The 70,818-nt window shown below is 47.5% G+C and overlaps 7 non-coding genes across 7 annotated transcripts; all 7 read left to right on the plus strand.

The window, feature by feature from the left end:
* The first annotated feature begins 4,268 nt into the window (after positions 1–4,268).
* Positions 4,269–4,341, plus strand: trnav-uac (transfer RNA valine (anticodon UAC)). Its single transcript has one exon. It is a non-coding gene; the product is annotated as a tRNA-Val (tRNA).
* Positions 4,342–7,209: 2,868 nt separating this feature from the next.
* On the plus strand, positions 7,210–7,282 carry trnav-uac (transfer RNA valine (anticodon UAC)). Its single transcript has one exon. It is a non-coding gene; the product is annotated as a tRNA-Val (tRNA).
* Positions 7,283–13,092: 5,810 nt separating this feature from the next.
* On the plus strand, positions 13,093–13,165 carry trnav-uac (transfer RNA valine (anticodon UAC)). The gene has a single exon. It is a non-coding gene; the product is annotated as a tRNA-Val (tRNA).
* A 2,867-nt stretch (positions 13,166–16,032) lies between these two features.
* Positions 16,033–16,105, plus strand: trnav-uac (transfer RNA valine (anticodon UAC)). Its single transcript has one exon. It is a non-coding gene; the product is annotated as a tRNA-Val (tRNA).
* A 2,868-nt stretch (positions 16,106–18,973) lies between these two features.
* trnav-uac (transfer RNA valine (anticodon UAC)) lies at positions 18,974–19,046 on the plus strand. Its single transcript has one exon. It is a non-coding gene; the product is annotated as a tRNA-Val (tRNA).
* A 2,870-nt stretch (positions 19,047–21,916) lies between these two features.
* On the plus strand, positions 21,917–21,989 carry trnaa-ugc (transfer RNA alanine (anticodon UGC)). The gene has a single exon. It is a non-coding gene; the product is annotated as a tRNA-Ala (tRNA).
* Positions 21,990–24,851: 2,862 nt separating this feature from the next.
* On the plus strand, positions 24,852–24,924 carry trnav-uac (transfer RNA valine (anticodon UAC)). Its single transcript has one exon. It is a non-coding gene; the product is annotated as a tRNA-Val (tRNA).
* The last annotated feature ends 45,894 nt before the right edge of the window (positions 24,925–70,818 follow it).

Here is a 70,818-nt window from a genome sequence, read left to right on the forward strand (position 1 = left end):
GAGAAATTGATATTGGAGACGGGCACATCCCAGCAGCTGTGCGAGTCGGAGAGGGATCATTCAAACCTTTTCACGTCAGTTTGAATCTGTTGTTATGCAGGAACACAATTGGAAGTGCAAGAAAATGGACACGCGGACGTGCTGGTAGTATGGCCGAGCGGTCTAAGGCACTGGATTAAGGCTCCAGTCTCGACAGAGGCGTGGGTTCGAATCCCCCCGCTGCCATTTCTGCTGAACAGCTCCAACGGAACAGCTGGTTTAAATGCTACTTCAATCCCTGCCTCATTTCTGTTTAAAACAGAAGTAAAATGAGTTTGCTTCCCGGCGAATTGACTGCGGTGTGGAAAAGTGCCGAATTTTCCAAAGTGTCTGTGCTGTCGTGATCGTGTTCGCTTCCCGCATGGAAAATCGCCAGCAGCTCTACTGTTGCTTTCTGTTCCAGGCAAGTTGAGCTTTTACTGGAACCGAATGGAGACTGTTATTTCATCGTTGTTGCGAAACAGAGTCCTACGGTGACTCGACTCGTCGTTATTTGGTTTTCTGGCCAATGAGAAAATCGTTCCAATGTATTTCGATGTCATATGTTATTGAATTTCTCCCACTTCAGTCATTTCCGTCCTGGAGACATCGGAAGGGAAAGGTAATCTAATCGAGACTGTGATTGGTGAAATTCACTTTTTATGGCCCATTCTTATTATGTTCTTTCTTTGTCTCTTTGCAGCATTGTCTGGGAAGTGGTGGTGCACTCAGGCTCCAGTATGTTTGAAAGAGTAGTTTGGAATTGCCCTGTTGTTCGTTGTGTGATTACTTTATGGCTCATGCCCCCGGACTGTCTCACATTTAGCATTCATGCTCGCTGTGTCTGAAAATGCATTTGGTTTTCCAGTTTTGTTTGTGTTCCGTGTTAAATGCTTTCTGTTTTGCGATTCGCTCAATACATTACGAATTAACAGGGTTTCTGAGGTAACTTCCAGCTGAGAATCTGGGAAACCTTCACGGAGTATGGTCAGTCGGAGCAAAAGTAAGGAAGTCGTTCGTTTCTGCAGTGTTTCACAATGCTACCTTTCCCGTGAGCAGTCGAACAGACTAAATGATTTTGCCACAGACTGCGACGGTAAGCTCCGCAAAAACGTAATTCTTTAAAGCAGGTGTAAGCAACACAACGTTATTGGGGTACACCGCGTGGAAACAGACACTTCGGTGTATCTCGTCCATGCTCACCACATCGCTAAAATTAAACAAGTCCCATTAAACAACGAGCTAACGGAAACAGAAAGGTGAAAGGTAGAATGGCTTCAACTTTCAGTGCTGGATGCCACTGAGCTGCAGCGAGGGCGACCGAGGCTTGTTTCTGTAGTGTCGTGGTCATCACGTTCGCCTTACACGCGAAAGGTCCTCAGTTCGAAACTGGGCAGAAACTGCTTTACTCTTCAACTGCAGCCTTTGACATCGACAAGAACGTAGCTTTCTTGCTTGCTTTCCCATGTGCAAACCTGCCTTCGAGTTTGCTTGAACATATCTTCTCTCGTAGTGCAATGCAATGCAATTCCATTTAATTACTGTGCAAAGCATTGTAAAGTTTTTCTCCAACCTGTTTCCTATCATATGCCATTCTGTTTGAGAGTGTAGTTACCCCCTTCTGATCCTTCCACGAAAAGCATTACCGCATTCGCATTCCTTGCGCAGGCGGCCCGGTTCAAAGACAGGGAAGAAGCTGATGTGCTGGTGTCACAGTGCACCACGGATTCCTCAACTAGTCTGTCTGTCAAATGTATCCCAAAGTCGTCTCTGAAAGACCTCATTTGGAAGGTGTCTGTCGTTATTCAGCGTGCGAGAATTGGCACCAGAGGTCCTGAATCATGTTTTGGAGCAGATCGCACGTTAGTGGCTCATTCAATCAGCAACAGCAATGAAAGAAATTACACTCTCAGAGGAACCTCTGGACCTGTGCTTTCATAGCGTCGCTAGTATTAAGGTGCGCCCCGAGATCGAAGCCACGTTGGAACTGAAACGGAGGAATCGACAGAGAGGCGACAGAATGACATCGCATCCATTTGGTTTTCTTTAAATCACTGACGAGCAGGAAAATGGAAACGGGGAGGGCGAGTGGGGAAGTGAGGCAGTTGCAGCTCTGGAGAACGTCCTTCTTTGTGATTCACTCAGCAACCAGAGACGTGACGGTGACTCAGGCGTGAGAGCTCTTCACATCGTGAACAAAAAGCAATCAAGGGCAGTTAGCACCTCTTCCGGAGTGGGGGTGGGGTGAGGTAATTACCTTTTGACTTCTGTTACTATGTTCAGAAACTGCCTTTTGGATTGAGGTGAACAGAAACTGCATTTCTAAAAAGCACCATGGAACTTGTTAAACTTTATTGAGTCGCGCTTTTTCATCGATTCACACACAGGTTTCCAACTCTTTTGGTATCGATGAGGCTCATGTCCAGGTGTGATAATCTCTGCAGCAAATTGCACGGTTAAGGTAAAAGGCAAGGAAAGTGACATCTCGAACCGGCCCCGAGGTCAGACCTTCCTCACAATGTAATCTGTCGTTCTCGGATTGTAATGCTACCTCCGGTTTTAGGGTGGAACATTCTTTGGGAACCTTATTCTGCAAAACAGACACAGTGACTGAAACAATGCTGCACGGTATGATTTGGGACACGGCCTGCTCAGCTTTGTGAATTTTCCCTGTAGTCCGGTGTGTTTCATGTTCCGTGTAAACGTGAAAGTTGTCCTGTTTCGAGCAATGGGTGAAATCATTTAGCAAAGCAAGAATCGAAATTGCAGTAATGTCAAGTAGCTCATGGTAATTTGACCCAATCATAACCGATCATATATTCTCACGCACTCACAGATACATTTGTAGCTGAATCCAGTCTGAGAAGATAGACTCAGTTTACCAGTGATTTTTGTCTGGTTTGATGGGCTATCGTTAACTGCTGAGAAATTGATATTGGAGACGGGCACATCCCAGCAGCTGTGCGAGTCGGAGAGGGATCATTCAAACCTTTTCACGTCAGTTTGAATCTGTTGTTATGCAGGAACACAATTGGAAGTGCAAGAAAATGGACACGCGGACGTGCTGGTAGTATGGCCGAGCGGTCTAAGGCACTGGATTAAGGCTCCAGTCTCGACAGAGGCGTGGGTTCGAATCCCCCCGCTGCCATTTCTGCTGAACAGCTCCAACGGAACAGCTGGTTTAAATGCTACTTCAATCCCTGCCTCATTTCTGTTTAAAACAGAAGTAAAATGAGTTTGCTTCCCGGCGAATTGACTGCGGTGTGGAAAAGTGCCGAATTTTCCAAAGTGTCTGTGCTGTCGTGATCGTGTTCGCTTCCCGCATGGAAAATCGCCAGCAGCTCTACTGTTGCTTTCTGTTCCAGGCAAGTTGAGCTTTTACTGGAACCGAATGGAGACTGTTATTTCATCGTTGTTGCGAAACAGAGTCCTACGGTGACTCGACTCGTCGTTATTTGGTTTTCTGGCCAATGAGAAAATCGTTCCAATGTATTTCGATGTCATATGTTATTGAATTTCTCCCACTTCAGTCATTTCCGTCCTGGAGACATCGGAAGGGAAAGGTAATCTAATCGAGACTGTGATTGGTGAAATTCACTTTTTATGGCCCATTCTTATTATGTTCTTTCTTTGTCTCTTTGCAGCATTGTCTGGGAAGTGGTGGTGCACTCAGGCTCCAGTATGTTTGAAAGAGTAGTTTGGAATTGCCCTGTTGTTCGTTGTGTGATTACTTTATGGCTCATGCCCCCGGACTGTCTCACATTTAGCATTCATGCTCGCTGTGTCTGAAAATGCATTTGGTTTTCCAGTTTTGTTTGTGTTCCGTGTTAAATGCTTTCTGTTTTGCGATTCGCTCAATACATTACGAATTAACAGGGTTTCTGAGGTAACTTCCAGCTGAGAATCTGGGAAACCTTCACGGAGTATGGTCAGTCGGAGCAAAAGTAAGGAAGTCGTTCGTTTCTGCAGTGTTTCACAATGCTACCTTTCCCGTGAGCAGTCGAACAGACTAAATGATTTTGCCACAGACTGCGACGGTAAGCTCCGCAAAAACGTAATTCTTTAAAGCAGGTGTAAGCAACACAACGTTATTGGGGTACACCGCGTATCTCGTCCATGCTCACCACATCGCTAAAATTAAACAAGTCCCATTAAACAACGAGCTAACGGAAACAGAAAGGTGAAAGGTAGAATGGCTTCAACTTTCAGTGCTGGATGCCACTGAGCTGCAGCGAGGGCGACCGAGGCTTGTTTCTGTAGTGTAGTGGTCATCACGTTCGCCTTACACGCGAAAGGTCCTCAGTTCGAAACTGGGCAGAAACTGCTTTACTCTTCAACTGCAGCCTTTGACATCGACAAGAACGTAGCTTTCTTGCTTGCTTTCCCATGTGCAAACCTGCCTTCGAGTTTGCTTGAACAAATCTTCTCTCGTAGTGCAATGCAATGCAATTCCATTTAATTACTGTGCAAAGCATTGTAAAGTTTTTCTCCAACCTGTTTCCTATCATATGCCATTCTGTTTGAGAGTGTAGTTACCCCCTTCTGATCCTTCCACGAAAAGCATTACCGCATTCGCATTCCTTGCGCAGGCGGCCCGGTTCAAAGACAGGGAAGAAGCTGATGTGCTGGTGTCACAGTGCACCACGGATTCCTCAACTAGTCTGTCTGTCAAATGTATCCCAAAGTCGTCTCTGAAAGACCTCATTTGGAAGGTGTCTGTCGTTATTCAGCGTGCGAGAATTGGCACCAGAGGTCCTGAATCATGTTTTGGAGCAGATCGCACGTTAGTGGCTCATTCAATCAGCAACAGCAATGAAAGAAATTACACTCTCAGAGGAACCTCTGGACCTGTGCTTTCATAGCGTCGCTAGTATTAAGGTGCGCCCCGAGATCTAAGCCACGTTGGAACTGAAACGGAGGAATCGACAGAGAGGCGACAGAATGACATCGCATCCATTTGGTTTTCTTTAAATCACTGACGAGCAGGAAAATGGAAACGGGGAGGGCGAGTGGGGAAGTGAGGCAGTTGCAGCTCTGGAGAACGTCCTTCTTTGTGATTCACTCAGCAACCAGAGACGTGACGGTGACTCAGGCGTGAGAGCTCTTCACATCGTGAACAAAAAGCAATCAAGGGCAGTTAGCACCTCTTCCGGAGTGGGGGTGGGGTGAGGTAATTACCTTTTGACTTCTGTTACTATGTTCAGAAACTGCCTTTTGGATTGAGGTGAACAGAAACTGCATTTCTAAAAAGCACCATGGAACTTGTTAAACTTTATTGAGTCGCGCTTTTTCATCGATTCACACACAGGTTTCCAACTCTTTTGGTATCGATGAGGCTCATGTCCAGGTGTGATAATCTCTGCAGCAAATTGCACGGTTAAGGTAAAAGGCAAGGAAAGTGACATCTCGAACCGGCCCCGAGGTCAGACCTTCCTCACAATGTAATCTGTCGTTCTCGGATTGTAATGCTACCTCCGGTTTTAGGGTGGAACATTCTTTGGGAACCTTATTCTGCAAAACAGACACAGTGACTGAAACAATGCTGCACGGTATGATTTGGGACACGGCCTGCTCAGCTTTGTGAATTTTCCCTGTAGTCCGGTGTGTTTCATGTTCCGTGTAAACGTGAAAGTTGTCCTGTTTCGAGCAATGGGTGAAATCATTTAGCAAAGCAAGAATCGAAATTGCAGTAATGTCAAGTAGCTCATGGTAATTTGACCCAATCATAACCGATCATATATTCTCACGCACTCACAGATACATTTGTAGCTGAATCCAGTCTGAGAAGATAGACTCAGTTTACCAGTGATTTTTGTCTGGTTTGATGGGCTATCGTTAACTGCTGAGAAATTGATATTGGAGACGGGCACATCCCAGCAGCTGTGCGAGTCGGAGAGGGATCATTCAAACCTTTTCACGTCAGTTTGAATCTGTTGTTATGCAGGAACACAATTGGAAGTGCAAGAAAATGGACTCGCGGACGTGCTGGTAGTATGGCCGAGCGGTCTAAGGCACTGGATTAAGGCTCCAGTCTCGACAGGGGCGTGGGTTCGAATCCCCCCGCTGCCATTTCTGCTGAACAGCTCCAACGAAACAGCTGGTTTAAATGCTGCTTCAATCCCTGCCTCATTTCTGTTTAAAACAGAAGTAAAATGAGTTTGCTTCCCGGCGAATTGACTGCGGTGTGGAAAAGTGCCGAATTTTCCAAAGTGTCTGTGCTGTCGTGATCGTGTTCGCTTCCCGCATGGAAAATCGCCAGCAGCTCTACTGTTGCTTTCTGTTCCAGGCAAGTTGAGCTTTTACTGGAACCGAATGGAGACTGTTATTTCATCGTTGTTGCGAAACAGAGTCCTACGGTGACTCGACTCGTCGTTATTTGGTTTTCTGGCCAATGAGAAAATCGTTCCAATGTATTTCGATGTCATATGTTATTGAATTTCTCCCACTTCAGTCATTTCCGTCCTGGAGACATCGGAAGGGAAAGGTAATCTAATCGAGACTGTGATTGGTGAAATTCACTTTTTATGGCCCATTCTTATTATGTTCTTTCTTTGTCTCTTTGCAGCATTGTCTGGGAAGTGGTGGTGCACTCAGGCTCCAGTATGTTTGAAAGAGTAGTTTGGAATTGCCCTGTTGTTCGTTGTGTGATTACTTTATGGCTCATGCCCCCAGACTGTCTCACATTTAGCATTCATGCTCGCTGTGTCTGAAAATGCATTTGGTTTTCCAGTTTTGTTTGTGTTCCGTGTTAAATGCTTTCTGTTTTGCGATTCGCTCAATACATTACGAATTAACAGGGTTTCTGAGGTAACTTCCAGCTGAGAATCTGGGAAACCTTCACGGAGTATGGTCAGTCGGAGCAAAAGTAAGGAAGTCGTTCGTTTCTGCAGTGTTTCACAATGCTACCTTTCCCGTGAGCAGTCGAACAGACTAAATGATTTTGCCACAGACTGCGACGGTAAGCTCTGCAAAAACGTAATTCTTTAAAGCAGGTGTAAGCAACACAACGTTATTGGGGTACACCGCGTGGAAACAGATACTTCGGTGTATCTCGTCCATGCTCACCACATCGCTAAAATTAAACAAGTCCCATTAAACAACGAGCTGACGGAAACAGAAAGGTGAAAGGTAGAATGGCTTCAACTTTCAGTGCTGGATGCCACTGAGCTGCAGCGAGGGCGACCGAGGCTTGTTTCTGTAGTGTAGTGGTCATCACGTTCGCCTTACACGCGAAAGGTCCTCAGTTCGAAACTGGGCAGAAACTGCTTTACTCTTCAACTGCAGCCTTTGACATCGACAAGAACGTAGCTTTCTTGCTTGCTTTCCCATGTGCAAACCTGCCTTCGAGTTTGCTTGAACCAATCTTCTCTCGAAGTGCAATGCAATGCAATTCCATTTAATTACTGTGCAAAGCATTGTAAAGTTTTTCTCCAACCTGTTTCCTATCATATGCCATTCTGTTTGAGAGTGTAGTTACCCCCTTCTGATCCTTCCACGAAAAGCATTACCGCATTCGCATTCCTTGCGCAGGCGGCCCGGTTCAAAGACAGGGAAGAAGCTGATGTGCTGGTGTCACAGTGCACCACGGATTCCTCAACTAGTCTGTCTGTCAAATGTATCCCAAAGTCGTCTCTGAAAGACCTCATTTGGAAGGTGTCTGTCGTTATTCAACGTGCGAGAATTGGCACCAGAGGTCCTGAATCATGTTTTGGAGCAGATCGCACGTTAGTGGCTCATTCAATCAGCAACAGCAATGAAAGAAATTACACTCTCAGAGGAACCTCTGGACCTGTGCTTTCATAGCGTCGCTAGTATTAAGGTGCGCCCCGAGATCTAAGCCACGTTGGAACTGAAACGGAGGAATCGACAGAGAGGCGACAGAATGACATCGCATCCATTTGGTTTTCTTTAAATCACTGACGAGCAGGAAAATGGAAACGGGGAGGGCGAGTGGGGAAGTGAGGCAGTTGCAGCTCTGGAGAACGTCCTTCTTTGTGATTCACTCAGCAACCAGAGACGTGACGGTGACTCAGGCGTGAGAGCTCTTCACATCGGGAACAAAAAGCAATCAAGGGCAGTTAGCACCTCTTCCGGAGTGGGGGTGGGGTGAGGTAATTACCTTTTGACTTCTGTTACTATGTTCAGAAACTGCCTTTTGGATTGAGGTGAACAGAAACTGCATTTCTAAAAAGCACCATGGAACTTGTTAAACTTTATTGAGTCGCGCTTTTTCATCGATTCACACACAGGTTTCCAACTCTTTTGGTATCGATGAGGCTCATGTCCAGGTGTGATAATCTCTGCAGCAAATTGCACGGTTAAGGTAAAAGGCAAGGAAAGTGACATCTCGAACCGGCCCCGAGGTCAGACCTTCCTCACAATGTAATCTGTCGTTCTCGGATTGTAATGCTACCTCCGGTTTTAGGGTGGAACATTCTTTGGGAACCTTATTCTGCAAAACAGACACAGTGACTGAAACAATGCTGCACGGTATGATTTGGGACACGGCCTGCTCAGCTTTGTGAATTTTCCCTGTAGTCCGGTGTGTTTCATGTTCCGTGTAAACGTGAAAGTTGTCCTGTTTCGAGCAATGGGTGAAATCATTTAGCAAAGCAAGAATCGAAATTGCAGTAATGTCAAGTAGCTCATGGTAATTTGACCCAATCATAACCGATCATATATTCTCACGCACTCACAGATACATTTGTAGCTGAATCCAGTCTGAGAAGATAGACTCAGTTTACCAGTGATTTTTGTCTTGTTTGATGGGCTATCGTTAACTGCTGAGAAATTGATATTGGAGACGGGCACATCCCAGCAGCTGTGCGAGTCGGAGAGGGATCATTCAAACCTTTTCACGTCAGTCTGAATCTGTTGTTATGCAGGAACACAATTGGAAGTACAAGAAAATGGACTCGCGGACGTGCTGGTAGTGTGGCCGAGCGGTCTAAGGCACTGGATTAAGGCTCCAGTCTCGACAGAGGCGTGGCTTCGAATCCCACCGCTGCCATTTCTGCTGAACAGCTCCAACGGAACAGCTGGTTTAAATGCTGCTTCAATCCCTGCCTCATTTCTGTTTAAAACAGAAGTAAAATGAGTTTGCTTCCCGGCGAATTGACTGCGGTGTGGAAAAGTGCCGAATTTTCCAAAGTGTCTGTGCTGTCGTGATCGTGTTCGCTTCCCGCATGGAAAATCGCCAGCAGCTCTACTGTTGCTTTCTGTTCCAGGCAAGTTGAGCTTTTACTGGAACCGAATGGAGACTGTTATTTCATCGTTGTTGCGAAACAGAGTCCTACGGTGACTCGACTTCGTCGTTATTTGGTTTTCTGGCCAATGAGAAAATCGTTCCAATGTATTTCGATGTCATATGTTATTGAATTTCTCCCACTTCAGTCATTTCCGTCCTGGAGACATCGGAAGGGAAAGGTAATCTAATCGAGACTGTGATTGGTGAAATTCACTTTTTATGGCCCATTCTTATTATGTTCTTTCTTTGTCTCTTTGCAGCATTGTCTGGGAAGTGGTGGTGCACTCAGGCTCCAGTATGTTTGAAAGAGTAGTTTGGAATTGCCCTGTTGTTCGTTGTGTGATTACTTTATGGCTCATGCCCCCGGACTGTCTCACATTTAGCATTCATGCTCGCTGTGTCTGAAAATGCATTTGGTTTTCCAGTTTTGTTTGTGTTCCGTGTTAAATGCTTTCTGTTTTGCGATTCGCTCAATACATTACGAATTAACAGGGTTTCTGAGGTAACTTCCAGCTGAGAATCTGGGAAACCTTCACGGAGTATGGTCAGTCGGAGCAAAAGTAAGGAAGTCGTTCGTTTCTGCAGTGTTTCACAATGCTACCTTTCCCGTGAGCAGTCGAACAGACTAAATGATTTTGCCACAGACTGCGACGGTAAGCTCCGCAAAAACGTAATTCTTTAAAGCAGGTGTAAGCAACACAACGTTATTGGGGTACACCGCGTGGAAACAGACACTTCGGTGTATCTCGTCCATGCTCACCACATCGCTAAAATTGAACAAGTCCCATTAAACAACGAGCTAACGGAAACAGAAAGGTGAAAGGTAGAATGGCTTCAACTTTCAGTGCTGGATGCCACTGAGCTGCAGCGAGGGCGACCGAGGCTTGTTTCTGTAGTGTCGTGGTCATCACGTTCGCCTTACACGCGAAAAGTCCTCAGTTCGAAACTGGGCAGAAACTGCTTTACTCTTCAACTGCAGCCTTTGACATCGACAAGAACGTAGCTTTCTTGCTTGCTTTCCCATGTGCAAACCTGCCTTCGAGTTTGCTTGAACAAATCTTCTCTCGTAGTGCAATGCAATGCAATTCCATTTAATTACTGTGCAAAGCATTGTAAAGTTTTTCTCCAACCTGTTTCCTATCATATGCCATTCTGTTTGAGAGTGTAGTTACCCCCTTCTGATCCTTCCACGAAAAGCATTACCGCATTCGCATTCCTTGCGCAGGCGGCCCGGTTCAAAGACAGGGAAGAAGCTGATGTGCTGGTGTCACAGTGCACCACGGATTCCTCAACTAGTCTGTCTGTCAAATGTATCCCAAAGTCGTCTCTGAAAGACCTCATTTGGAAGGTGTCTGTCGTTATTCAGCGTGCGAGAATTGGCACCAGAGGTCCTGAATCATGTTTTGGAGCAGATCGCACGTTAGTGGCTCATTCAATCAGCAACAGCAATGAAAGAAATTCCACTCTCAGAGGAACCTCTGGACCTGTGCTTTCATAGCGTCGCTAGTATTAAGGTGCGCCCCGAGATCTAAGCCACGTTGGAACTGAAACGGAGGAATCGACAGAGAGGCGACAGAATGACATCGCATCCATTTGGTTTTCTTTAAATCACTGACGAGCAGGAAAATGGAAACGGGGAGGGCGAGTGGGGAAGTGAGGCAGTTGCAGCTCTGGAGAACGTCCTTCTTTGTGATTCACTCAGCAACCAGAGACGTGACGGTGACTCAGGCGTGAGAGCTCTTCACATCGTGAACAAAAAGCAATCAAGGGCAGTTAGCACCTCTTCCGGAGTGGGGGTGGGGTGAGGTAATTACCTTTTGACTTCTGTTACTATGTTCAGAAACTGCCTTTTGGATTGAGGTGAACAGAAACTGCATTTCTAAAAAGCACCATGGAACTTGTTAAATTTTATTGAGTCGCGCTTTTTCATCGATTCACACACAGGTTTCCAACTCTTTTGGTATCGATGAGGCTCATGTCCAGGTGTGATAATCTCTGCAGCAAATTGCACGGTTAAGGTAAAAGGCAAGGAAAGTGACATCTCGAACCGGCCCCGAGGTCAGACCTTCCTCACAATGTAATCTGTCGTTCTCGGATTGTAATGCTACCTCCGGTTTTAGGGTGGAACATTCTTTGGGAACCTTATTCTGCAAAACAGACACAGTGACTGAAACAATGCTGCACGGTATGATTTGGGACACGGCCTGCTCAGCTTTGTGAATTTTCCCTGTAGTCCGGTGTGTTTCATGTTCCGTGTAAACGTGAAAGTTGTCCTGTTTCGAGCAATGGGTGAAATCATTTAGCAAAGCAAGAATCGAAATTGCAGTAATGTCAAGTAGCTCATGGTAATTTGACCCAATCATAACCGATCATATATTCTCACGCACTCACAGATACATTTGTAGCTGAATCCAGTCTGAGAAGATAGACTCAGTTTACCAGTGATTTTTGTCTTGTTTGATGGGCTATCGTTAACTGCTGAGAAATTGATATTGGAGACGGGCACATCCCAGCAGCTGTGCGAGTCGGAGAGGGATCATTCAAACCTTTTCACGTCAGTTTGAATCTGTTGTTATGGAGGAACACAATTGGAAGTGCAAGAAAATGGACTCGCGGACGTGCTGGTAGTGTGGCCGAGCGGTCTAAGGCGCTGGAGTAAGGCTCCAGTCTCGATAGAGGCGTGGCTTCGAATCCCCACGCTGCCATTTCTGCTGAACAGCTCCAACGGAACAGCTGGTTTAAATGCTGCTTCAATCCCTGCCTCATTTCTGTTTAAAACAGAAGTAAAATGAGTTTGCTTCCCGGCGAATTGACTGCGGTGTGGAAAAGTGCCGAATTTTCCAAAGTGTCTGTGCTGTCGTGATCGTGTTCGCTTCCCGCATGGAAAATCGCCAGCAGCTCTACTGTTGCTTTCTGTTCCAGGCAAGTTGAGCTTTTACTGGAACCGAATGGAGACTGTTATTTCATCGTTGTTGCGAAACAGAGTCCTACGGTGACTCGACTCGTCGTTATTTGGTTTTCTGGCCAATGAGAAAATCGTTCCAATGTATTTCGATGTCATATGTTATTGAATTTCTCCCACTTCAGTCATTTCCGTCCTGGAGACATCGGAAGGGAAAGGTAATCTAATCGAGACTGTGATTGGTGAAATTCACTTTTTATGGCCCATTCTTATTATGTTCTTTCTTTGTCTCTTTGCAGCATTGTCTGGGAAGTGGTGGTGCACTCAGGCTCCAGTATGTTTGAAAGAGTAGTTTGGAATTGCCCTGTTGTTCGTTGTGTGATTACTTTATGGCTCATGCCCCCGGACTGTCTCACATTTATCATTCATGCTCGCTGTGTCTGAAAATGCATTTGGTTTTCCAGTTTTGTTTGTGTTCCGTGTTAAATGCTTTCTGTTTTGCGATTCGCTCAATACATTACGAATTAACAGGGTTTCTGAGGTAACTTCCAGCTGAGAATCTGGGAAACCTTCACGGAGTATGGTCAGTCGGAGCAAAAGTAAGGAAGTCGTTCGTTTCTGCAGTGTTTCACAATGCTACCTTTCCCGTGAGCAGTCGAACAGACTAAATGATTTTGCCACAGACTGCGACGGTAAGCTCCGCAAAAACGTAATTCTTTAAAGCAGGTGTAAGCAACACAACGTTATTGGGGTACACCGCGTGGAAACAGATACTTCGGTGTATCTCGTCCATGCTCACCACATCGCTAAAATTAAACAAGTCCCATTAAACAACGAGCTAACGGAAACAGAAAGGTGAAAGGTAGAATGGCTTCAACTTTCAGTGCTGGATGCCACTGAGCTGCAGCGAGGGCGACCGAGGCTTGTTTCTGTAGTGTAGTGGTCATCACGTTCGCCTTACACGCGAAAGGTCCTCAGTTCGAAACTGGGCAGAAACTGCTTTACTCTTCAACTGCAGCCTTTGACATCGACAAGAACGTAGCTTTCTTGCTTGCTTTCCCATGTGCAAACCTGCCTTCGAGTTTGCTTGAACCAATCTTCTCTCGTAGTGCAATGCAATGCAATTCCATTTAATTACTGTGCAAAGCATTGTAAAGTTTTTCTCCAACCTGTTTCCTATCATATGCCATTCTGTTTGAGAGTATAGTTACCCCCTTCTGATCCTTCCACGAAAAGCATTACCGCATTCGCATTCCTTGCGCAGGCGGCCCGGTTCAAAGACAGGGAAGAAGCTGATGTGCTGGTGTCACAGTGCACCACGGATTCCTCAACTAGTCTGTCTGTCAAATGTATCCCAAAGTCGTCTCTGAAAGACCTCATTTGGAAGGTGTCTGTCGTTATTCAACGTGCGAGAATTGGCACCAGAGGTCCTGAATCATGTTTTGGAGCAGATCGCACGTTAGTGGCTCATTCAATCAGCAACAGCAATGAAAGAAATTACACTCTCAGAGGAACCTCTGGACCTGTGCTTTCATAGCGTCGCTAGTATTAAGGTGCGCCCCGAGATCTAAGCCACGTTGGAACTGAAACGGAGGAATCGACAGAGAGGCGACAGAATGACATCGCATCCATTTGGTTTTCTTTAAATCACTGACGAGCAGGAAATGGAAACGGGGAGGGCGAGTGGGGAAGTGAGGCAGTTGCAGCTCTGGAGAACGTCCTTCTTTGTGATTCACTCAGCAACCAGAGACGTGACGGTGACTCAGGCGTGAGAGCTCTTCACATCGTGAACAAAAAGCAATCAAGGGCAGTTAGCACCTCTTCCGGAGTGGGGGTGGGGTGAGGTAATTACCTTTTGACTTCTGTTACTATGTTCAGAAACTGCCTTTTGGATTGAGGTGAACAGAAACTGCATTTCTAAAAAGCACCATGGAACTTGTTAAACTTTATTGAGTCGCGCTTTTTCATCGATTCACACACAGGTTTCCAACTCTTTTGGTATCGATGAGGCTCATGTCCAGGTGTGATAATCTCTGCAGCAAATTGCACGGTTAAGGTAAAAGGCAAGGAAAGTGACATCTCGAACCGGCCCCGAGGTCAGACCTTCCTCACAATGTAATCTGTCGTTCTCGGATTGTAATGCTACCTCCGGTTTTAGGGTGGAACATTCTTTGGGAACCTTATTCTGCAAAACAGACACAGTGACTGAAACAATGCTGCACGGTATGATTTGGGACACGGCCTGCTCAGCTTTGTGCATTTTCCCTGTAGTCCGGTGTGTTTCATGTTCCGTGTAAACGTGAAAGTTGTCCTGTTTCGAGCAATGGGTGAAATCATTTAGCAAAGCAAGAATCGAAATTGCAGTAATGTCAAGTAGCTCATGGTAATTTGACCCAATCATAACCGATCATATATTCTCACGCACTCACAGATACATTTGTAGCTGAATCCAGTCTGAGAAGATAGACTCAGTTTACCAGTGATTTTTGTCTGGTTTGATGGGCTATCGTTAACTGCTGAGAAATTGATATTGGAGACGGGCACATCCCAGCAGCTGTGCGAGTCGGAGAGGGATCATTCAAACCTTTTCACGTCAGTTTGAATCTGTTGTTATGCAGGAACACAATTGGAAGTGCAAGAAAATGGACTCGCGGACGTGCTGGTAGTGTGGCCGAGCGGTCTAAGGCACTGGATTAAGGCTCCAGTCTCGACAGAGGCGTGGCTTCGAATCCCACCGCTGCCATTTCTGCTGAACAGCTCCAACGGAACAGCTGGTTTAAATGCTGCTTCAATTCCTGCCTCATTTCTGTTTAAAACAGAAGTAAAATGAGTTTGCTTCCCGGCGAATTGACTGCGGTGTGGAAAAGTGCCGAATTTTCCAAAGTGTCTGTGCTGTCGTGATCGTGTTCGCTTCCCGCATGGAAAATCGCCAGCAGCTCTACTGTTGCTTTCTGTTCCAGGCAAGTTGAGCTTTTACTGGAACCGAATGGAGACTGTTATTTCATCGTTGTTGCGAAACAGAGTCCTACGGTGACTCGACTCGTCGTTATTTGGTTTTCTGGCCAATGAGAAAATCGTTCCAATGTATTTCGATGTCATATGTTATTGAATTTCTCCCACTTCAGTCATTTCCGTCCTGGAGACATCGGAAGGGAAAGGTAATCTAATCGAGACTGTGATTGGTGAAATTCACTTTTTATGGCCCATTCTTATTATGTTCTTTCTTTGTCTCTTTGCAGCATTGTCTGGGAAGTGGTGGTGCACTCAGGCTCCAGTATGTTTGAAAGAGTAGTTTGGAATTGCCCTGTTGTTCGTTGTGTGATTACTTTATGGCTCATGCCCCCGGACTGTCTCACATTTAGCATTCATGCTCGCTGTGTCTGAAAATGCATTTGGTTTTCCAGTTTTGTTTGTGTTCCGTGTTAAATGCTTTCTGTTTTGCGATTCGCTCAATACATTACGAATTAACAGGGTTTCTGAGGTAACTTCCAGCTGAGAATCTGGGAAACCTTCACGGAGTATGGTCAGTCGGAGCAAAAGTAAGGAAGTCGTTCGTTTCTGCAGTGTTTCACAATGCTACCTTTCCCGTGAGCAGTCAAACAGACTAAATGATTTTGCCACAGACTGCGACGGTAAGCTCCGCAAAAACGTAATTCTTTAAAGCAGGTGTAAGCAACACAACGTTATTGGGGTACACCGCGTGGAAACAGATACTTCGGTCTATCTCGTCCATGCTCACCACATCGCTAAAATTAAACAAGTCCCATTAAACAACGAGCTAACGGAAACAGAAAGGTGAAAGGTAGAATGGCTTCAACTTTCAGTGCTGGATGCCACTGAGCTGCAGCGAGGGCGACCGAGGCTTGTTTCTGTAGTGTAGTGGTTATCACGTTCGCCTTACACGCGAAAGGTCCTCAGTTCGAAACTGGGCAGAAACTGCTTTACTCTTCAACTGCAGCCTTTGACATCGACAAGAACGTAGCTTTCTTGCTTGCTTTCCCATGTGCAAACCTGCCTTCGAGTTTGCTTGAACAAATCTTCTCTCGTAGTGCAATGCAATGCAATTCCATTTAATTACTGTGCAAAGCATTGTAAAGTTTTTCTCCAACCTGTTTCCTATCATATGCCATTCTGTTTGAGAGTGTAGTTACCCCCTTCTGATCCTTCCACGAAAAGCATTACCGCATTCGCATTCCTTGCGCAGGCGGCCCGGTTCAAAGACAGGGAAGAAGCTGATGTGCTGGTGTCACAGTGCACCACGGATTCCTCAACTAGTCTGTCTGTCAAATGTATCCCAAAGTCGTCTCTGAAAGACCTCATTTGGAAGGTGTCTGTCGTTATTCAGCGTGCGAGAATTGGCACCAGAGGTCCTGAATCATGTTTTGGAGCAGATCGCACGTTAGTGGCTCATTCAATCAGCAACAGCAATGAAAGAAATTCCACTCTCAGAGGAACCTCTGGACCTGTGCTTTCATAGCGTCGCTAGTATTAAGGTGCGCCCCGAGATCTAAGCCACGTTGGAACTGAAACGGAGGAATCGACAGAGAGGCGACAGAATGACATCGCATCCATTTGGTTTTCTTTAAATCACTGACGAGCAGGAAAATGGAAACGGGGAGGGCGAGTGGGGAAGTGAGGCAGTTGCAGCTCTGGAGAACGTCCTTCTTTGTGATTCACTCAGCAACCAGAGACGTGACGGTGACTCAGGCGTGAGAGCTCTTCACATCGTGAACAAAAAGCAATCAAGGGCAGTTAGCACCTCTTCCGGAGTGGGGGTGGGGTGAGGTAATTACCTTTTGACTTCTGTTACTATGTTCAGAAACTGCCTTTTGGATTGAGGTGAACAGAAACTGCATTTCTAAAAAGCACCATGGAACTTGTTAAACTTTATTGAGTCGCGCTTTTTCATCGATTCACACACAGGTTTCCAACTCTTTTGGTATCGATGAGGCTCATGTCCAGGTGTGATAATCTCTGCAGCAAATTGCACGGTTAAGGTAAAAGGCAAGGAAAGTGACATCTCGAACCGGCCCCGAGGTCAGACCTTCCTCACAATGTAATCTGTCGTTCTCGGATTGTAATGCTACCTCCGGTTTTAGGGTGGAACATTCTTTGGGAACCTTATTCTGCAAAACAGACACAGTGACTGAAACAATGCTGCACGGTATGATTTGGGACACGGCCTGCTCAGCTTTGTGAATTTTCCCTGTAGTCCGGTGTGTTTCATGTTCCGTGTAAACGTGAAAGTTGTCCTGTTTCGAGCAATGGGTGAAATCATTTAGCAAAGCAAGAATCGAAATTGCAGTAATGTCAAGTAGCTCATGGTAATTTGACCCAATCATAACCGATCATATATTCTCACGCACTCACAGATACATTTGTAGCTGAATCCAGTCTGAGAAGATAGACTCAGTTTACCAGTGATTTTTGTCTGGTTTGATGGGCTATCGTTAACTGCTGAGAAATTGATATTGGAGACGGGCACATCCCAGCAGCTGTGCGAGTCGGAGAGGGATCATTCAAACCTTTTCACGTCAGTTTGAATCTGTTGTTATGCAGGAACACAATTGGAAGTGCAAGAAAATGGACTCGCGGACGTGCTGGTAGTGTGGCCGAGCGGTCTAAGGCACTGGAGTAAGGCTCCAGTCTCGACAGAGGCGTGGCTTCGAATCCCCCCGCTGCCATTTCTGCTGAACAGCTCCAACGGAACAGCTGGTTTAAATGCTGCTTCAATCCCTGCCTCATTTCTGTTTAAAACAGAAGTAAAATGAGTTTGCTTCCCGGCGAATTGACTGCGGTGTGGAAAAGTGCCGAATTTTCCAAAGTGTCTGTGCTGTCGTGATCGTGTTCGCTTCCCGCATGGAAAATCGCCAGCAGCTCTACTGTTGCTTTCTGTTCCAGGCAAGTTGAGCTTTTACTGGAACCGAATGGAGACTGTTATTTCATCGTTGTTGCGAAACAGAGTCCTACGGTGACTCGACTCGTCGTTATTTGGTTTTCTGGCCAATGAGAAAATCGTTCCAATGTATTTCGATGTCATATGTTATTGAATTTCTCCCACTTCAGTCATTTCCGTCCTGGAGACATCGGAAGGGAAAGGTAATCTAATCGAGACTGTGATTGGTGAAATTCACTTTTTATGGCCCATTCTTATTATGTTCTTTCTTTGTCTCTTTGCAGCATTGTCTGGGAAGTGGTGGTGCACTCAGGCTCCAGTATGTTTGAAAGAGTAGTTTGGAATTGCCCTGTTGTTCGTTGTGTGATTACTTTATGGCTCATGCCCCCGGACTGTCTCACATTTAGCATTCATGCTCGCTGTGTCTGAAAATGCATTTGGTTTTCCAGTTTTGTTTGTGTTCCGTGTTAAATGCTTTCTGTTTTGCGATTCGCTCAATACATTACGAATTAACAGGGTTTCTGAGGTAACTTCCAGCTGAGAATCTGGGAAACCTTCACGGAGTATGGTCAGTCGGAGCAAAAGTAAGGAAGTCGTTCGTTTCTGCAGTGTTTCACAATGCTACCTTTCCCGTGAGCAGTCGAACAGACTAAATGATTTTGCCACAGACTGCGACGGTAAGCTCCGCAAAAACGTAATTCTTTAAAGCAGGTGTAAGCAACACAACGTTATTGGGGTACACCGCGTGGAAACAGATACTTCGGTGTATCTCGTCCATGCTCACCACATCGCTAAAATTAAACAAGTCCCATTAAACAACGAGCTAACGGAAACAGAAAGGTGAAAGGTAGAATGGCTTCAACTTTCAGTGCTGGATGCCACTGAGCTGCAGCGAGGGCGACCGAGGCTTGTTTCTGTAGTGTAGTGGTCATCACGTTCGCCTTACACGCGAAAGGTCCTCAGTTCGAAACTGGGCAGAAACTGCTTTACTCTTCAACTGCAGCCTTTGACATCGACAAGAACGTAGCTTTCTTGCTTGCTTTCCCATGTGCAAACCTGCCTTCGAGTTTGCTTGAACCAATCTTCTCTCGTAGTGCAATGCAATGCAATTCCATTTAATTACTGTGCAAAGCATTGTAAAGTTTTTCTCCAACCTGTTTCCTATCATATGCCATTCTGTTTGAGAGTATAGTTACCCCCTTCTGATCCTTCCACGAAAAGCATTACCGCATTCGCATTCCTTGCGCAGGCGGCCCGGTTCAAAGACAGGGAAGAAGCTGATGTGCTGGTGTCACAGTGCACCACGGATTCCTCAACTAGTCTGTCTGTCAAATGTATCCCAAAGTCGTCTCTGAAAGACCTCATTTGGAAGGTGTCTGTCGTTATTCAACGTGCGAGAATTGGCACCAGAGGTCCTGAATCATGTTTTGGAGCAATTCGCACGTTAGTGGCTCATTCAATCAGCAACAGCAATGAAAGAAATTCCACTCTCAGAGGAACCTCTGGACCTGTGCTTTCATAGCGTCGCTAGTATTAAGGTGCGCCCCGAGCTCTAAGCCACGTTGGAACTGAAACGGAGGAATCGACAGAGAGGCGACAGAATGACATCGCATCCATTTGGTTTTCTTTAAATCACTGACGAGCAGGAAAATGGAAACGGGGAGGGCGAGTGGGGAAGTGAGGCAGTTGCAGCTCTGGAGAACGTCCTTCTTTGTGATTCACTCAGCAACCAGAGACGTGATGGTGACTCAGGCGTGAGAGCTCTTCACATCGTGAACAAAAAGCAATCAAGGGCAGTTAGCACCTCTTCCGGAATGGGGGTGGGGTGAGGTAATTACCTTTTGACTTCTGTTACTATGTTCAGAAACTGCCTTTTGGATTGAGGTGAACAGAAACTGCATTTCTAAAAAGCACCATGGAACTTGTTAAATTTTATTGAGTCGCTTTTTTTCATCGATTCACACACAGGTTTCCAACTCTTTTGGTATCGATGAGGCTCATGTCCAGGTGTGATAATCTCTGCAGCAAATTGCACGGTTAAGGTAAAAAGCAAGGAAAGTGACATCTCGAACCGGCCCCGAGGTCAGACCTTCCTCACAATGTAATCTGTCGTTCTCGGATTGTAATGCTACCTCCGGTTTTAGGGTAGAACATTCTTTGGGAACCTTATTCTGCAAAACAGACACAGTGACTGAAACTATGCTGCACGGTATGATTTGGGACACGGCCTGCTCAGCTTTGTGAATTTTCCCTGTAGTCCGGTGTGTTTCATGTTCCGTGTAAACGTGAAAGTTGTCCTGTTTCGAGCAATGGGTGAAATCATTTAGCAAAGCAAGAATCGAAATTGCAGTAATGTCAAGTAGCTCATGGTAATTTGACCCAATCATAACCGATCATATATTCTCACGCACTCACAGATACATTTGTAGCTGAATCCAGTCTGAGAAGATAGACTCAGTTTACCAGTGATTTTTGTCTGGATTGATGGGCTATCGTTAACTGCTGAGAAATTGATATTGTAGACGGGCACATCCCAGCAGCTGTGCGAGTCGGAGAGGGATCATTCAACCCTTTTCACGTCAGTTTGAATCTGTTGTTATGCAGGAACACAATTAGAAGTGCAAGAAAATGGCGTCGTGGACGTGCTGGTAGTGTGGCCGAGTGGTATACGGCGCTGGGTTAAGGCTCCTGTCTCGACAGAGGCGTGGGTTCGAATCCCACCGCTGCCATTTCTACGGAACAGCGGGTTTAAATGCTGCTTCAATCCCTGCCTCATTTCTGTTTAAAACAGAAGAAAAATGTGTTTGCTTCTCGGGGAATTGACTGCGGTGTGGAAAAGTGCCGAATTTTCCAAAGTGTCTGTGCTGTCGTGATCGTGTTCGCTTCCTGCACGGAAAATCGCCAGCAGCTCTACTGTTGCTTTCTGTTCCAGGCAAGTTGAGCTTTTACTGGAACCGAATGGAGACTGTTATTTCATCGTTGTTGTGAAACAGAGTCCTACGGTGACTCGACTCGTCGTTATTTGGTTTTCTGGCCAATGAGAAAATCGTTCCAATGTATTTCGATGTCATATGTTATTGAATTTCTCCCACTTCAGTCATTTCCGTCCTGGAGTCATCGGAAGGGAAAGGTAATCTAATCGAGACTGTGATTGGTGAAATTCACTTTTTATGGCCCATTCTTATTATGTTCTTTCTTTGTCTCTTTGCAGCATTGTCTGGGAAGTGGTGGTGCACTCAGGCTCCAGTATGTTTGAAAGAGTAGTTTGGAATTGCCCTGTTCTTAGTTGTGTGATTACTTTATGGCTCATGCCCCCGGACTGTCTCACATTTAGCATTCATGCTCGCTGTGTCTGAAAATGCATTTGGTTTTCCAGTTTTGTTTGTGTTCCGTGTTAAGTGCTTTCTGTTTTGCGATTCGCTCAATACATTACGAATTAACAGGGTTTCCGAGGTAACTTCCAGCTGCAAAAATCCTCAACTGAGAATCTGGGAAACTTTCACGGAGTATGGTCAGTCGGAGCAAAAGTAAGGAAGTCGTTCGTTTCTGCAGTGTTTCACAATGCTACCTTTCCCGTGAGCAGTCGAACAGACTAAATGATTTTGCCACAGACTGCGACGGTAAGCTCCGCAAAAACGTAATTCTTGAAAGCAGGTGTAAGCAACACAACGTTATTGGGGTATACCGCGTGGAAACAGACACTTCGGTTTATCTCGTCCATGCTCACCACATCGCCAAAATTAAACAAGTCCCATTAAACAACGAGCTAACGGAAACAGAAAGGTGAAAGGTGGAATGACTTCAATTTTCAGTGCTGGATGCCACTGAGCTGCAGCGGGGGCGACCGAGGCTTGTTTCTGTAGTGTAGTGGTCATCACGTTCGCCTTGCACGCGAAAAGTTCTCAGTTCGAAACTGGGCAGGAACTGCTTTGCTCTTCAACTGCAGCCTTTGTCATCGACAAGAACGGAGCTTTCTTTCTTGCTTGCTTTCCCATGTGCAAACCTGCCTTCGAGTTTGCTTGAACAAATCTTCTCTCGTAGTGCAATGCAATGCAATGCAATTCCATTTAATTACTGTGCAAAGCATTGTAAAGTTTTTCTCCAACCTGTTTCCTATCATATGCCATTCTGTTTGAGAGTGTAGTTACCCCCTTCTGATCCTTCCACGAAAAGCATTACCGCATTCGCATTCCTTGCGCAGGCGGCCCGGTTCAAAGACAGGGAAGAAGCTGATGTGCTGGTGTCACAGCGCACCACGGATTCCTCAACTAGACTGTCTATCAAATGTATCCCAAAGTCGTATCTGAAAGACCTCATTTGGAAGGTGTCTGTCGTTATTCAACGCGCGAGAATTGGCACCAGAGGTCCTGAATCATGTTTTGGAGCAGTTCGCACGTTAGTGGCTCATTCAATCAGCAACAGCAATGAAAGAAATTCCACTCTCAGAGGAACCTCTGGACCTGTGCTTTCATAGCGTCGCTAGTATTAAGGTGCGCCCCGAGATCTAAGCCACGTTGGAACTGAAACGGAGGAATCGACAGAGAGGCTCCAGAATGACATCGCATCCATTTGGTTTTCTTTAAATCACTGACGAGCAGGAAAATGGAAACGGGGAGGGCGAGTGGGGAAGTGAGGCAGTTGCAGCTCTGGAGAACGTCCTTCTTTGTGATTCACTCAGCAACCAGAGACGTGACGGTGACTCAGGCGTGAGAGCTCTTCACATCGTGAACAAAAAGCAATCAAGGGCAGTTAGCACCTCTTCCGGAGTGGGGGTGGGGTGAGGTAATTACCTTTTGACTTCTGTTACTATGTTCAGAAACTGCCTTTTGGATTGAGGTGAACAGAAACTGCATTTCTAAAAAGCACCATGGAACTTGTTAAACTTTATTGAGTCGCTTTTTTTCATCGATTCACACACAGGTTTCCAACTCTTTTGGTATCGATGAGGCTCATGTCCAGGTGTGATAATCTCTGCAGCAAATTGCACGGTTAAGGTAAAAAGCAAGGAAAGTGACATCTCGAACCGGCCCCGAGGTCAGACCTTCCTCACAATGTAATCTGTCGTTCTCGGATTGTAATGCTACCTCCGGTTTTAGGGTGGAACATTCTTTGGGAACCTTATTCTGCAAAACAGACACAGTGACTGAAACTATGCTGCACGGTATGATTTGGGACACGGCCTGCTCAGCTTTGTGCATTTTCCCTGTAGTCCGGTGTGTTTCATGTTCCGTGTAAACGTGAAAGTTGTCCTGTTTCGAGCAATGGGTGAAATCATTTAGCAAAGCAAGAATCGAAATTGCAGTAATGTCAAGTAGCTCATGGTAATTTGACCCAATCATAACCGATCATATATTCTCACGCACTCACAGATACATTTGTAGCTGAATCCAGTCTGAGAAGATAGACTCAGTTTACCAGTGATTTTTGTCTGGATTGATGGGCTATCGTTAACTGCTGAGAAATTGATATTGTAGACGGGCACATCCCAGCAGCTGTGCGAGTCGGAGAGGGATCATTCAACCCTTTTCACGTCAGTTTGAATCTGTTGTTATGCAGGAACACAATTAGAAGTGCAAGAAAATGGCGTCGTGGACGTGCTGGTAGTGTGGCCGAGTGGTATACGGCGCTGGGTTAAGGCTCCTGTCTCGACAGAGGCGTGGGTTCGAATCCCACCGCTGCCATTTCTGCGGAACAGCTGTTTTAAATGCTGCTTCAATCCCTGCCTTATTTCTGTTTAAAACAGAAGAAAAATGAGTTTGCTTCCCGGGGAATGGACTGCGGTGTGGAAAAGTGTCGAATTTTCCAAAGTGTCTGTGCTGTCGTGATCGTGTTCGCTTCCCGCACGGAAAGTCGCCAGCAGCTCTACTGTTGCTTTCTGTTCCAGGCAAGTTGAGCTTTTACTGGAACCGAATGGAGACTGTTATTTCATCGTTGTTGTGAAACAGAGTCCTACGGTGACTCGACTCGTCGTTATTTGGTTTTCTGGCCAATGAGAAAATCGTTCCAATGTATTTCGATGTCATATGTTATTGAATTTCTCCCACTTCAGTCATTTCCGTCCTGGAGTCATCGGAAGGGAAAGGGAATCTAATCGAGACTGTGATTGGTGAAATTCACTTTTTATGGCCCATTCTTATTATGTTCTTTCTTTGTCTCTTTGCAGCATTGTCTGGGAAGTGGTGGTGCACTCAGGCTCCAGTATGTTTGAAAGAGTAGTTTGGAATTGCCCTGTTCTTAGTTGTGTGATTACTTTATGGCTCATGCCCCCGGACTGTCTCACATTTAGCATTCATGCTCGCTGTGTCTGAAAATGCATTTGGTTTTCCAGTTTTGTTTGTGTTCCGTGTTAAGTGCTTTCTGTTTTGCGATTCGCTCAATACATTACGAATTAACAGGGTTTCTGAGGTAACTTCCAGCTGAGAATCTGGGAAACTTTCACGGAGTATGGTCAGTCGGAGCAAAAGTCATGAATCGTTCGTTTCTGCAGTGTTTCACAATGCTCCCTTTCCCGTGAGCAGTCGAACAGACTAAATGATTTTGCCACAGGCTGCGACGGTAAGCTCCGCAAAAACGTAATTCTTTAAAGCAGGTGTAAGCAACACAACGTTATTGGGGTACACCGCGTGGAAACATCCACTTCGGTGTATCTCGTCCACGCTCACCACATCGCCAAAATTAAACAAGTCCCATGAAACAACGAGCTAACGGAAACAGAAAGGTGAAAGTTAGAATGGCTTCAACTTTCAGTGCTGGATGCCACTGAGCTGCGGCGGCGGCGACCGACGCTTGTTTCTGTAGTGTAGTGGTCATCACGTTCGCCTTACACGCGAAAGGTCCCCAGTTCGAAACTGGGTAGAAACTGCTTTGCTCTTCAACTGCAGCCTTTGACATCGACATGAACGGAGCTTTCTTGCTTGCTTTCCCATGTGCAAACCTGCCTTCGAGTTTGCTTGAACAAATCTTCTCTCGTAGTGCAATGCAATGCCGTTCCATTTAATTACTATGCAAACATTGTAAAGTTTTTCTCCAACCTGGTTCTGATCATATGCCATTCTGTTTGCGAGTGTAGTTACCGCCTTCTGATCCTTCCACGAAAAGCATTACCGCATTCGCATTCCTTGCGCAGGCGGCCCGGTTCAAAGACAGGGAAGAAGCTGATGTGCTGGTGTCACAGTGCACCACGGATTCCTCAACTAGTCTGTCTGTCAAATGTATCCCAAAGTCGTCTCTGAAAGACCTCATTTGGAAGGTGTCTGTCGTTATTCAACGTGCGAGAATTGGCACCAGAGGTCCTGAATCATGTTTTGGAGCAGTTCGCACGTTCGTGGCTCATTCAATCAGCAACAGCAATGAAAGAAATTACACTCTCAGAGGAACCTCTGGACCTGTGCTTTCATAGCGTCGCTAGTATTAAGGTGCGCCCCGAGATCTAAGCCACGTTGGAACTGAAACGGAGGAATCGACAGAGAGGCGACAGAATGACATCGCATCCATTTGGTTTTCTTTAAATCACTGACGAGCAGGAAAATGGAAACGGGGAGGGCGAGTGGGGAAGTGAGGCAGTTGCAGCTCTGGAGAACGTCCTTCTTTGTGATTCACTCAGCAACCAGAGACGTGACGGTGACTCAGGCGTGAGAGCTCTTCACATCGTGAACAAAAAGCAATCAAGGTCAGTTAGCACCTCTTCCGGAGTGGGGGTGGGGTGAGGTAATTACCTTTTGACTTCTGTTACTATGTTCAGAAACTGCCTTTTGGATTGAGGTGAACAGAAACTGCATTTCTAAAAAGCACCATGGAACTTGTTAAACTTTATTGAGTCGCGCTTTTTCATCGATTCACACACAGGTTTCCAACTCTTTTGGTATCGATGAGGCTCATGTCCAGGTGTGATAATCTCTGCAGCAAATTGCACGGTTAAGGTAAAAAGCAAGGAAAGTGACATCTCGAACCGGCCCCGAGGTCAGACCTTCCTCACAATGTAATCTGTCCTTATCGGATTGCAATACTACCTCCGGTTTTAGGGTGGAACATACTTTGGGAACCTTATTCTGCAAAACAGACACAGTGACTGAAACTATGCTGCACGGTATGAATCATGTTTTGGAGCAGTTTGCACGTTAGTGGCTTCTTCAGAATCAAACCAATGTTCCTGGCGCTGTGAGGCAGCATTGCTAACCACTGAGGTACCATGTAATCTTATGCAATAAGTAAAATCAGTGGACGATACGAAAAAAACAAGTTTCAAATGAACACTCTCCGACATTGTCAAAGAATGTCAATCTCACATTCAATACGAATCGGTGTATTGAAAACAAAAAAAAGTCCCTGAAATTCATGAATTAACAATAATTATAAATTTAATTTCATCAAAGGTTTTAACAATATTTAGACGAATTGCAATTTTTACTGACAAATGTAAGTAATTAGCTGACTAATGAATAATTGGAAGTGGCATATATTTACTTCATGCCGAAGAAAGCGACTTGTTTTTCCCCTTGTTACACAGCCGAATAACAGTGTGTGTCTCTGTGTGTGTGTGTGTGTGTGTGTGTGTTCGAAATGTTTGAATCAAGCTCTTTCTAACAACATAAATGATGACTTACGATCACATCGCCTTGTGACCTTTAAAACCACAACATTCTCAAATATTTTCCAGGAATTTACAACCAGAAGAACTAGTTAATTTCTTTTCATAGGAACCCAAAGAGAATAAGTTGCGGACACTGTGAATTAGTGAGTCAATGCAAGAATTCAACTGAAGACAACATCCCTTCTTTCCAAAATGTTCAAAATTTTTAAAAATCATAATTTATTGCCATTGTTGACTGAAAGATTAGAGATGCTAATTCTTTTTCATTTGATTTTGTTGCATGAAACATCCGTCAGTCGAATCATGATTACAAACACAATAAATGTGAGCATTGAAGTCAAATATAATTAATTGAATTCAACTATGTTTCAACAGGTAAAATAAAAATTGATATTTACAATGATTGAGAGATTGTGCACTGCAATATCTTTACAGTGGTTAATATACTGTTCCGTAAATCCACATTTGCGCAATCTACTGGATTGAATAATTATTATTTTTATTCTAAATCAGCAACAATTGTATTATCAAAGTCTGTCAATGCATTCAAGAATAATGAAAAATCTCTTTTTGCAAGTGATAGAGCAATGTCTGGAAATGAACTGGAATTAATTCAGTGAAAAGTAATTACATTTTCCTGAATTTTAAAGCTGACATTACCGTGATCATTCAAATGAGCAAACATCAGATATTTGCAATGACTGGATGGGAATTCATTGGTTCCTTTGTGGGGTAGGTGACCTGATAAATAAAGGCATTTTCATACTGTACTATTAGTACTCAGAAATAATGGATTAAATGAAAATGTGAATCTCACTATACTTGTTCAGAAGACTTTTTTTATAAATAATTGTGCCATTATTATAATGGCAATGACTTGATAATGAATGTTCTTTTGAAGAATTAAAATGATTCAATATTTCAAAAGCACTTTGCTTTGATGTTGATTGGATATTTATTAAGATCAATAAACTGAGGAATAAAACATTGTACCTAGCTTTATGGATTTAAGAAAAATGAGCCATTCAGTGATTATTGAGCGAAATTCTTCTTTTTTAAAGTAAAAAATGTATGTAATACAAGAATTGCGAATTTCCATACACCGGATTCCTTGTAGAGATATGTTACATCAATTTATATGATCACTATCTGTGATCATATAAATTGATGTAACACTGTGTGTGCTCATCTCCCCTTGCTGTGTGAGTGCATGACCCCCTTGCTGTGTTTGCATGTGTCCCTCCATCGCCGTGTCTGTGCAGGTCCCCTCTCGCTGTGTGTGCGTGTCCCTCCCACGCTGTGTGTGTGCGTGTTTGTGTTTGTGTGTGTCCCTCCCTCACTGTGTGTGCATGTCCATTCCTGGCTGTGTGTTCGTGTCCCTCTCTCGCTGTGTGTGTCAGTCATTTTGTGCTTTCGCATGCGTGTGTCCGTCACTTGCTGTGTGTGTGTGTGTGTGTGTGTGTGTGTGTGTGTCCCTCTTGCTGTGAGTATGTGTGTCCCCGTTGCAGTGTACGTGAGTGTGTGTGAGTATGTGTGTCCCTCCCTGGTTGTGTGTCTGCGTGTATCCCCTTAACTGTGTGGATGTGTGCGTGTCCATCCCTCTGTGTGTGCGTGTGTCCCTCCCTTGCTCTTTGTGTATATCCCCCTCCCTGTGTGTGCTCAACTCCACTTGCTGTGTGAGTGCATGACCCCCTTGCTGTGTGTGCATGTGTCTCTCCCTCGCCATGTCTTTGCATGTCCTCTCTCGCTGTGTGTGTGTGTCCCTCCCTCGCTGTGTGTGTGCGTGTCCCTCCCTCGCTGTGTGTGAGTGTGTCCCTCCCTCGCTGTGTGTGCGCATGTCCCTCCCTCGCTGTGTGTGCACGTGTCCCTCCCTCGCTGTGTGTGCGCGCGTGTCCCTCCCTCGCTGTGTGTGCACGTGTCCCTCTCTTGCTCTGTGTGTGTGTCCCTCCCTCACTGTGTGTGCATGTCCATTGCTGGCAGTGTGTTCGCGTCCCTCTCTCACTGTGTGTGTCAGTCATTTTGTGCTTGCGCATGCACGTGTCCCTCCCTCGCTGTGTGTGTATGTGAGAGTATGTGTGTCCCTCCCTGGCTGTGTGTCTCCATGTATCCCCTTAACTGTGTGTAAGTGTCCGTGTCTCTCCCTCGCTTTGTGTGTGTGTGTGTGTGTGTCCCTCTCTTGGACTTTGTGTATATCCCCCTCACTGTGTGTGCTCATCTCCCCTTGCTGTGTGAGTGCAAGAACCCCTTGCTGTGTTTGCATGTGTCCCTCCATCACCGTGTCTGCGCATGTCCCCTCTCGCTGTGTGTGCGTGTCCCTCCCACGCTGTGTGTGTGCATGTCCTTCCATCACTGTGTATGTGCGTGTCCCTCCCTCGCTGTGCGTGTGTGTCCGTACCTGGTTGTGGGTCTCAGCAAGCCTCTCGCTCACTGCGTGTGTCCCTCGCTCGCTTTGTGTGTGTGTGTGTGTGTGTGTGTGTGTGTGTTTGTGTCCCTTCCTCTGTGCGTGTGCACACGAGTCACGCCGTCACAGTATGTGTTTGTGTGACGTCCCTTCGCTGCGTGTCCCTCACTCGCTGGTTGTGTGTGTGCCACTCCCCCGCGTTGTGTGTGTATGTCTCTCTCTTGCTGTGCGTGTGCATGTCTCACCCTCGCTCTGTGCGTGTGCGTGCATGTCCCTCCCTCATTGCGTGTGTGTGCGTGCCCCCCTCACGGTGTGTGTGTGTGTGTGTGTGTCCTTCCCTCGCTGTGTCTGTGTGTATCCCTCCCTCGCTGTGTGTGTGTCCCTCCTTCGCTGTGTGTACATCCCTCCCTCGCTGTATGTGTGCACGTCCCTCTGTCGCTGTGTGTGCATATCCCTCCCTCACTGTGTGTGTGTGTGCGTGTGTGTGTGTGTGTGTCCCTCCCTCGCTGTGTGTGTGCATGTCCCTGCCTTGCTGCGTGTCTCAGCAAGTCCCTCGCTCGCTGTGTGTGTCCCTCCCTCGCTGTGTGTGTGTGTGTGTGTGTGTGTGTGTGTGCGCTCGCACCCGCGCGTGTCTCTCGCTTGCTGTGTGTGTGTTTCCATTCCTTTAGTGTGTACGTGTCACTCTCACATTGTGTTTGTGTATCCCCTCTTTGCTGCGTGTTCCTCACTCGCTATGTGTGTGCGTGTCCCTCCCTCACTCTGTGTGTCAGTGTGTGTCTCCCTCTCTTGCTGTAAGTATGTGTCTCCCTCCTCGCTGTGTGTGTGTGCGCACGTGCACGTGTCCCTCCCTCGCTGTGAGTATGCGTGTACCCTCTCGCTGTGTGTGTGTCTCCCTCCCTCGTTGTGTGTGTGCGTGTCCCCCCTCTCAGTGTGTGTGTGTGTCCCTCCTCACTGTGTGTGTGTGTGTGTCTCCCTCTTGGTGTGCGTGGTCCTCCCTCGCTGTGTGTGCATATGTCCCTCTCTTGCTTTGTGTGTGTATTTGTGTGTGTCCCTCACTGTGTATGCATGTCCCTCCTGGCTATGTGTGAGTGTCCCACTCTCGCTGTATATGTCTTTGTTTGTGTGCTTTCTCATGCGCGTGTCGCTCCCCCACTGTATGTGCGTGGCCCTCCCTCACTGTCTGTGTGTGTGTTTGTGTCCCTCCCTCATTCTGTGTGTGCGTGTCCCTCCCTCGCTGCGTGTACATGATTCGCCCAATCGCTCTGTGTGTGTGTGTGTGTGTGTGTGTCCCTCCTTTGCTTTGTGTGTATGTGTTTGTGTGATCCCACCCTCGCTGTCTGTATGTGTTGTGTACCTCCCTCACTGTGTATGTGTGAGTTTCCCCCCTTGCTGTGTGTGTGTGTGTGTGTGTGTGTGTGTGTGTGTGTGTGTGTGTGTGTCCGTGTCCATCTTGCTGTGCATGTGTGTGCGTGGCCCTCCCTCGCTGTGTGTGTATGTGTCGCCCCCTCGCTATGTGTATGTGTGTATGCCTCTCCCTCGCTCTGTGTGTGTGTGGTCCCACCCTCACTTTCTCTGTGTGTGCGTGTCCCTCCCTTGCCGTGTATTTGTTTGTCCCTCTCTCGCTGTGTACCGGTTGTTTGTGTGCTTGCGCAGGCATGTGTCCCTCCCTCACTGTGTGTGTGTGTCCCACTTGCTGTGAGTATGTGTGTCCCTCTTGCAATGTATCTGAGTCTCCCTCCTCGGAGTGTGTGTGTGTGTGTGTGTGTCACTCCCTCACTGTGGATTTGTGTGTCCCTCTCACGCTGTGTGTGGGTGTGTGTGTGTGTGTGTGTCCCTGCCTTGCTGTGTGTATGCGTGTATCCCCTTAACTGTGTGTGTGCGCGCGTGTCCCTCCCTTGCTCTTTGTGTATATCCCCCTCACTGCGTGTGCGTATCTCCCCTTGCTGTGTGAGTGCATGCCCCCCCCTTGCTGTGTATGCGTGTGTCCCTCACTCACCGTGTCTGTTCGCGTCCCCTCTCGCTATGTGTGCGTGCCCCCTCTCAATTTCTTGTGCACATGCCCCCCAGCTGTGTGTGTGCTTGTCCCTCCCTCGCTGTGTGTGTGTGTGTGTCCCTCCCTCACTCTGTGTGTGTGTGTGTGTGTGTGTGTGTTTCACTCCCTTGCTGTTTGTGTGTCTCTCACTCGCTGTGTGTGTGTGTTTGTCCCATCCTCGCTGTGTGCATGTGTGTCCCTCCCTCGCTGTGTGTGCACGTGTCCCTCGATCGCTGTGCATGTGCGTGTTCCTCCCTCTCTGCGTGTCTCAGCAAGTCTCTCCCTTGCTGTGTGTCCCCCGCTTGCTGTGTGTGTGTGTGTGTCCCTCCCTCACTCTGTGTGTGTGTGTGTGTGTGTGTGTGTGTGTATGTGTGGTCCCACCCTCACTGTGCGTGTGTGTGTGTGTGTGTGTGTGTTTGTGTGTGTGTCCCTCCCTCGCTGTGTGTGTGTGTGTGTCCCTCCCTCGCTGTGTGTGCATGTCCCTCCCTCGCTGTGTGTGTTTCTGTTTGTATGCTTGCGCATGCACATGTCCCTCCCTTGCTTTTTGTGTGTGTGTGTCTCTCTTGCTGTGAGTATGTGTGTCCCTCTTGCAGCATATGTACATGTCCCACCCTCGCTTTGTGTGTTTGTGTCCCTCTTGCTGTGTGTGCGCGTGTCACTCCCTCACTCTTCGTGTGTGTGTGTGCGCGTGTGTGTGTGTGTGTGCGTGCCGTGTGTTTGTGTGTGTCCCTAAATTGCTCTTTGTGTATATACCCTCACTGTGTGTGCGCTTGTCCCCTCAAAGTGTGAGTGCATGTCCCCCTCACTGTGTGTGTGTCCCTCCCTCGCTGTGTCTATGCATGTCCCCTCTCGCTGTGTGTGCCTGCCCCCTCTCAGTTCCTATACACATGCCCTCCCCCTCGCGGTGTGTATGCTTGTCCCTCCTTCTGTGTGTGTGCGTGTCCCTCCCTTGCTGTGTGTGCATGTTCTTCCCTCGCTGTGTTTGCGTGTCCCTCACTCGCTCTGAGTGTTTTTATGTGTATGTGTGTGTGTGCGTGTGTGCGCATGTCCCTCCCTTGCTGCGTGTGTGTGTGTATGTGTGTGTGTGTGTCCCTCCCTTGCTGTGTGTGTGTGTGTGTGTGTGTCCCTCCCTTGCTGTGTGTGTCTCTCACTCGCTGCGTGTGTGTGTCCCTTCCTCGCTGTGTATGCATGTTCTTCTGTGTGTGTGTGTGTGTGTGTGTGTGTGTGTCCCTCCCTCGCTGATTGTGCGTGTATCCCTCCCTCGCTGTGTGTGTGCGTGTGTGTGTCTCCCTCCCTCGTTGTGTGTGTGCGTGTCCCCCCTCTCAGTGTGTGTGTGTCCCTCCTCACTCTGTGTGTGTGTGTGTGTGTGTGTGTGTGTGTGTCACCCTCTTGGTGTGCGTGGTTCTCCCTCGCTGTGTGTGCATATGTCCCTCTCTTGCTCTGTGTGTGTGTTTGTGTGTGTCCCTCACTGTGTATGCATGTCCCTCCTGGCTATGTGTGAGTGTCCCACTCTCTCCCTGTATATGTCTTTGTTTGTGTGCATTCTCATGCGCGTGTCGCTCCCCCACTGTATGTGCGTGGCCCTCCCTCACTGTCTGTGTGTGTGTTTGTGTCCCTCCCTCATTCTGTGAGTGCGTGTCCCTCCTTCGCTGCGTGTACATGATTCGCCCAATCGCTCTGTGTGTGTGTGTGTGTGTGTGTGTGTGTGTGTGTGTGTGTGTGTGTGTCCCTCCTTTAGTTTGTGTGTATGTGTTTGTGTGATCCCACCCTCGCTGTCTGTATGTGTTCGTGTACCTCCCTCACTGTGTATGTGTGAGTTTCCCCCCTTGCTGTGTGTGTGTGTGTGTGTGTGTGTGTGTGTGATTGTGTGTGTGTGTGTGTGTGTGTGTGTGTGTGTGTGTCCGTGTCCTTCTTGCTGTGCATGTGTATGCGTGGCCCTCCCTCGCTGTGTGTGTATGTGTCGCCCCCTCGCTATGTGTATGTGTCTATGCCTCTCCCTCGCTCTGTGTGTGTGTGGTCCCACCCTCACATTCTCTGTGTGTGCGTGTCCCTCCCTTGCCGTGTATTTGTTTGTCCCTCTCTCGCTGTGTACCGGTTGTTTGTGTGCTTGCGCAGGCATGTGTCCCTCCCTCACTGTGTGTGTGTGTCCCACTTGCTGTGAGTATGTGTGTCCCTCTTGCAATGTATCTGAGTCTCCCTCCTCGGAGGGTGTGTATGTGTGTGTGTGTGTGTGTGTGTGTGTGTCACTCCCTCACTGTGGATTTGTGTGTCCCTCTCACGCTGTGTGTGGGTGTGTGTGTGTGTGTGTGTCCCTGCCTTGCTGTGTGTATGCGTGTATCCCCTTAACTGTGTGTGTGCGCGCGTGTCCCTCCCTTGCTCTTTGTGTATATCCTCCTCACTGCGTGTGCGTATCTCCCCTTGCTGTGTGAGTGCATGCCCCCCCTTGCTGTGTATGCGTGTGTCCCTCACTCACCGTGTCTGTTCGCGTCCCCTCTCGCTATGTGTGCGTGCCCCCTCTCAATTTCTGTGCACATGCCCCCAGCTGTGTGTGTGCTTGTCCCTCCCTCGCTGTGTGTGTGTGTGTCCCTCCCTCACTCTGTGTGTGTGTGTGTGTGTGTGTGTGTGTGTGTTTCACTCCCTTGCTGTTTGTGTGTCTCTCACTCGCTGTGTGTGTGTGTTTGTCCCATCCTCGCTGTGTGCATGTGTGTCCCTCCCTCGCTGTGTGTGCACGTGTCCCTCGATCCCTGTGCATGTGCGTGTTCCTCCCTCTCTGCGTGTCTCAGCAAGTCCCTCCCTTGCTGTGTGTCCCTCGCTTGCTGAGTGTGTGTGTGTGTGTGTCCCTCCCTCACTCTGTGTGTGTGTGTGTGTGTGTGTGTGTATGTATGTGTGGTCCCACCCTCACTGTGCGTGTGTGGGTGTGTGTGTTTGTGTGTGTGTCCCTCCCTCGCTGTGTGTGTGTGTGTGTCCCTCCCTCGCTGTGTGTGCATGTCCCTCTTTCGCTGTGTGTGTTTCTGTTTGTATGCTTGCGCATGCACATGTCCCTCCCTTGCTTTTTGTGTGTGTGTGTCTCTCTTGCTGTGAGTATGTGTGTCCCTCTTGCAGCATATTTACATGTCCCACCCTCGCTTTGTGTGTTTGTGGCCCTCTTGCTGTGTGCGCGCGTGTCACTCCCTCACTCTTCGTGTGTGTGTGCGCGTGTGTGTGTGTGTGTGCGTCCCGTGTGTTTGTGTGTGTCCCTAAATTGCTCTTTGTGTATATACCCTCACTGTGTGTGCGCTTGTCCCCTCAAAGTGTGAGTGCATGTCCCCCTCACTGTGTGTGTGTCCCTCCCTCGCTGTGTCTATGCATGTCCCCTCTCGCTGTGTGTGCCTGCCCCCTCTCAGTTCCTATACACATGCCCTCCCCCTCGCCGTGTGTATGCTTGTCCCTCCTTCTGTGTGTGTGCGTGTCCCTCCCTTGCTGTGTGTGCATGTTCTTCCCTCGCTGTGTTTGCGTGTCCCTCACTCGCTCTGAGTGTTTTTATGTGTATGTGTGTGTGTGCGTGTGTGCGCATGTCCCTCCCTTGCTGCGTGTGTGTGTGTGTATGTGTGTGTGTGTGTCCCTCACTCGCTGCGTGTGTGTGTCCCTTCCTCGCTGTGTATGCATGTTCTTCTGTGTGTGTGTGTGTGTGTGTGTCCCTCCCTCGCTGATTGTGCGTGTATCCCTCCCTCGCTGTGTGTGTGTGTGTGTGTGTGTCTCCCTCCCTCGTTGTGTGTGTGCGTGTCCCCCCTCTCAGTGTGTGTGTGTCCCTCCTCACTCTGTGTGTGTGTGTGTGTGTGTGTGTGTGTGTGTGTGTGTCTCCCTCTTGGTGTGCGTGGTTCTCCCTCGCTGTGTGTGCATATGTCCCTCTCTTGCTCTGTGTGTGTGTTTGTGTGTGTCCCTCACTGTGTATGCATGTCCCTCCTGGCTATGTGTGAGTGTCCCACTCTCTCCCTGTATATGTCTTTGTTTGTGTGCTTTCTCATGCGCGTGTCGATCCCCCACTGTATGTGCGTGGCCCTCCCTCACTGTCTGTGTGTGTGTTTGTGTCCCTCCCTCATTCTGTGTGTGCGTGTCCCTCCTTCGCTGCGTGTACATGATTCGCCCAATCGCTCTGTGTGTGTGTGTGTGTGTGTGTGTGTGTGTGTGTGTGTGTGTCCCTCCTTTAGTTTGTGTGTATGTGTTTGTGTGATCCCACCCTCGCTGTCTGTATGTGTTCGTGTACCTCCCTCACTGTGTATGTGTGAGTTTCCCCCCTTGCTGTGTGTGTGTGTGTGTGTGTGTGCGTGTGTGTGTGATTGTGTGTGTGTGTGTGTGTGTGTGTGTGTGTGTGTGTGTGTGTGTCCGTGTCCTTCTTGCTGTGCATGTGTATGCGTGGCCCTCCCTCGCTGTGTGTGTATGTGTCGCCCCCTCGCTATGTGTATGTGTGTATGCCTCTCCCTCGCTCTGTGTGTGTGTGGTCCCACCCTCACATTCTCTGTGTGTGCGTGTCCCTCCCTTGCCGTGTATTTGTTTGTCCCTCTCTCGCTGTGTACCGGTTGTTTGTGTGCTTGCGCAGGCATGTGTCCCTCCCTCACTGTGTGTGTGTGTCCCACTTGCTGTGAGTATGTGTGTCCCTCTTGCAATGTATCTGAGTCTCCCTCCTCGGAGTGTGTGTGTGCGTGTGTGTGTGTGTGTGTGTGTCACTCCCTCACTGTGGATCTGTGTGTCCCTCTCACGCTGTGTGTGGGTGTGTGTGTGTGTGTCCCTGCCTTGCTGTGTGTATGCGTGTATCCCCTTAACTGTGTGTGTGCGCGCGTGTCCCTCCTTTGCTCTTTGTGTATATCCCCCTCACTGCGTGTGCGTATCTCCCCTTGCTGTGTGAGTGCATGCCCCCCGCTTGCTGTGTATGCGTGTGTCCCTCACTCACCGTGTCTGTTCGCGTCCCCTCTCGCTATGTGTGCGTGCCCCCTCTCAATTTCTGTGCACATGCCGCCCCAGCTGTGTGTGTGCTTGTCCCTCCCTCGCTGTGTGTGTGTGTGTCCCTCCCTCACTCTGTGTGTGTGTGTGTGTGTGTGTGTTTCACTCCCTCGCTGTTTGTGTGTCTCTCACTCGCTGTGTGTGTGTGTTTGTCCCATCCTCGCTGTGTGCATGTGTGTCCCTCCCTCGCTGTGTGTGCACGTGTCCCTCGATCCCTGTGCATGTGCGTGTTCCTCCCTCTCTGCGTGTCTCAGCAAGTCCCTCCCTCGCTGTGTGTCCCTCGCTTGCTGTGTGTGTGTGTGTGTGTGTGTGTGTGTGTGTGTGTCCCTTTCTCATTGTGTGTATGTATGTGTCACACCCTCACAGTATGTGTTTGTATGTGTCCCCCTTCGCTGCGTGTCTCTCACTCCATGGTTGCGTGTGTGTCACTCCCTCGCGTTGTGTGTATTTTTCTCTCTCTCGCTCTGTGTGTGTGTCTCCCTCCCAAACTGAGTGTGCGTGTCCCCCTTGCTGTATCTGTGTGTGTGTCCGTCCCTCCCTCGCTGTGTGTGCGTGTGTGTGTGTCCCTCCCTCACTCTGTGTGTGTGTGTGCGTGTGTGTGTATGTATGTGTGGTCCCACCCTCACTGTGTGTGTGTGTGTGTGTGTGTGTTTGTGTGTGTGTCCCTCCCTCGCTGTGTGTGTGTGTGTCCCTCCCTCGCTGTGTGTGCATGTCCCTCCCTCGCTGTGTGTGTTTCTGCTTGTATGCTTGCGCATGCACATGTCCCTCCCTTGCTTTTTGTGTGTGTGTGTGTCTCTCTTGCTGTGAGTATGTGTGTCCCTCTTGCAGCATATGTACATGTCCCACCCTCGCTTTGTGTGTTTGTGTCCCTCTTGCTGTGTGTGCGCGTGTCACTCGCTCACTCTTCGTGTGTGTGTGTGCGTGTGTGTGTGTGTGTGTGTGCATCCCGTGTGTTTGTGTGTGTCCCTAAATTGCTCTTTGTGTATATACCCTCACTGTGTGTGCGCTTGTCCCCTCAAAGTGTGAGTGCATGTCCCCCTCACTGTGTGTGTGTGTCCCTCCCTCGCTGTGTCTATGCATGTCCCCTCTCGCTGTGTGTGCCTGCCCCCTCTCAGTTCCTATACACATGCCCTCCCCCTCGCCGTGTGTATGCTTGTCCCTCCTTCTGTGTGTGTGCGTGTCCCTCCCTTGCTGTGTGTGCATGTTCTTCCCTCGCTGTGTTTGCGTGTCCCTCACTCGCTCTGAGTGTTTTTATGTGTATGTGTGTGTGTGCGTGTGTGCGCATGTCCCTCCCTTGCTGCGTGTGTGTGTGTGTGTATGTGTGTGTGTGTGTCCCTCCCTTGCTGTGTGTGTGTGTGTGTGTGTCCCTCCCTTGCTGTGTGTGTCTCTCACTCGCTGCGTGTGTGTGTCCCTTCCTCGCTGTGTATGCATGTTCTTCTGTGTGTTTTTTTGTGTGTGTGTGTGTCCCTCCCTCGCTGATTGTGCGTGTATCCCTCCCTCGCTGTGTGTGCGTGTGTGTGTGTGTGTGTGTGTGTGTGTGTGTGTGTGTGTCCCTCCCTCGGGGTGTGCGTGTCACCCCTCGCTGTGTCTGTGTGTCCCTTCCTTCGCTGTGTGTGTGTGAGTCCCTTCCTTCGCTGTCTGTGTGTGTGTGTGTGTCCCTTCCTAGCTGAGTGTCTGCGGGTAACCCCCTCACTGTGTGCGTTTGCGTGTCGCTCCCTCACTGTGTTATCACACGCTCGCTGTGTGTGCACGTGTCCCTCCCTTGCTCTGTGTTTGTGCGTGTGTGTATCTGTGCATGTCCCTTCCTCGCTTTGCTTGTGTGTTTCCATCGTGTGTGTGTGCATGTGTGTGTGCGCACACGTGTGCAAGTCCCTCCCTTGCTCCGTGTGTGTGTGTGTGTGTGTGTGTTTGTCTGAGAGATTGTGTCTGTGTGTGTCCCTCCCTCGCTTTGTGTGTGTGTGTGTGTTCGTCCCTTGTGTGTGTGCATGCATGTGTGCATGTCCCTCCCTTGCTGTGTGTTTGTGTATGTATGCGTGTCCCTCCCTCGCTTTGCATGTGTGTGTGTCCATCCCTTGTGTGTGCGTGTGTACATGTCCCTCCCTTGCTCTGTGTGTTTGTGTGTGTCCCTCCCTCACTTTGTGTGTTTGTGTCCGTCCCCTGTGTGTATGTGTGTGCGCGTGTGTGCATGTCTCTCCCTTGCTCTGTGTTTCTGTGTGTGTATGTATGTGTGCGTGACCCTCCCTTGCTTTGTGTGTCCGTCCCTTGTGTGTGTGTGTATGTCCTTCACTGTGTGCGCGTGTCCAACCTTGCCGTGTCTGTGTGCATCCCCTCTCGCTGTGTGTGTGCCCCTCTCTCGCTCTGTGTGTGTGTGTCTGTCTCCCTCCCTCGCTGTGTGTGTGTGTCCCTCCCTCGCTGTGTGTGTGTGTGTCCCTCTTTCGCTGTGTGTGTGTGTCCCTCTCTCGCTGTGTGTGTGTGTGTCCCTTCCGCTGTGTGTGTGTCCCTCTCTCGCTGTGTGTGTGTGTGTGTCCCTCTCTCGCTGTGTGTGTGTGTGTGTCCCTCCCTCGCTGTGTGTGTGTGTCCCTCCCTCGCTGTGTGTGTGTGTGTGTGTGTCCCTCTTTCGCTGTGTGTGTGTCCCTCTCTCGCTGTGTGTGTGTGTGTCCCCCTCTCGCTGTGTGTGTGTGTCCCTCTCTCGATGTGTGTGTGTGTGTGTCCCTCTCTCGATGTGTGTGTGTGTGGCCCACCCTCGCTGTGTGTGTGTGTGTCCCTCCCTCGCTGTGTGTGTGTGTTTGTGTGTGTGTGTGTGTGTGTCCCTCCCTCGCTGTGTGTGCATGTTCCTCCCTGGATGTGTGTGCGCGTGTCATTGCCTTGCTGTGTGTGTGCGTGTGTGTGTGTGTCTCTGTGTGTGTGTGTCCCTCCATTGCTCTTTGTGTATATCCCCCTCACTGTGTGTGCTCATCTCCCCTTGCTGTGTCACTGCGTGTCCCCTCTCACTGTGTGTGTGTGCACCCCCTCACTTTCTGTGCACATTTCCTCCCCCTCGCCATGTGGGTGCTTGTCCCTCCTTCTATGTGTGTGTGTGTGTACGTCCCTCCCTCGCTCTGTGTGTGTGCATGTCTTCCCTGCCTCGCTGTGTGTATGTGCCCCTCACTGTGTGTGTACGTTTCACTCCCTCGCTGTTTGTGTGTCCCTCACTCGCTGTGTATGTTTGAGTGTCCCTCTCTCTCTGTTTGTGTGTGTGTGTGTGTGTGTGTGTGTGTGTGTGTGTGTGTGTGTGTGTGTCACCCTCCATTGCTCTTTGTGTATATTCCCCTCACTGTGTGTGCGCATCTCACCTCGGTGTGTGTGTGCATGTCCACCCTGCTGTGTGTGTGTGTCCCTCACTCGCTGTGCCTGTGCTTGTCCCTCCCTCACTATGTGTGCGTGCACCCTCTCAACTTCTATGCACATGCCCTCCCCCTCGCCGTGTGTCTGCTTGTCCCTCCTTACCTGTGTGTGTGTGTGTGTGTGTGTATGTGTATGTCCCTCCCTCGCTGCGTGTCTCAGCCAGTCCCTCCCTCGCGCTGTGTGTGTGTGTGTGTGTGTGTGTGTGTGTGTATGTGTCCCTTCCTCGTTGTGTGTGGACGTGTCACATCCTCACAGTATGTGTTTGAGTGTTCCCCTTCACTGCGTGTCTCTCTCTCGCTGTGTGTGTGCGTGTCCCTCCCTCGCTCTGTGTGTGTGTCTACGTGCGTGTCCCTCCCTCTGTGTGTGTGTGTGTGTGTGTGTGTGTGTGTGTGTGTGTGTGTGTGAAAGTGTGTCTCCCTCCCACACTGTGAGTGTGCGTGTCCCCCTTGCTGTGTGTGTCCATGTCCCTCCCTTGCTGTGTATGTGTGAGATCCCACACTTGATGTGTGTATGTATCCCTCTTGCTGTGCGTGTGTGTGTGTGGCCCTCCCTCGCTGTGTGTGCATGTTCCTCCCTGGATGTGTGTGCGCGTGTCATTGCCTTGCTGTGTGTGTGCGTGTGTGTGTGTGTCTCTGTGTGTGTGTGTCCCTCCATTGCTCTTTGTGTATATCCCCCTCACTGTGTGTGCTCATCTCCCCTTGCTGTGTCACTGCGTGTCCCCTCTCACTGTGTGTGTGTGCACCCCCTCACTTTCTGTGCACATTTCCTCCCCCTCGCCATGTGGGTGCTTGTCCCTCCTTCTATGTGTGTGTGTGTGTACGTCCCTCCCTCGCTCTGTGTGTGTGCATGTCCTTCCCTGCCTCGCTGTGTGTATGTGTCCCTCACTGTGTGTGTACGTTTCACTCCCTCGCTGTTTGTGTGTCCCTCACTCGCTGTGTATGTTTGAGTGTCCCTCTATCTCTGTTTGTGTGTGTGTGTGTGTGTGTGTGTGTGTGTGTGTATGTCACCCTCCATTGCTCTTTGTGTATATTCCCCTCACTGTGTGTGCGCATCTCACCTCGGTGTGTGTGTGCATGTCCCCCCTGCTGTGTGCGTGTGTCCCTCACTCGCTGTGCCTGTGCTTGTCCCTCCCTCACTATGTGTGCGTGCACCCTCTCAACATCTATGCACATGCCCTCCCCCTCGCCGTGTGTCTGCTTGTCCCTCCTTACCTGTGTGTGTGTGTGTGTGTGTGTATGTCCCTCCCTCGCTGCGTGTCTCAGCCAGTCCCTCCCTTGCGCTGTGTGTGTGTGTGTGTGTGTGTGTGTGTGTGTGTGTGTGTGTGTATGTGTCCCTTCCTCGTTGTGTGTGGACGTGTCACATCCTCACAGTATGTGTTTGAGTATTCCCCTTCACTGCGTGTCTCTCTCTCGCTGTGTGTGTGCGTGTCCCTCCCTCGCTCTGTGTGTGTGTCTACGTGCGTGTCCCTCCCTCTGTGTGTGTGTGTGTGTGTGTGTGTGTGTGTGTGTGTGTGTGTGTATGTGAAAGTGTGTCTCCCTCCCACACTGTGAGTGAGCGTGTCCCCCTTGCTGTGTGTGTCCATGTCCCTCCCTTGCTGTGTATGTGTGAGATCCCACACTTGATGTGTGTATGTATCCCTCTTGCTGTGCGTGTGTGTGTGTGGCCCTCCCTCGCTGCGGGTGCATGTGTCTCCCCCTCGCTGTGTGTGTGTCCATCTTTTGCTCTGTGTGTGTGTGTGTGTGTGTGTGTGTGTGCCTCTAGATGTGTACGCGTGTGTGTGGCCTTCACTCTTGTGTATGTGTCTGCCCCTCGCTGTGTTTGCGACTATCCCTCTCTTGCTCTGTGTGTGTGTGTGTGTGTGTATGTGTGTGTGTCCCTCCCTCGCTGTATGCACGTGTCCCTCTCTCGCTGTGTGTGAATATTCCTCTCTCGCTGCATGTGTCTGTGTTTGTGTGCTTGCGCATGTCCCTCCCTCAATGTGTGTGTGTCCCCCTCTTGCTGTGAGTATGTGTGTCCCTCTTGCAGTGTATGTGAGTGTCTCTCCCTCGCTCTTTGTGTGTGTGTGTGTGTGTGTGTGTGTGTGTGTGTCCCCCTCCATTGCTCTTGGTGTATATCTGTGTGTGTGCCTCTCCCCTCGCTGTGTGAGTGCATGTCCCCCCTCGCGATGTGTGTGTGTGTCCCTCCTTCACCGTGTTTGTGCGTGTCCTCTCTCGCTGCATGTGCATGTCCCCTCTCAATTTCTGTAAGCATGCCCTACCCCTCGTAATGTGTGTGCTTGTCCCTCCTTCCCTGTGTGTGTGTCCCTCCCTTGCGGTGTATGAAGGTGTCCCTCTCTCGCTGTGTGTGCGTGTGCCTCCCACGCTGTGTGTGCATGTCCTTCCCTCCCTCACTCTATGTGTGTGCGTGCACGCGCGCGTGTCCCTCCCTCGATATGTGTGTGTCTCTCGCTCGATGCGTGTGTGTATGTGTCCCTCCCTCGCTGTGTGTGTGCGTGTGTGTGTGTGTGTGTGTGTGTCTACGTGTCTGTGTGGCACTCTCTCGCTGTGTTTCTGCGGGTAACCCCCTCACAGTGTGTGTACGCATCTCCCTCCCTTGCTGTGTGTGTGCGTGTCCCTCCCTTGCTATGTGTGTGTATATGCCTCCTCACTGTGTGTGCGTGTCCCCCCCTTGCTGTGTCTGTGTGTGTGTGTGTGTGTGTGTGTGTGTGTGTGTGTGTGTGTGTCCCTTCCTTCGCTCTGTGTGTGTGTGTGTTCCTCCCTCGCTCTCTGTGTGTCCGTCCATCGCTGTGTGTCTGCGGGTAGCCCCCTCACTGTGTGTGTTTGCGCATCGTTCCCTCGCTGTGTGTGTGTCCCTCCCTCGCTGTGTGTGCACGTGTCCCTCCCTTGCTCTGTATTTGTGTGTGTGTATATCTGTGCGTGTCTCTCCCTCGCTTTGTGCATGTGTGTGTCTGTCCCTTGTATGTGCGTGTGTGCATGTGCCTCCCTTGCTCTGTGTGTGTATGTGTGCATGTCCATCCCTCGCTTTGCATGTGTGTGTCCATACCTTGTGCGTGTCCCTCCCTTGCTCTGTGTTTCTGTGTGTGTGTGTATGTATGTGTACGTGAGACTCCCTCGCTTTGTGTGTCCATGTGTCAGTCCCTTGTGTGTGTGTGCGTGTGCGTGTGTCCCTCCCTCGCTCTGTGTGTGTGTGTGTGTGTGTGCGTGTCCCTCCCTCGTTGTGTGTCTGCGGGTAACCCCCTTACTGGGTGTATTTGTATGTCGCTGCCTCGCTGTGTGTGCACATGTCCCTCGCTTGCTCTGTGTGTGTGTGTGTGTGTGTGTATCTGTGCATGTCCCTCCCTCACTTTGCGTGTGTGAGTCCGTCCCTTGTGTGAGTGTGTGCGCGTGTGCATGTGCCTCCCTTGATGTGTGTGAATGTGTGTGTGTATGCGTGCGTGCCCCTCCCTCGCTTTGCGTGTGTGTGTGTCCGTCCCTTGTGTGTGACCTCCTTGCTGTGTGCGTGTCCCACCCTTGCCATGTCTGTGTGTGTCCCCTCTCGCTGTGTGTGTGTGCCCCCTCTCAATTTCTGTGCACATGCCCTCCCCCTCGACATGTGTGTGCTTGTCCCTACTTTGTGGTGTGTGTGTGTCCCTCCCTTGCAGTGTATGTGCGTGTCCCTCCCTCACTATGTGTATGCGTGTATTCCCCTCACCATAATTGTGTGTGTTTGTCCCTTCCTCGCTGAATGTGCGTGTCTCTGCTTTGCTCTGTGTTTGTGTGTGTGTGTGTGTATGTGTATGTGTATGTGTCCCTCCTTCGCTTTGCGTGTGTGTCCCCATCGCTCGCTGTGTGTGTTTGTGTGTCCTTCCCTCTCTGTGTGTCTGCGTGTATCCCCCTCACTGTGTGTATGTGCGCGTCCCTCCCTCGCTGTGTGTGTGTCCCTGTCCCTCGCAGTGTGTGTGTTCCTCCCTCGCTGTGTGTCTGTCTGTATTCCCCACACTGTGTGTTTGCGTGTCCCTCAATCGCTTTGCGTGTGTCCCTCCCTCGCTGTGTGTCTGCATGTATCCCCATCATTGTGTATTTGCGTGTCCCGCCCTCGCTCTGTGTGTGTGAGTGTGTGTATTTGTGCGCGTCCCTCCATCGCTGTGAGTGTGCATGTCACTCCCTCGATGTGTGTGTGTGTGTGTGTGTGTCCCTTCCTCGCTGTGTGTGTCCCTCCCTCTACTTGTGGGTGTGTGTCCCTCCCTTGCTGTGTGTCTGGGTGTATCCCCCTCACTGTGTGTGTATGTGTGTGTGTGTGCGTGTCCTTCCCTTGCTGTGTGTCTGTGGGTATCTCCCTCATTGTGTGTGTTTATGTATTTCTCCCTTGCTGTTTGTGTGTGTGTGTGTGTGTGTGTGTGTCCAAGATTTGCACCAGCAGTGGATTGGCCTTCATAAATTGACTGTAGTATTCAGGAATGTGTGTTTTAATTAAGTTCACCACGAGAAATGCAGGGTTTAATGTATAGATAGAGGGGTGGATCTGGGTAGGATGCTCTTCAGGGTTTTGGAATGAACTGGTTGAGCCGAATGGCCTGGTTGCACACTATGGCGATTCTATTCAGGTTATTGTCCAGCCCTGTCAACCATCCCCGTCTCTTACACCTAGCCTGATCCCCAATATTCTCCTTAACACTGTAATCTCCTCCAGACTCTAAAACACTCCTTGTCTATGTAACCCTCTCCAGAACTTGCAAAGATTGATATGTCTGACATCTCTTCCTGCTTTTAGAACCCTCCCTATAACTCTTACCATTTGGTACCGCACTCCCAATCATTGTTCCCTCTTGAAACTCCCATAAACATTTGTATCTCTGAAAAATCATCTGGACTGTCTCAACTTCCCTTTGACAGTTACATGCTGAGACCTGCTCTATTTCAGTGAAGTAATTAAGTCTTGGCAACACTCACTGTGATAATCTCCCACCAGCTTGACGGCACTGTGGATCTGTAGAAGGTCTTTTCAACCCGACAGCCATCGCTGTGTCTGTAATCTCCTCCACTCCCCATAATACATTCTCTCTGAGCTCCTCTGTAGTCCACTAAACACTCCCTAACACTATCTGTATCAATGTAACCGTCACCAAAACACAACCTTCTCTATCTATGTAAATCCCTGCACCGGTCGCTATCCCTCTCAGCTCCGTCTAACAATACAACCCTCCATGTCTGTGTATTCACCTTCAGTTCCTACGCACCTCCCTATCTGTGTAACCTTCTCCATGCATTTTTGCTTCAGTCTCTTCAACTGTCCCTGTCAGTGTAACCTCTTCCAGACGTGAAAACTCTCCTCTTTTTGACTTACTCAGACCACACAACCCTCACTATCTATAACCTACTCCAGTCTAAGAAACCTACCTCTGCAAATTGCTCCAAATCTTCAACTCTGCACACGCTCCTGCAGCTCTTACATCCCTCCCTATCTACCAAATCTCTTCCAATCCCTAAACACCAACAGTCTGTGGAGATCCGACCACCATCCCGATCAGTGTAATCCTCTCAGGTCTCTGCAGTAATCCTGATCTGTCGAACTCACTCCATGCCTGTGCCTCTCCCAATCCAGTCCCTACAAAACCCACTATCTATTTAACACCCTCCTGTCACTATCACCCCCATGTCAATGTAAGCTCCTCCTGTGTCTCCACCATCTACCCATCTCCATAACCTTGTCCAGCTCTTACACCACTATCTGTTTAAACGTCACCTTCCTCTGCAACTTCCTCCTGTTTGTGCTATGCTCCCTTATCTGTGAAACTGTTTATGACCAAAGTTGTTATCCCAGTCTCTGAAAAGAAATCCAGATTCCACAGTCTCCATAACCCCCAGAAGCTAAGCCTTCCTATGACTATAATCATCTTCAGTCACAACTCCCTTGCATATCTCTGTTTGTACTTCCAGTCGATACAAACACCTTTATCTCTATAATCTGCTCAGCTCCCAAAAACAGTCCCTGTCTGTGATCCAGCCCTGGCCTACAAACATCCTTATCCCTGTAAACTTCTCCATCTCTCCCAACATTCCCATCTCCATGAACCCCTGTCTGCCCTACAGCGCTCCACCTTTCTGTAACCTCCTGTGGGTCTATGGTCCTCCTTCCCTGTGAAATCACCTCCAGTTCGCACATCCCTCCCAATCTGGGTCCTCTGCTCCAGATCAGACCATTGCTGTCTCTGTAAACACCTGCACTCCTGACAGCTCTTCCAATTTGTGTAACCTTGTTCAGACCCCATACACTCCAACTTCCTGAATCCTCTTCCTGCATTGCAACCAAACCCACATGTTTATGTAATATCCACCAGTGCTTACACCCTCCAGAACTCAGTAACCACTTGCAGTCCTAACAAAACACCTAAACTGTGAAACCTCTCATTTCGCGACAAACCTCCCTCCCTCCTTCACTCCTCAAATGCCTTCATCACCAGGAAACCTCACAATAACTTAAGCCTACTTTTGGCACTGCAACCCTCCTAATGTCCGCAAAATCCTCCTGTCCTGATATCCCTCCCTGACTCTGTAACCCCCACCACCCTCCAGTGCCCTTCTGGGGAACATGGCAGAGGAGGGAAGACGTGTAAACTCCAAGCCATGTTACGCAGGTGGAATTCTGGGAATTACAGATTTGGTCGAATGGCTGTGGTTGCAGATTATTGGCGAGGACTCTAAAGACAGGATTTATGACTACTTGGAAAACCATAGTTAAATTAGCCACAGTCAGTATGGGTTTGTGAGGTGTCAGGTCATGCCTCACAAACCTTATTGAATTCTTTGAGGATATGGCAGAATATGTTGATGGCTCATTCAGAAAAGAAGGGAAATTGGGATACAGGGAAATTTGTCTGTCTGGATACAGGATTGGATGGCCTAGAGAAGACAGAGGCTGGCAGCAGATGGGCAGTATTGAGCCTGGAGCTCAGTGACCAGTGGTGTTCTGGAACAATCGGCTCTGGGACTCTGCTCTCTGTGATTTTTTGTAAATGACTTGGATGTGGATGTTGGAGAGTGGGTTAGTAAGTTTGCCAATCACAAGAAGGTTGGTGGAGTGGTGGGGAATGTGGAGGGCTGTTGTAGGTTGCAATGGGACATCGACAGGACGCAGAGCTGGGCTGGAAGTGCCAGATGGAGTCCAATCTGGAAAAGTGTGAAGTGATACATTCTGGAAGGTCGAATTTGAATCCAGAATACAGGGTGAAAGGCAGAATACTTGGCAGTGTGGAGGAACAGAGAGATCATGGGGTCCGTGTCCATAGATCCCTCAAAATCGCCACGTACGTTGGTAGGGTTGTTGAAAAGGCATATGTTGTGTTGGCTCCCCTTAGAAGGGGATTGACTGTAAGAGCCGTGAGGTTTTACTGCATCTTTATAGCGTCCTGGTGAGACCACACTTGGAATATCGTGTTCAGTCCTGGTCCCCTGTTTACAGGAAGGATGTGCAAGTTTTAGAGAGCATACACAGGAGATTTACCAAGATGCTGCCTGAAATGGAGGGCAGTTCTTACGAAGAAAGGTTGAGTGAGCTAAGGCTTTTTTCATTAGAGAAGGGGGCGGGGTGACTTTGTGGAGGTGAACAAGATGATAAGAGTCACAGAGTGAGTGAATAGTCAGAGACTTTTCCTCCTATGGCATAAATGGTTATTACAAGGGGGTGTAATTTTAAGGTGAATGGAGGATGGATAAGAGGATAGAGAATGGTAGGTGGTTGGACGGACTGCCAATGGTGGTGGTAAAATTAGACACATCTGGGACATTTAATAGACTCTTGGACAGACACATGGATAATAGTAAAATGAAGGGTATGTAGTTTAGTATGATCTTACAGTTGGATAAAAGGTTGGCATGAAATCATGGCCGAAGGGTCTTGGGCTGAACTGTTCTGTGTTCTGTCTGGTAAACTGGGTAATAAGCTCACATCAGTGTAAAAGGATATGGCATTCAGGAGGAGCTAGTGAACTGGATATAAAATTGGCTTGATGGTTGTAGACAGAGGGTGATGGGTGACATGTATGTTTTTTCTGAGGGGGGGCATGTGACCAGCGGTGGAGTGTGTCCCCTGTTGTTTGTCATTTGGATAAATGGTTTGGATGGGAATATTGGTTTCCTGGTAAGTAATTGTTTTGCGTGTCACTGAAATTGGTGGTAAAGTGGACAGTGAAGAAGGTTATATGTGATACAACAGGATGAACAGTACTGCTGAGATAGTGGGCTGAAGAATAGCAGATGGACTTTAGTTAGATAAAGGTGAGGTGTTCCATTTTGGTGAAACAAATCTGGGTGGGACTTGTACAGTTAACGTTCGGGCCCTAGGTGGTGTTTTTAGTCAGATATCCAGTCACCCAGGTACACAGTTCTTTGAATGTGGTGTCACAGGTAGACAGCTGGTGAAGCAGGCATTTGGGGTGGTTACCTTCATTGGGGAGAGCATTAAGAGTAAGAGTTGGGATGTCATGTTGTGGCTGTAAAAGACATTGGTGGAGCCACCATTATAACATTGTCAATCAGAAGGAAGAACTCATCTAGTTCACTAACCTCCTTTAGGGAAAGACATCAAATATTCTAACCTGGTCTGGCCGACATGAGACTCCAGACCCACAGCAATATGGCTGACTCTGAGCTACCCTCTCAGTAATTAGCAGAGGGGTCAAAGAACGTTGTTCCAGGCAGTGACACCCACAACCCATGAATGAATATATAAAAATATCCATGTCCCTCCCTACCTCTGCAAACCCCTCCAGCTGCAGCAATCCCTCCTGGCTTTGCAACACCCTGACCACTCTCTGTAACACTCTCTCAACCTCCAGCACCTTCACCTCTCCCTGTTCCTATTGTGTCAATGAACCCTGACCGTGGCTCCCCTTCCCACAGCCCTCCTCCTGCGGGCAGACCCATTTAAATCCATTAACATTTACTCCAAAAACGCTCTTTCACTTCAGGATTTTAAGTACTTTTTGGTGATCTTCTCAGCCTCATAATCTAGTATGATCCCTTTTGACCTGAGTCAGGGATTGGTGGGGATATCTTGCTGAGGTTTTTACTGTTTCAATTGAATGTCCTTTTGTTGAGTATTTTGCATTGTCCCTTCAAATGGTTTCCACTGTTAATTTACAGACACATATTTCAGTCTGTTTAGCCTGTTTAAATTGGTCAGTTCTCCTCTCAAACTCATGTACTGAGCTGTTTTTGTTTCTAGTTGAAGCTTGTCCTTTCTGTGATTCACTTTAAATCTTTATATTTCTTTAAACTGCACTTTATCAAAATTTCCTGAAGGATCTCTCTCGGTGACATGATTTATTCACTAAGTTTCATTACACGGTCGCTCTGCGATAGTTATGTCCCTTAGCAGTTGCACAATGTATTTTTAAAAGAAATGCTGAAAAAAAATTAACCGAACTCCTCTTCCAATATCAGTATTGACCGTGTGTTGTCCCAGATTATACAAATATTGACGTTTTCCAAAATTATCACAATGCCTTTGTTAAAAAATTCCAATGAGTTCCTGTGTAATGCAGTGATGAGCAATGAAATGCTGTTCGGTGGCTAAAACTGTTCTGCTGCTTGTGTCCTTGGCAAGGAGTAGCCAGAATGTACATTCAGTGTGACTCTACTTCATGATCTGAGGCCAAATGCTTTTTCTGTAATGCCTTTGTTATACATTATTGTTAGCGTTACCCATTTTGCCTGAGTTTGCACAAGATTACGAACCACTGAATATTTTGGTTCACCCTATATCCATGTCTCCCTGGTGTCTAAATCTCTTTTATCTCTGTGTCACAAATCCTTCAACCTTATTGCAGCAACGTTGTCGGTTAAAAAAAAACATAATATACTCTCTTCCACAATTTTCTGTCACAAATCTAATTGCTGATGTACAATTTTAGTTAACCTCTGTCCCATCCTGTTCCTTTCTGCTTGTCTTCAGCCACATTCCCATGCTGTTTCATTGCTTCACCTTTTCCCTTTGGATTTGGAAAGCTCCTTTCACTTGCATCCTCTCTGTCAGTTTAATGCCCTGTCCATAAACCTACCGACATGATTGGACAAGACACAGGTCCCAGCACGGTTCCAGGGGGACCATTCTAATAGAGTTCTTTAAAAATCAGGTATGGGATGTGTGAGTCTCTGACTGACCAGCCTTTCTTGCCCAGCCCTAAAAGCCCTTGAACTGAGTAACTTGCTCGGCCATTTCAGAGGCTAATTGAGAGGCAAACCCTTTGCTGTGGGGATGTCGTGCAGACCACGTGAGGATGGGCAGATATCCTTCTCTAAAGGACAAGTGTTTGGATTTGTTTTACATCAGTAATGGTTTCATGCTTATTTGTGGATTGTTAATTATTATTTTTAAAATTATTGATTTCAAATGTCTTCATTTCAGATAGCGGGATTCAATCCTGCCTCCCCTGAACATTAGCTGAGGTTTTGGATGCATTCTCTCGCAATACTACCATTCGGCCATTTCTTCACCTGCTCACTGGGTGCTCATCCCTGAGCACTGATACCAGGATACCATGAAGCTAAACCCATTCTTCCGACACAATTGTGTGATCCAGACATCTTCCAGTAATCTGGGTCTATTACTTATTATCATTCCATTTTCCAGATCTCGGTGGAACTCATTGCCATCCTTCATGTGCAACCCTCACTGCATCTGTTTAATTTCCCATTCTGTCTATTCTCTGTCTCCTGTAGGTACTCAGGAAAGTCCTGACTCAATAGTCTTCCGAGCTGCTGGGTGGATCGTCCATCACCTCATTGAACGCAGTTGGTCTGCCAGAGAGAGACAAAGGGAAAGGAGATCTGGAGCCTTAAATAATTCCTGTAGTGAAGTAAGGTCACCCACAGTGCACAGAGCAAAGAACAATGAGAGGGCTCCAAACATCTGTTAACACAACATAACATAGATACAGTGCTAGAGGGGAGCACAGCACATACACACACCCCAGGCTCAATCACCACCCCAATGTAAGTTCTGTTATATTAAAACTCCCTACTCTGCAACAGTGTATCTATGGCATGTCTTGTGGTCCAGTGTCTTCAATAATTTTTAATTCCTATAACAGGTCCAATCGCTGTAACATCCTCCCTTCCCGACAGGCCCTCCACGTATTTGAAATGTACTGCATTCCAGACGACCATCCCTATCGCTGTAACTTGGTTCAGTGTCTACAACATGCCTTATCTCGGTAGACACCTCCTCCAATAAGGTAAAAACAAGGACTGCAGATGCTGGAAACCAGAGTATAGATTAGAGTGGGGCTGGAAAAGCAGCATCCGAGGAGCAGGAAAGTCGATGTTTCGGGCAAAAGCCCTTCATCAGGAACAGAGGCCGGGAGCCTGCAGAGTGGGGAGATAAATGGGAGGGGGGTGGGGATGGGGAGAAAGTAGTATAGAGTACAATAGGTGAATAGATTACCTACAGTGTGGAAACAGGCCCTTCGGCCCAACAAGTCCACACCGCCCCGCCGAAGAGTAACCCACCCATACTCCTACATCTGCCCCTTACCTAACACTACGGGCAATTTAGCATGGCCAATTCACCTGACCTGCACATCTTTGGACTGTGGGAGGAAACCGGAGCACCCGGAGAAAACCCACGCAGACACGGGGAGAACGTGCAAACTCCACACAGTCAGTCGCCTGAGGCGGGAAATGAACCTGGGTCTCCGGCGCTGTGAGGCAGCAGTGCTAACCACAGTGCCACCGTGCCGCCCACTAGGTGGGGAAGAAGGTGATAGGTCAGAGTGGAGGGTGGGGGAAGGTAGCAAAGAATACAATGGGTGAATGGGGGTGGGGATGGGGTGATAGGTCAGAGAGGAGGGTGGAACAGATAGGTGGGAAGGGAGATAGGCCATTAGGACAGGTCATGAGGGCGGTGCTGAGCTGGAAGGCTGGAGGTGGGGTGAGATGGGGGAAGGGGAAACGAGGAAACTGGTGAAGTCCACATTGATGCCCTGGGGTTGAAGGGTTCCGAGGCGGAAGGTGAGGCGTTCTTCCTCCAGGCGTCGGATGGTGAGGGAGCGGCGGTGAAGGAGGCTCAGGATCTCCATGTCCTCGGCAGAGTGGGAGGGGGAGTTGAAATGTTGGGTCACAGGGCGGTGGAGTTGATTGGTGCGGGTGTATCAGAGATGTTCCCTAAAGTGCTCTGCTAGGAGGTGTCCAGTCTCCCCAATGTAGATGAGACCGCATCGGGAGCAACGGATACAATAAATGATATTGGTGGATGTGTAGGTAAATCTTTGGATGTGGAAGGCTCCTTTGGGGCCTTGGATGGTGGTGAGGGGAGAGGTGTGGGCGCAGGTTTTGCAATTCCTGCAGTGGCAGGAGAAAGTGCCAGGAAGGGAGGGTGGGTTTTTTAGGGGCATGGAACTGACCAGGTAGTCACAGAGGGAATGGTCTTTGCAGAAAGTGGGTAGGGTGGAAGGTGACCACCAGGGGGGTGCTGTCCTTGTTACGGTTGGAGGGGTGGGGTCTGAAGGCGGAGGTGCAGGATGTGGACGAGATGCGTTGGGGGGCATCTTTTACCACGTGGGAAGGGAAATTCCGGTCTCTAAAGAAGGAGGCTATCTGTTGTGTTCTGTGGTGGAACTGGCCCTCCTGGGACAAGATACGGTGGAGGCGGAGAATTGGGAATCGGGGTTGGGAATTTTGCAGGCGGTAGGGTGGGAGTATGTGTAATCTAGGTAGCTGTGGGAGTCGGTAGGTTTTTAAAAGTGTCGTTGTCAAGTCGGTTGTCATTAATGGGGATGGAGAGGTTCAGGAAGGGGAGGGAGGTATCAGTGATGGTCCAGGTAAATTTAAGGTCAGGGTGGAATGTGTTGGTGAAGTTGATGAATTGCTCAAACTCCTCGAGGGAGCACAAGGTGGTGCCAATGCAGTCATCAATGTTGCGGACGAAGACGTGGGGAGTGGTGCCATTGTAACTACGGAAGATGGACTGTTCTACGTAGCCAACAAAGAGACAGGCATAGCTAGGGCCCATACGGGTGCCAATGGCTACCTCTTTGGTCTGGAGGAAGTGGGAGGGTTTGAAGGAAACATTGTTAAGGGTGAGGACCAGTTCGGCCAAACGAATGAGAGTATCGGTGGACGGGCACTGTTGTGGACATCGGGAGATGAAGAAATGGAGGGCTTGGAGGTCCTGGTCATGGTGGATGGAGGTGTAGAGGGATTGGATATCCATTGTGAAGATGAGGCTTTGAAGGCCAGGAAAACTGAAGTCTTGGAGGAGTGGAGGGTGTGAGTGGTGTCTCGAACGGATGTGGGTAGTTCCTGGACTGGGGGATAGGACAATGTCGAGGTAGGTAGACATGAGTTCAGTGGGGTAGGAGCATGCTGAGAAAATGGGTCGGCAAGGGTGGTCAGGCTTGTGGATCTTGGGAAGGAGGTAAAACCGGACAGTGGGGGATCCCGGACAATGAGGTTGGAAGCTGTGGGTGGGAGATCTCCTCCTGAGGTGATGAGGTTCTATATGCTCTGGGAGATGGCGGTTTGGTGATGGGAGGTGGATCATGGTAGAGGGGTGGTAGGAGGAGGTGTCTTTAAGTTGGCATCATGGCTTCAGCGGTATAGAGGTCAGTGCACCAGACTACCACTGCACCCCCTTTATCTGCTGGTTTGATGGTGAGGTCGGTATTGGAGCAGAGGAAGTGGAGGGCTGCACATTGTGAGGGTGAGAGGTTGGAGTGGGGGAGGGGGTAGATAGGTTGAGGTGGTTAATGTCTCGGTGGAAGTTGGAAATGAAGAAATCGAAGGCAGGTAATAGGCCAGCGCGGTGTGTCCAAGTGGATGGAGTGTATTGGAGACCGGCAAAGGGGTCCTCAGAAAATAGGCGGAAGTCTTCATTGTAAAAGTAAGCTCTGAGGCGGAGGTGGTGGAAGAAGTGTTCGATGTCACAGCGTGTATTAAATTCATTGATGTGTGGACAGAGGGGGATAAAGGTGAGGCCTTTGCTGAGGACTGATCATTCGACCTCAGTGAGGGGGAGGTCAGGGGGAATGGTGAAAACTCGGCAGGACTGGGAGCTGGGACCAGGCGTAGGTGTGGAGCTGGGGGAGGTGACGGAGCCTGTAACTGGAGTCGGTGTGGTGTTAGGGGGAATGGGGATGGAGTCATGAGCAGGGGTGGTGTTCCCCTCAGGTTTCTGGGGGCAGGGATTGTGAAGTGGGGCCTGAGGCTGGTGTCAGCAGAATGCAGATGAGTGGGTTTGGTGGGGGCGGAAGTGGTTGCAAACACGGCAGTGGTGGGGGGCGTGGAGGTCACTGTGTGTGACATCAGCGATAATGTGATGGGCGGAAGTGATGTCACTTGTGGTGTATGAGGAATTGTGAGTTGCGGAAATGGCATTTACTTTATTTTAACCAATAATTTCCTGTCACAAATCTGTTTGACAATGTCGTATTTTAATTAAATTCAGTCCCTTACTGTTTCTTTCTTTTGGTCTTCATTCACATCTCCATGGTGTTCCAATATTTCAACCTTTCTTTTTGGACTTGGGAATTTCCATTCACCTCAGACCTGTCCCCCTCCTCATCTGTGTCCGTTTATATCACACTGCATTATCTGGTACCAGAGGAGCCTATCCCAATAAAATAGCTCAGTCCTCCCTGAGTACTGGTAGTAGTGCTCACTGGTCAGAAGCACTTCTGATGATACCATTGTGTGATCCTGATACATTCCTGCACTCTGCTGATATCACTGTCTCTCTCCATGTGATATCCCTCACTGTGTGGGTCTAATTGCTGTCTCTGTCAGTGTCTCTCACTCTTGCAGCTACTCCAGATCCTGAGCCAACAGCATTCTCCACTCCAGAGGGAAGCAACTGCACAGGCCATGGATGGAGACTGGGAATTTCCAGATCTCTGTGGGACTCAGTGCCATTCTCCATGTGTAACCTTCATTGCATTAGTCTAATTTCCCATTCTGTCTACTTCTCTGTCTCCTGTAGGTATTCCTGATGTCCCTGACTCAGCAGAATTCCCAATTCCTGTCTCGTCCATCGCCACATTGAAGACAGTTGTTCAGCCAGAGAAGAGATGGAGGGGAGATCTGGAGCCTTCAGTAAATCCTGCAGCCGGTAAGATCACTCACAGTAAACTGCACAGGGAGGAGTTAGTGGACTTCAATTCAGACCCTGAGATCATGATGTAGGAACAATGCTGGGCAAGGAACATGAGAAAATTCTCAGGCTTCATTATCACCATCTTGTCTGTAAATTCATCGTTCCACAGAACTCTCCCTATGTCTGTCAGTTTCTCCATTGTCTGTTTCATAAATACTACTTTCCCTATCTCTATCAGCCCCGACAATCCTGTTTATCCCTGTAAGCTCCTCATATCAGTAAAACTCTCCAAGTTTCTGCTTTTGCCTTTAATCCCGGGTTCTGTCACATCTCTCCTTAACTGAAGAAAAACAACTCTTCAGTTCCTTAAGCCATCCAGGTCAGTGTAGTCCTTTCCAGACCTGAAAACCTCCATGTCTTTGTGACTTTTTTGAATTCCTACTACCTTCATGATCTCTGTAACCTTCCCGTCATGACAACAAAAATGCTCTGTACCTTAGTAACCTCCTCCAGCTGTTAGACTCCTCCTTGGCTCTGGGCACAAAGCAGAGTGACCCTGCTTCTCTCATAAATTAGTTTCTGCATTTCTAATGATGACTATGAACTCTTCCTGTCTCTAAAACGCACTCAGTCTCTGTAAACTCTGCTGGTCCCGATTGATGTAATTTCCTTCGGTAACTACAAACCTTTATACCTTTAATCTCCTCCAGACGCGACCACACAGTTTATTTCTATAACCTCTATGAGTGATAGAGTCAAAGAGATGTACAGCACGGAAACAGACCCTTCGGTCCAACCCGTCCATGCCAAACAGATATCCCAACCCAATCTTGTCCCACCTGCCAGCACCTGACCCATATTCCTCCAAACCGTTCCCATTCATATACCCATCCAAATGCAATTTAAATGTTGCAATTGTACCATCCTCCACCACATCCTCTGGCAGCTCGTTCCATACACGTACCACCCTCTGCATGAAAAAGTTGCTCCTTAGGTCTCTTTTATATCTTTCCCCTCTCACCCTGAACCCTTGCCCTCGAGTTCTGGACTCACTGACCCCAGGGAAAAGACTTTGTCTATTTATCCTAAGGGCTGATTAGAGATAGTCAGCATGGCTTTGTGAGTGGGAAACGGTGTTTCACAAACTGGATTGACTCTTCGAGGGGTTGACCAAGCGATAGATGAAGGCAGAGCAGTCAGCGTTGTCTACATGAACTTGAGCAAAGCATTTGACAAGGTTCAAGGGATGGAGAACATCTAGTCAAGAGGAAGAAGGAAGCTAACTTAAGTTTGAGGAACCAAGGATCAGAAGCAGGGCTCTAGAGAGTTACATTGGGCAGCACAGTGGCTCAGTGGTTAGCACTGCTGCCTCACAGCACTAGGGATACAATTTCAATTTCAGCCCCAGGCGACTGTCTGCGTGGAGTTTGCACATTCTCTCCATGTCTGCGTGGGCTTCCGATAGGTGCGTTGGTTTCCACCCACAGCCCAAAGATGTGCCGGTTAGGTGAATCAGCCATGCGTTGTTCAAGAAAGGGAATAGAGATAATCCTGGGAATCACAGACCTGTCAGTCTTCTGTCTGTGATGTGCAGATAATTGGAGAGGACTCTGAGAGACAGGATTTATGATTCCTTGGAAAACCATAGTTTGATTAGAGGAAGTCATCATGGCTTTGTTAGGGACAGGTCATGCCTCACAAATCTTATTGAATCCTTTGAGAATGTGACAAAACATATTTATGGCTCATTGAGAAAGTACAGAGCATGGGATACAGGGAAACCTGCCTGTCTGGATACAGAATTCCTGGCCCATAGAAGACAGAGGGTGATGACAAATGGAAATCATTCAGCCTGGAGCTCAGTGACCAGTGGTTTTCTGCAGGGAGAGGTCAAAAAAGCTCTGCTCTTTGTGATTTTATGAATGAATTGGATGTGTGAGTGGAAGAGTGGGTAAGTAAGTTTGCCAATGACACGAAGGTTGGTGGAGTGGTGAATAGTGTGGATGTCTGCTGGAGGTTGCAATGGGACATTGACAGGATGTAGAGTTGGGCTGAGAAGTGGCAGATGAAGTCAAATCTGGAAAAATGTGAAGTGATGCATTTTGGAAGGTGAGACTTGAATGCTGAATGTGGGGGTAAAGGCAGAATACTGAATAGTGTGGAGGAACAGATGGATCTTGGATTTCATGACCAGAGATCCATCAAATTTGCCACCAAGCTGATAGTGTTGTTAAGAAAGAATATGTTGTATTGGCTTTCATCAGCTGGGGGATTGGGTTTTAAATCCATGAGGTTATGCTGCAGCTCTATACAGTCTTGTTTAGATCCCAATTAGAATATTTTGTTCAGTTTTGATCCCTTCATTACAGGAAGGATGTGGAAGCTTTAGAGAGGGTAAAGAGGAGATTTACCAGGATGCTACCTGGACTGGAGGGCATGTCTTATGAAGAAAGGTTGAGGGAGCTAAGGCTTTTCTCATTGGAGTGAAGAAGAGTGTGGTGTGATTTGGTAGAGGTGAACAAGATGGTGTGAGGCAAAGATAGAGTGAACAGTGAGAGACCTCTTTATCCCATGGCATACATGGTACAAGGGGGCATAATTGTAAGGTGATTGGAGGATGGGTAAGGGGAGATTTCAGATGTACGTTCTTCACACAGAGAGTGGTGGGTGGATGAAACGGGACACTTTAACAGACTCTTGGATAGACACATGGATGATAGCAAAATGAAGGGTATGTAAGTTAGTTTGATCTTACAGTCGGGTAAAAGTTGGGTATGGCATCATGGCCGAAGGGTCTTGTGCTGTACTGTTCTGTGTTCTACGTTCTCTATGGTAAACTGGTTAATACACTCAGATCAATGAAACAGGATATGGCATTCAGAGGGAGCTAGTCAACTGGATACAAAATTAGGCTTGATGGTAGGAGACAGAGGGTGATAGGAGACATGTTGCCTTTCTGACTGGAGACATGTGACCAGCGGTGAAGTGGGTCCACTGTTGTTTGTCATTTGGATAAATGGGTTGGATGGGAAGATTGGTTTTGTGGTAAGTTTTTTTGAGTGACACTGAAATTGTTGGGAAAGCGGACAGTGAAGAAAGTTTTCTATGATACAACAGGACGAATAGTACACTGGAATCGTGGGCTGTAGAATAGCAGATGGAGCTTAATTAGATAAATGTGAGGAGTTCCATTTTGGTGAAACAAACCAGGGTGGGACCTATACAGTTAATGTTCGGGCCCTGTGTAGTGTTGTCAGTCAGAGATCCAGGGATGTAGGTAGACAGTTCTTTGTAAGTGGTGTCACAGGTAGACAGGCTTGTGAAGAAGGCGTTTGGGATGGTTACCTTCTTTGGGCAAAGAATTGAGAGTAGAAGTTGGGATGTCATGTTGTGGCTGTACAGGCCATTGGTCAGGCCACCATAAAAGCATTGTTGACCAGTAGGAAGTACTCATCTGGTTCACTTACGTCCTTTAGAGAAGATCATCTGACATTCTAACCTGGTCTGGCCTGCACGTGACCCCAGACGCACAGCAATATGGCTGACTCTGTGCTATACTCTGGGTAATTACCAGTGGGGCAAAGAATGTTGGTCCAATCAGTGACATCCTCATCCCATGAATGAATAAATAATAATACATATATCCCTCCCTACCTCTGCAAACACCTTCAGCTGCAGCAATCTGTACTGGCTTTGTAACACCGTTCAGACCCTGACCCCTCTCTGTAACACTCTCACCACCTCCAGCACCTTCACCTCTCCCAGTTCCTTTTGTGACATAAAACCTTGACAATTATTCCCTCTTCCATCTGACCTCCTCCTGCGAGCAGACCCTTTGCAATCCCTTTAAAACTTACTCCTAAAACATTCTCTCACTTCAGGATTTTAAGTACTTTTTCGTGATCCTCGAAACCCGATAATCGAATGTGATCCTTTTTGCTTGAGTGAGGGACCGATGGGGATTTCTTGCTGAGGATTTGTCTGTTTCAATGGAATGTCCTTTTGTTGAGTGTTTTACACTGTTCCTTCAAATGTTTTCCGCTGTTCATTTCCGGACACATGTTTCAGTCTGTTTAGCCTGTTTACCTTGGTCAGTTCTCCTCTCAAACTCATGTAATTGGCTGTTTTTGTTTCTAGTTGTAGCTTTTCCTTTCTGTGGTTCACTTTAAAACTTTATATTACTTTAAACTGCACTTTATCACAATTTCGCAGAGGATCTCTCCAGATAATATTACTCAATCACGAAGTTTCATCACACAATGGTCGCTCTGAGACAGTTATGTCCCTAGCCAGTTGCACAGTTTGTTATTCAAAGAAACACTGAAAACTAATTCTCTGAACTCCTCTTCCAATATCACTCTTGCCAGTGTGACTGCCAACATTTTGTGAATATTGATGTTTCCCAAAATTATCACAATGTCTTTGTTAAAAAAAATCCAATGAGTTCCTGTGTAATGCAGTGATGCCTGTTTGGTGGCTAAAACTGTTCTGCTGCTTGTGTCCGTGGCAAGTAGTAGCCAGAATTTACAATCAGACTGACTCTACTTTATGATCTGAGACCAAATGCTATTTCTGTGATGCCTTTCTTATCCATTATTGTTAGTGTTACCCATTTTGCCTGAGTTTCTGCAAGTTTGCGATCCTTTGTACATTTACGTCCACCTTTTGTTCACCCTGTAACCATATCTCTCTGGTGTCTAAACCTCTTTTATCTCAGTGTCACAAATCCATCTACCTTACTGATAAGACTTCATCCATTCCAAAAAACCATAATTGACTCTTTCCCACAATTTCCTGTCACAAACCTATTCACTGATGCACAGTGTTAGTTAATCGCTGTCCCATCCTGTTCCTTTGTGATTGTCTTCAGCCACATCCCCATACTGTTCCGATGCTTCACCTTTTCTCTTTGTATTTGGAAAGCTCCTTTCACCTGGACCCTGTCCCTACATCCTCTCTGTCAGTTTAAAGCCCTGTCCATAAACCTACTGACATGATTGGCCAGGACACTGGTCCCAACACGGTTCCAGTGGGACCAATGCATTGGATTTTTTTTATAAATCAGGTAGGGGATGTGGGTGTTTCTGGCTGACCAGCCTTAATTGCCCAGCCCTAGCTGCCCATGAGCTGATAAGCTTGCTTGGTCATTTCAGAGGGCAATTGAGATGCAAACAGTTTGCTGTGGGTATTTCGTGCAGACCACATGAGGATGATCAGATCTCGTTGTCGAAAGGGGACGTGGGCGGCACGGTGGTCAGTGATTGGCACTCCTGCCTCACAACACCAGGGTCCCAGGTTCGATTCCAGACATGGGCGACGATGTGGAGTTTGCACATTCTCCCCGTGTCTATGTGAATTGCCTCTGGATGCTCCGGGTTTCTCCCACAGTCCAAAGACGTGCTGGTCAGGTGAAGTGGCCATGCAAAATTTCCCATAATGTTAGGTGTATTAGGTCGAGGGAGATGGGTCTGAGGGGGTTACTCTTGGGCCGAAAGACCTGTCTCCACACTGTATGGGATCTAATCTAAGGGATTGGGATTTTTGTACATTAGCAATGGTTTCATATTTGTTTATGGATTGCTATTTTTTAAATTATTGATTTTAAATCCCACCATATCTTATGATGGGATTCAAACCTGCCTCCCCTGAGCATAAGCTGAGGTTTTGGACAAATGCCCTAACAAGAATGTTACTCGGCCATCACTTCACCTGCTCACTGGTTGCTCATCTCTGAGCACTGACACATGAAGCTAAACCCATTCGTCCAACATGATTGTGTGATCCTGAAGTCTTCCAGCAATCTGGTGGTATCACTCAGTCTCTCTCCATGTGGTATCCCTCCCTGTGTGGGTCTAATTGCTGCCTCTGTCAGCGTCTCTCATTCTTGCAGCTTCTCCAGATCCTGAGCTAACAGAATTCTCCATTCCAGAGAGACACAACAGCACAGGCCAGGGATGGAGACTGGGATTTTCCAGATATCTGTGGGGCTCATTTCCATTCTCCTTGTGTAACCCTCACTGCATCAGTCTAATTTCCAATTCTGTCTATTTCTCTGTCTCCTGTAGGTACTCAGGAAGTTGCTGACTCAATAGACTTCTCAAGTGCTGTGTGTCTCATCCATCGCCTCATTGAAGATGGTTGGTCAGCCAGAGAGACAAAGGGCATGGAGATCTGAAGCCTTCAATAAATCCTGCAGTGAGGTAAGATCACTCATAGTGCACAGAGCAGGGAGCAATGAGAGGGCTCCAAACATCGTTAACAAGACATGACATAGATACAGTGCTGGATGGGGAGCACAGTGTAGACACACGCCATGCTCAATCACCACGTCTACTTTAACTTATGTTGCAGTGAGACAGCATCGGGAGTTCATAGTTATCAATCCAGGCCTGCGCTGTCTTAGCGAGCATCAGTACAACAGAGGGGAGAGGAGGCCTCCGACAAGAGGTTGGGAATGCTGCCTGGGATCTTTCTGTTCTGTGTTCTCCCTCCAACACTGTACTAAGACTCACTACTCTGCAACTCTGTATCTGTGGCATGGCTTGTGCTCCAATGTCTTCAGTCATTTTTAACTCCTATAACAGTAGTTGTCCCTGTAACCTGCTCCATTCCCGATACTACCTCCACATATTTGAAACGAAATGCATTCCAGTCTACCATCCCTATCTCTGTAACTTGCTTCAGTGTCTACAACATGTTTTATTTCAGTACTGTAATCCTCGTTAACTGGTCACAATGCGATACAGCACTGAAACAGAACCTGTGGTCCAACTCCTCAATGCTGCCCATGTTACCTAAACTGAATGAGTCTCATTTGCCTGCCTTTGGCCCTTATCTCTTCAAAAATTCTCCTCTCCATGTACCTGCCCAAATGTCTTTTCCATGCTGTAATTGTTCTTGTTTCTCCCATGTGCCTGAGGCAGTCTGTTCGCTGCATGCACCATCCTCTGTGGATAATGATCCCCCTCAGCTCCCTCTTTAAATCCTTGCTCTCTCACCTCCTGTTATACCCTCTAGTCTTGGACTCACCAACCCTTGGTTATTCACCATTCTTAGGGTCACCCTGTGGCCTGCTCTGCCCAAGGGAAATATTTAGGACAATGTTACAAATGTCTCCAACGTATGTAACAAAGTGCTGGCCAATGTCGGCAAATGTGTCAAATGTCGCTTTCCCCACCCTGTCCACCTATGATGCCACTTCCGAGGAACAATGTAACTTGCATCCCCTGGTCTTTCTCTCTCTCTCTGTTCAACAACACTGCCCAGAGCCCTTCCATTAACTGTATTAGTCCTCCATGGTTGGTCTTAACAAAATTCAACACCTGAATTAAACTCCATTTTTCATTCCTTGTTCCACTGGCCCAGTTGGTCAAGATCCCCTTTGATAACCGCATTTACTGCCCACGACACCATTCATTTGATCATCAACAAACTTTCACACAATCACTCCTATATTTTCAACCAAATTGTTTATGGAGATGATGCACATCAGTGGACCCAGCCCTGATCCTTTCTTCAATAATGGAATAAAACCATATTCTTGTCATAGAGCCATACAGCATGGAAACTGACCCTTCAGTTGAACCCACCATAATCTAAAACTAAACTCTTCCCAGCTGCCTGTTGCTGGCCCATATCACTCCAACCCTTCCCTATTCACCTGTTTATCCAAATATCTTTTAAACGTTGTAATTGAACCCACATCACCCCCTTTCTCAGGAAGTTCATTCCACACTCAAACCACCCTCTGTGTAGCAAATTGCCCCATATCTTTGTTTTGAACATCTCTCTCCTCTAACCTTAAAAATGTGGCCCCTCCTCTTGAGACTCCCCCATCCTGAGGAAAAGGCAACTACCATTAAATTGATCTATATACCTCATTTTTATTCATAAACCTTTATAGCATCATGTCTCAACCTGCAGGCTCCAGTGAAAAAAGACTCAGCCTATCCAGCCATTTTTCAGAACTCAAGCTTCAAGAATTATGTACCTGAACCCGGAGGTCCCTCTGCTCTAAAACACTAACCGAAGCCCTAACATTAAGAGTATAAGAAATACCCTTATTTGTTTTACAAAATGCATTACCTCGTATTTATTCAGATTTGAATTCCATCTCAAGTTTTTCAGCCCATTCACTCCCTTCATGAAGATCCCTTTGTAATCTCAGAAAACGTCCTTCACTGTCCATGATGCCACCCTCCAGCCTGCCAGCCCATCACACATGGCTGTCAGTAGTACACATTCCTTTGCTAGGGGCTCCACAATTTCTTCCCTAGCATCCCACAGTATCCTGTGATACACTTAATCAGTATCTGGGACATGACATAGCTTTGTGTTTTAAAATCTTCAGCACCACCTCTTTTATAGCATGCACTCTTTTCAAGTCATAGAGATATACAGCATAGAAACAGACCCTTCGGTCCCCAACTCGTCCAGGCTTATCAGTAGATCTAAATAAATCCATTCCCTTTTCCAGCATTTGGCCCATATACGTCTACACCCTTACTATACAGATGCCCATCCCGATACCTTTTAAATGTTGTAATTGTATCAGTCTCCATTACTTTCTCTCTCAGCTCATTCCATACACTCATCACCATGTGTGTGAATAAGCTGTCCCTTCAGTCCCTCTGTAAACCATTCACCTCAAACCTTAAACCTATGCCCTCGAGTTTTGGACTCCCCAAGTTCTGGGAAAAGGCCTTGAATGCTTACCCTATCCATGCCCCTCATATTTATATAAACCTCTGTAAGGTCACCCCTCAGTCTCCGATTCTCCAGTGACAGTAACACCAAATTATTCAGCAACAACCCGGGCAATATCTTGTTAATCTTTTCTGAGCCCTTTCACGTTTCACAACATCCTTCCTGCAGCAGAGAGACTGGAATTGCAGAGAACTCCAATTGTGGTCTAATGTATTACTCTTGTTCTCTGAGTTCCCCACTCTTTCTCCACAGTAAGTTCTGGAGTGAAAATATAGTTAACGATCTGAGCAAATATCCTGCAGTTCCAAACATCGATGGCCTCATGATCTTTAATTGACACTATTTTGTCCTGAGTTACTTATACACTCTTCATATACTGATACAATCACTTTTGGATTCTCCTTTCCTTCTCTGCTGAGGGTATTTCATTTAGCCTTTCTCCATTCCTGTTTTCTACTGAAAGTGTATTCCTACAGCCCCTGTACATCCTGAGGGATTCCCTTGATCCAGCTGGCTATACATGACATGTGCCCCCTTTTCCTTGACCAGACCCTCAATAGACAGCCAGTGTTTCCTAATGCTGTCAGCAATAATCTGCACACAAACAGGAAAATGCTGGCGCTAATCGATCAGTTTATCTCACTTTTAAAATATTCTCATTGCCAAACTTTCCTTTCCCTGTCAATAATTCCCTTCACCAATCACATTTTGAAAGTTCATGGCTAATACGATCAAGATTGGTCAGGCTTCATTTTATAACTTGCACTTGTGGACCAGGCCTGTCCTTTTCCAAAGCTGTTTTCAAACTACTAGAACTGTGGTCACTTTGGCAAAACGCTTACCCACTCACATCTCAGTCCCTCTCCCTACCTTAATTCTCAAGGGGAGGTCAGGTTTTGCCCCTTCCTCTTTTCAGGCCATTTATATATTGATTGGGAGTTTTCTGGAACACAATTACCAAATTCCTCCCTTGCAAACACTGAACACTGGCAGTTCCAGTCTAGGTTTGGAAAGTTCAGAAACCCCAACCATAACAGCCCTATTATTATGGTTGATATTTAAGATGTCCCGACATATTTGTTCCTCTGTCTGCCACAGATTATTCAGGGTCAGCAGTCCGATCGTATTAAAGTGATGACCCATTCTTGTTTCTCTGTTCCACTAACATAGCTTCACTGGGCGATCCTACAGGAATATCATCTCTAAGTACTGCTGTGATGATTAATGCAATCAAAACCCACCACCACACGTCCTCTCTTGCCTCCCCTTCCTGTAGCATCTCTACCTTGAAATAATGAACTGCCAGTCCTTCCCCTCCCTCAGCTGTGTTTCTGTAATAAATATAATATCCCAGTCCCATGTTCCAATCCATGCCTTCAGTTCATCTTCCTTAGCTGTCTGGCCCCTTGCATTGAAAAAAATGCAATTTAATCATCAGTTTTCCCCCATTCCATGCTATGTTCTTGCCTGCCTTGTCTGCTGAAATTGGTGTCTTTAACTTGTGTACCAGCCTCAATCTTCTTTCTGCAAGGTCCAACACCCTGCCAGACTAGGTTATATCCTCTCAAGCAGCTCTAGCAATTCACCCCACCAGGATATGGGCCCCTCTCTCGCTCCCAGTTGAGGTGCCTTTCCCAACCTGTCTCCCTGTGCTGACACCTTCAGGGATCTATGGACTTGTCCATCATGGTCCCTGTATTCCTCAGTACTCTGCAAGGACCTACCGTTTATTATGTCTGTTCTTCGCTTATCGTACCTCCCACAGAGTATTACCTCACTTCAATCAGAACTAAACTCTGCTTCGATTATCATCTGATCGACGTCGGACTGCAGACGGAGACCATCCTCCTCACTGTGAACAACACCCTCATCTTTCATGTCATCTGCAAATGAACTAATGATACCTTCTGCTTTCACATCTGAGTTATTAAGGTTCAATGGTTCCTGCACAGATTCCTGTGGTACATCCACTGGTGAAAGTATTCTATCCACCAATATTGCATCCAATTTGCCAACTTGCCTTGGAACCCAGTCCTTTTGGACCAACCTTCCAGTTATTCAAGTCCATGTAAACCACATCATCTGCACAGCCCTCATCAATATAATTAAGCACCATTTCAAAAAAACTGAACTGAATTCCTCAGACAGTATCTTCCTCTGCCAAATCCGTGATGACTAAGCCGAGTTGATCCTTACCTTTGCAAGTGTTGATTCATCCTCACAATTGTGTCCAATAATGTCCCTCCCCCTGCTGTCAGACTATCTGCTCTATAATTACCTGGCTTATCCCTGCTGCCCTTCTTGAACAAAGGAACCACATTAGCGATCCTCCAGTCATTCAACACTTCACCTGTGTCCAGCAAAGTATTATATATATCCACCAAGGCCCCAACAATCTCTGGGAAATTTAGCATGGGGTCAAAGAATGCTGGCCCAGGCAGTGACACCCACATCCCATGAATGAATAAATAAAAATACCTATGTCCCTCCCTACCTGTGCAAACCCCTCCAGCTGCAGCAATCCTTACTGGCTTTGTAACACCGTTCAGGCCCTGACCACTCTCTGTAACACTCTCACCACCTCCAGCACCTTCACCTCTCCATGTTCGTATCGTAACATTAAACCCTGACAATGATTCCCCTTCCCACTGCCCTCGTCCTGCTAGCAAACCCTTTACAATCCCTTTAAAACTTACTTCCTAAAACTCTCTCTTACTTCAGGATTTTATGTACTTTGTGGTGATCTTCTCAGCCTCATAATCTAATATGATCCATTTTGTCCTGAGTAAGGGACTGGTGGGGATTTCTTGCTGAGTTTTTATCTGTTTCAGTGGAATGTCCTTTTGTTGAGTGTTTTAAACTGTTCCTTCAAATGTTTTCCACTGTTCATTTACAGACACACATTTCAGTCTGTTTAGCCTGTTTCCCTTGGTCAGTTCTCCTCTCAAACCCACGTAATTGGCTATTTTTGTTTCTAGTTGTCCTTTCTGTGATTCGCTTTAAAACATTATATTTCTTTAAATTGCACTTTATCACAATTTCCCAGAGGACCTCTCCAGGTGACATTACTCATTCACTATGTTTTATCACACAACAGTCGCCCTGGGACAGTTACATCCCTCGCCAGTTGCACAATGTGTTATTCTCAGAAACACTGAAAAAAAGTCTCTGAACTCCTCTTCCAGTATCACTGTTGTCAGTGTGATTGTCCCAGACTTTGTGAATATTGACGTTTCACTAAATGTTCACCATGCCTTTATTAAAAATTCCAATGAATTCCTATTTATTGCACTGATAAGCTGTTCGGTGGGTGGTCTAAAACCGTTCTGCTGCTTGTGTCCTTGGCAAGTAGTAGCCAGAATTTACATTCAGACTGACTCTACTTCATGATCTGATGCTAAATGCTTTCTCTCTAATGCCTTTCTTACCCATTATTGTAGGCGTCGTCCATTTTGCCTGAATTTGCACAAGGTTGTGATCCATTGAATCTTTATGTTCCACCTTTTGTTCGCCCTGTAACCACATCTCTCTGGTGTCTAAATCTCTTTTATCTCTGTGTCACAAATCCATCTACCTTGTTGCAGAGACTTTGTCCATTCATAAAAACACATAATTTACTCGTTCCCACAATTTCCTGTCACAAATGGATTTGCTGATCTCCAGTTTTCGTTCAATTTTGTCTCACCCTGTTCCTTTCCGTTGTCTTCGGTCACATTCCCACGCTGCTCTGATGCTTCACTTTTTCCCTTTGGATTTGGAAAGCTCCTTTCACCTGAAGCCTGTCCCTGCATCCTCTCTGTCAGATTAAAGCCCTGTCCATAAATCTACCAACGTGATTGGCCAGGACATTGTTCCACTGGAAGTGTGCTGGGACCAATCTGAATGGATTTTTTAAAAAATCAGGTAGGGGATGTGGGTGTCTCTGGCTGACTAGCCTTTATTGCCCATCCCTTGCTGCCCTTGAGCTAAGCAGCTGGCTCCGCCCATTTCACAGGGTCATTGAGAGGCAAACACTTTGCTGTGGGGATGTCGTGCAGACCACATGAGAGTGAACTGTTGTCTTTCTCTGAAGGTCAAGTGTTTGGATTTTTATCAATATTTATTTATGGATTGTTAATTCCAATTTTTAAAACATATATTCATTTAAAATTCCACATGGTTAGAAGTTAGAAAGAAGAAGGGGGGTGGTCACTTTGTTGGGACTGTATTGTAGACTGTTGTAGACCCAACAGATACCAGAGTAGCAGCTGTGTAGAGAGATTGCAGATAACTATAGGAATAATAGAGGAGAGCAGGCTGGAGATTCTAATATTCCCTGTACTGACTGGGTCACCTCGAGTATAAAAAGAACTGGACGGAGGGCAATTTTTCAAATGTGTCCAAGGAAGGTTCCTAAATCAATATGCAGAGGGCCCTACTCTACTCAGGCAACACTGGACCTCCCCTCAGAAAAACAGGTCGGGCAAGTGACTGAACTGTCATTCAGAGTGTACTTTGGTTCCAGTGCTCACAACTGTCTTCGTTTTAACATAGTTATGGAGAAAGATCAGCAGGTCCACAGATTGAAGAGGAAAACTGGAACAGGGCCAGGTTTGGGGCCATTCTGCAGGATCTGGCCAGCGTCAATGCCGTGAATTTAAAATTGCACAATGCCCAGTTATAATCCAACTCGCTTTGGAAGGGCTGGTGATCACTGTAACAGATGAAACGCTTAAACCAAATTTGTTTGATATTATATTCCATGACACTGCCATCCTGTTGCAATAAATTCTGTACCTTAGGATTGTGCTCCACAACCACCAGATGAAGAAGCAGTGCTCTGAAAGCTAGTGCTTTCAAATAAACTGGTTGGACTGGAACCGAGTGTCGGGTGATTTTTAACTTTGTACGTCCCCAGTCTGACACTGGCACCTCCACATTATGATTCTAATCGATTGGGTGAGTCTGTTTGAAGGAAAAGGAACAACTGGCAAATGGGAGGCTTTTCAAAGTGTGATCTCAAGAATCCAGGACCAGTATGCCCCATTGGGGTAAAGGGAAAAGCTGGCAGGGTTAGGGATCCTTGGCTGATGAGGGATAATAAGTCTCTGGTCTTGAAATGAAGGCTGCATGCTTTGGGTTTTAGATTTCCGTATCTACATATTCTTAAAGACACGATCAATCTGTGGAGACCCTACAATCCTCTCAGTCCCTGTAACACTCCCAATCTGCAGATGTCATTCCAATGCCTGTGACTCTTTCAATACAGTTCCTACAAGACCCACTATCTATGTGATATCTTTTCATTGCCACACCCACCCTGTCAATGTTAGCTCCTCCAGTGTCTCCATCCATCTACTCATTTCCACAATCTTCTCCAGCTCTTCCATGTGTTAACATCACCCTCCCCTACAACCCTTCCCATTCTGACCAAACTGGAGGAGGTTACTAATGCTCCCTAATCTGTGAAACTGGCTCCAACCAAAATTGCTGTGTTTATCACTTGGAGAATCTGTCTGATTCCACACTCCCTTTATCTAAATAACCTGCAGAACCTAAGCCTTCCTGTGATTATAAACCTCTTCAGTCACGACTACCCTCCATACGTCTATTTGTTTTTCCAATCTGTACAACCCAATTTATCTCTGAACTCAGCTCCATTCACCTGAAACATTCCTGTCTGTGTAAAACACCCCATTCTACCAACATCCTTATCCCTGTAAACTGCTTCATTCCTCCCAACCTCCCCATCTCCATGAACTCCTGTAGGCCCGACAGCTCTCTACATTTCTGTAACCTCCTGTGGCTCTATGCTCCTCCCTCCCTGTGAAAGCACCCCCAGTCCCCACAATTCTCCCAGTCTGGTCATCTGCTCCAGATCACACCATTGCTGTCTGTGTTACCTCATACAACTTTAGCAACGCCTCCTATTTGTGTCACTTCATTCAGATCGCATTTTCTCCCACTTTCCGGAACCTCTTGCTGCCATCATAACCCTTGCTATTTAGAACATGGAATAGCACATTCCAGTACAAGCCCTTCAGCCCTCACTATTGTGCTGACCTTTTATCTTACTCTGAAGATGAAACGAACCAACATACCTTACATTTTACTATCATAGATGTGCCTATCCAAGAGTTGCTTAGATGTCTGTAATGTGTCTGAATCTACAACAATGGCTGGCAGTACATTCCACGAACCCACCACACTCTGTGTAAATAACGTACCAGTCCCTTCCATGCCGACAGGATATCCCAACCCAATCTAGTCCTACCTGCCAGCACCTGGCCCATATCCCTCTGATATCTAAGCTAAACCTTCCACCAATTACTTTAAACGTATCTCCCCTTGTGATAGCCATTTCGCCATGGGAAGTAGTCTCTGGTTATCCACTCTATCTATGCCTCTCATTCCCTTGTACACCTCGATCAATTCACCATTCTTCCTCCTTCGCTGTGATCAGAAAAGCCCTAGCTTCCACAACCTACCTTCTATGGGCATGCCCTCCAGTCCAGGCAGCAACCTGCTAAATCTCCTCTGCACTGTCTTTAAAGCTTCCACGTCCTTCCTATAATAAAGTGAACAGAACTGTTCACAATATTCGAAGTGTGGTCTAACTGGGGTTCTGTAGAGCTGCAGCAAAATCTCACATCTCTTAAACTCAATCCCCCTGCTAATGAAAGCCAACACACCATCCGCCTTCTTAACAGCCTGTCAACTTGGGTGGGAACCTGAGGGACACAGGATCCCTTTGTTCCTGCACGTGGCTAAGAATCCTGCCTTTAACCACGTAAAGGTTTTCTGCAGAATCCTCCAATCTAAAACTATCCCTTTCTTTGTAAGTTCCTCCAGTCCCTACAACACTCATAAACTATGAAACCTCCTCAAGTCCATATATTCATAATGTCTGCAAAATCCTCCCATCCTGATGTCCCTCCATATCTCTGTAACCCCCACCATCCTCCAGTGCTCTTCTGGGGAACATTGCAGAGGAAGGAGGAGTTGGAGAGTCTGGGCCATGTTACGAGGTTGCAGAACCTGGAGGATGGTACAAATGTCGGAAGGGACATGGGACTTGCACAAGGTTAGAGGTTCCGGGATTCATTGAACCTGCAGGATGGGACAGGGGATGGCTTCTGGAACCTGGAGGATATTATGATTTGAACCACAGGTAATTTTTGATTGGACCGTTCAGCCGATCTTTCAGTCATAGAGATGTACAGCATAGAAACAGACCCTTCATTCCAACCCAGCCATTCCGAGAGGATATTCCAACCCAATCTAGTCCCACCTGCCAGTACCTGGCCTATCACCCTCCAAACCCTTTCTATTCATATATCCATCCAAATGCTTCTTAAATGTTGCAATGGTACCATCTGAAAGATTGGCTGAAAGATCCAATCAAACATTACCTGTGGTTCAAATCATAACATCCTCCAGGTTCCACAACCCATTAATGGTCCCATCCTGCAGATCAGATATCCCAACCCAATGTAGTCCCACCTGCGAGCACCCGGCCCATCTCCCTCTAAACCTTTCCTATTCATATACCCATCCAGATGCCTTTTAACTGTTGCAGTTGTACTAGCCTCCACCACTTCCTCTGGAAGCTCATTCCAT

This window comes from Chiloscyllium punctatum, chromosome 18, assembly GCF_047496795.1.
Source record: "Chiloscyllium punctatum isolate Juve2018m chromosome 18, sChiPun1.3, whole genome shotgun sequence".
NCBI lineage: Eukaryota > Metazoa > Chordata > Chondrichthyes > Orectolobiformes > Hemiscylliidae > Chiloscyllium > Chiloscyllium punctatum.